Source organism: Ranitomeya imitator, chromosome 1 (genome assembly GCF_032444005.1).
Source record: "Ranitomeya imitator isolate aRanImi1 chromosome 1, aRanImi1.pri, whole genome shotgun sequence".
NCBI classification, from domain to species: Eukaryota; Metazoa; Chordata; class Amphibia; order Anura; family Dendrobatidae; genus Ranitomeya; species Ranitomeya imitator.
The window spans coordinates 427,287,657-427,359,745 of record NC_091282.1 but is presented as its reverse complement, the minus strand read 5'-3'; the positions used below and the strand labels follow the sequence as shown (position 1 = coordinate 427,359,745).

Sequence of the window (72,089 nt, the reverse complement as noted above, 5' to 3'; positions counted from 1 at the left end):
GATACGCGGGAAGTATCGGAATTCGGTATCGGAATTCCGATACCGCAAATATCGGCCGATACCCGATACTTGCGGTATCGGAATGCTCAACACTACTGTTTATACATCACATATTAGACTGCTGTACATGCATTACATACACTGAGGCTGATGAACATACATCACATAGGGGACATGGGCTGATATGTAAGTGCTTCTCACAAAATTAGAATATCATCAGAAGTTAATGTATTTCAGCTATTCAATACAAAAAGTGAAACTTATGTATTATATAGAGTCATTACAACCAGAGTGATCTATTTCAAGTGTTTATTTCTGTTAACGTTGATGATTTTAGCTTACAGCCAATGAAAATCCAAAAGTCATTATCTTAGTAAATTAGAATACTTTATACCACCTGCTTGAAAAATGATTTTAAAATCCAAAATGTTGGCCACTGAAATGTATGTTCAGTAAATGCATTCAATACTTGGTCAAGGCTCCTTTTGCATCAATTACGACATGGCATGGAGGCGATCAGCCTGTGGCACTGCTGAGGTGTTATGGAAGCCCAGGTTGCTTTGATAGCAGCCTTCAGCTTGTCTGCATTGTTGGGTCTGGTGTCTCTCATCTTCCTCTTGACAATACCTTATAGATTCTAAATGGGGTTAAGGTCAGGTCAGTTTGCTGGCCAATCAAGCACAGTGATACTGTTGTTTTAAAACCAGGTATTGGTACCTTTGGCAGTGTGGACAGGTGCTAAGTCCTGCAGGAGAATGAAAAAAAAGCTTGTCGGCAGAGGGAAGCATGAAGTGCTATAAAATTTCCTGGTAGATGGCTGCACTGACTTTGGTCTTGATAAAACACCGTGGACCTACACCAGCAGATGACATGGCAATCCAAACCATCAATGATTGTGGAAACTTCACATTAGACCCCAAGCAGCTTGGATTGTGTGCCTCTCCACTCTTCCTCCAGACTCTGGGACCTTGATTTCCCAATGAGATGCAAAATTTACTTTTATCTGAGAACAACACCTTGGACCACTGAGCAACAGTCCAGTTCTTTTTCTCCTTGGCCCAGGTAAAACACTTCTGGCGTTGTCTATTATTCATGAGTGGCTTGACATAAGGAATGCGACACTTGTAGCCCATGTCCTGGATATGTCTGTGTGTGGTGGCTCTTGAAGCAATGACTCCAGCAGCAGTCCACTCCTTGTGAATCTGCCCCAAATTTTTGAATGGCCTTTTCTTAACAATCCTTGCAAGGCTGCTGTCATCCCGGTTGCACTTTTTCTACCACACTTTTTCCTTCCACTCAACTTTCCATTAATATACTTGGATACAGCAGTTTGAATAGCCAGCTTCTCTAGCAATGACCTTTTGTGCCTTACCCTCCTTGTGGAGTGGCAATGACTCCCTTCTGGACATCTGTCAAGTCAGCAGTTTTCCCCATGATTGTCGAGCCTACTGAATCAGATTAAGATACCTTTTTAAATGCTTAGGAAGACTTTGCAGGTGTTTTTTTGTTAATATTCTAATTTACTGAGATAATGACTTTTGGATTTTCATTGACTGCAAGCCATAATCATAAACATTAACAGTAATAAACACCTAAAATAAATCACTCTGTATAATATATGAGATTCCATTTTGTATAGAAGAACTGAAATAAATTAACTTTTTGATGATATTCTAATTTTGTGAGAAGCAGTTGTACATATAGCACATATGAGACACTGAGTCTGGTATACATACATTGCATACGAGACACTGGGGCTGGTGCACATACATCATATAAAAGACACTCAGGCTGGTATACACACAGGAGGCAATGAGACTGGAGCATATACATCATATAGGAGACACTGAGGATGTTATACATACATCACATTGGAGATATCGGAGCTGGTATACATACAAAACATAGGAGTCAATGGGGCTGGTCAACATACATCACATACGAGAAACTGGGGCTGGTATGCATATTTCACATTGGAAACACTGAGACTAGTGTACATACATCACATAGGAAACAGTGAGGCTGGTATACATGCATCCCATAGTAGACACTGAGGCTGGTGAATACATTACATAGATGACACTGGGGCTGGTGCACATACATCATATAGGAGACCCTGGGGCTGGTGTATATATATTACTCAGGTGACATTGGGGCTGGGGAAAATACATCACATAGGAGACACTAGGATTGATATACATACATCCCACAGGAGCAGGTTGGAAGTGCAGCGTGTGCTAACGCTAACTCTGTCTAAAATTAACATTCTGACACTGGCTAGTTCCAACATCAATACATTCTTTGTAGATGTAATGTAACCCAGCATTGCATGTGTCACTGCATTCAGTGGTGAACGTTGCATGTGCGTGCCCAAACTCCAAGGGAAATTTAAGAGCTCAAGGGTCCATCTTTTGCTGAGGACAGAAAGAAATAACACTAAACTTCTATTAGTCAATACATTTCTCATATACAGTTGTGTGAAAAAGTGTTCGGCCCGTTCCTAATGTTCTATTCTTTGCATGTTTGTCACACTTAAATATTTCAGATCACCAAGCAAATTTAAATATTACACAAAGATAACACCAGAAAACACAACATTTAGTTTTCAAATGAAGGTCTTTATTATTATGGAAAATAGAAATCCAAACCTACAAGGCACGGTGTGAAAAAGTGATAGCCCTCTAAACCTAATAACTGGTTGGGCCACAGCAACAACTGCAATCAACTGCAATCAGAATAAAAAGTCAAGAAGGGGGCAAACACTTTTTCTCACAACTGTATATAAATATATATATATACATTGTGACAAATTTGATGGCAAAATACTTGAGGGGAGATATGTGTCTCTGAGCTTGTTAGCTTCAGTAATATGAATCTAGGAAAATGCTCCAGCACACTATGTGCTGAGAGAGGTAAATCGGCCTTGTTAAGGCTAGGTTTTAGTGAGCAGCTGAAGAGTGGATGGGAGGCTGTTTACTATATCTCGACACCAAGGAGGAGTCCAGAAGGTAAATACACAGCTTTCTGGCTCATTTAGCATTGGGTTTGCCTGGAGATGAGAGCTTCACAGCCAGTGGCGTAGGAAGGGGGGTGCGGGGGGGGCGGTCCGCCCCGGGCGGCACAATGCGGGGGGCGGCCGGCGCTGCAGGAGAAAAAAAAAAAAAAAAAAAGACGCCCCTTTAAATCTTCGGGCGGCGCCGTCCGCCGCCACGACCAGGCTCCCCCCGCCCCTGGGCCCCCGCCCCCCGCTCTATACTCACCTCTCCTGGTTCCTGCGGCGCCGGCAGCTACAGCGTCCTCTGACTCTGCGACGTCTCAGAGCAGAGGGCGCGATGACGTCACTACTGTGCGCGCCGCTCAGCCTCTCTGTCCTGAGCGTCGCAGAGCCGGAGAGACGCTGACTGCACCGGACCTGCGCTAGGAACGGGAGAGGTGAGGATTTTACTTTTTTATTTTTTTTCTTTATGTCTGTCTCTGGGGGCAATACTGGAGACCATGGGGCAGATTGCTGGACACACCGGGGCAATACTGGAGACCATGGGGCAGATTGCTGGACACACTGGGGCAATACTGGAGACCATGGGGCAGATTGCTGGACACACTGGGGCAATACTGGAGACCATGGGGCAGAATGCTGGACACACCGGGGCAATACTGGAGACCATGGGGCAGAATGCTGGACACACCGGGGCAATACTGGAGACCATGGGGCAGATTGCTGGACACACTGGGGCAATACTGGAGACCATGGGGCAGAATGCTGGATACACCGGGGCAATACTGGAGACCATGGGGCAGATTGCTGGACACACTGGGGCAATACTGAAGACCATGGGGCAGAATGCTGGACACAATGGGGCAATACTGGAGACCATGGGGCAGAATGCTGGACACACTGGGGCAATACAGGAGACCATGGGGCAGATTGCTGGACACACTGGGGCAGATTGCTGGACACACTGGGGGTAATATGCTGGACACACTGGGGGTAATATGCTGGACACACTGGGGGTAATATGCTGGACACTGGGGGTAATATGCTGGACACACTGGGGCAGACTGCTGGACACACTGGGGCAATGCTGGACACTGGGGCAGATTGCTGGACACACTGGGGCAATGCTGGACACTGGGGCAGATTGCTGGACACACTGGGGGTAATATGCTGGACACACTGGGGCAGATTGCTGGACAACATGGGGGTAATATGCTGGACACACTGGGGCAGATTGCTGGACACACTGGGGGCAGGACTTGGGGCATGATTGGAGACATGGGGCAGGATTGGATCATGGGGCAGGACGGATACGATGGAGGCTGGTGGGGCAGGATGGGGAGATCATATGGGGTAGAATGGATAGTCATGAGTGCAGGATACGAGAACATATGGCTGGAGCCAGGAATGAGATAAACGGGGCCAGGGTGGGGAATAGTGTTACCATAGGGGCTAATTAAGGGATATTATTACTGCAGTGATGTATTTATTTTATTTTTTGAGTATACTGTTTTAAATGGGGGGGGCGGTACTGTTATTGTGCAGAGTGACACTATATCGCCTTTTTGTCTTCATGTGGTGTAATGTAGAAGTTGTGAAAAATTAAGTAATGTGTTCTGCAAGCGGAGCTCGAGATAACTGTGTTATTTCCTGCAGAGACGAGTCCTGGCTGGAAGGAATGATGGCGGTCTGTGCTGGATGAAAGATGAAGGACTTCACCTAGAGACGTCACTGGTGAGTCAGTGTTACCTATACACTGACACTATACACTGTATACTATATACAGCGGTCCTGTGTACAATGTCACCAGTGATCACTGTATTACCTATACATTATATACAGAGTTCCTGTGTATAATACCACCAGTGATCTCTGTATTACCTCTACACAGACACTGCATACTAAGTACAGATCTCCTGTGAATACTGGCACTTATGGTGATAGTATTGTGTTTTTTTTTTTATTACTGATCAGTATTGTAGTATTCAGTCACTATGTGGTGGTAATATGTGGTCTGGAAATGGTGTCGTGGTATTTGTCCCTTGTATGTAGTATTATTCGGTCACTATGTGGTCTGGTCATGGTGTGGTGGTATTAAGTCACAGGTTTGGCATGTGGGGGTGACACCATTACAAAACAGGAAAAACATTTTTGGTAACCTTTGTGTGTATTGAGCCCGGGGGGGGGGGCGCCAAACTCGGGAACAGCCCCGGGCGGCAAAAGCTCTAGCTACGCCTCTGTTCACAGCTGTGTTTCATGATAAGGAAAGCTGAACCATCTTTGTCTGATCCCTGCAGCAACACAGACTGTGCCATATGTTATGTTTTGTTTTCCCGTTAGGCAAAAAAGGCCATGTTAATTTTGCTAAGGCCTCTTTCACACTTCCATTTTTACAATCTGCACAGGATCCGTCAAAATGTTGAAAAGACGGATCCTGTGCAGATTGTATAAAACGGGTGCACTGGGCACGTTTTTCTGACGGACCTGTCGAGGATATGTGCACCTGTTGGGTATGCGTCTTCGCAGCGGTTTTCCACTGCAAAAACGCATACACAACACAACCCTGGTTAAAAATAATTTAAAAAAAAATAAAAAATCGCAATATTTTTACCTTCCGGCGTCCCACGCAGCGTTAACGATGCTCGCGATGCTCCCGGTAGCTGGCATTCCCAATAATGCCTTGCGCGAAATGACCTCTGATGACGTAGCGGTCTCACTATATATATACAGTGGGGCAAAAAAGTATTTAGTCAGTCAGCAATAGTGCAAGTTCCACCACTTAAAAAGATAAGAGGCGTCTGTAATTTACATCATAGGTAGACCTCAACTATGGGAGACAAACTGAGAAAAAAAAATCCAGAAAATCACATTGTCTGTTTTTTTAACATTTTATTTGCATATTATGGTGGAAAATAAGTATTTGGTCAGAAACAAAATTTCATCTCAATACTTTGTAATATATCCTTTGTTGGCAATGACAGAGGTCAAACGTTTTCTGTAAGTCTTCACAAGGTTGCCACACACTGTTGTTGGTATGTTGGCCCATTCCTCCATGCAGATCTCCTCTAGAGCAGTGATGTTTTTGGCTTTTCGCTTGGCAACACGGACTTTCAACTCCCTCCAAAGGTTTTCTATAGGGTTGAGATCTGGTGACTGGCTAGGCCACTCCAGGACCTTGAAATGCTTCTTACGAAGCCACACCTTCGTTGCCCTGGCGGTGTGCTTTGGATCATTGTCATGTTGAAAGACCCAGCCACGTTTCATCTTCAATGCCCTTGCTGATGGAAGGAGGTTTGCACTCAAAATCTCACGATACATGGCCCCATTCATTCTTTCATGTACCTGGATCAGTCGTCCTGGCCCCTTTGCAGAGAAACAGCCCCAAAGCATGATGTTTCCACCACCATGCTTTACAGTAGGTATGGTGTTTGATGGATGCAACTCAGTATTCTTTTTCCTCCAAACACGACAAGTTGTGTTTCTACCAAACAGTTCCAGTTTGGTTTCATCAGACCATAGGACATTCTCCCAAAACTCCTCTGGATCATCCAAATGCTCTCTAGCAAACTTCAGACGGGCCTGGGCATGTACTGGCTTAAGCAGTGGGACACGTCTGGCACTGCAGGATCTGAGTCCATGGTGGCGTAGTGTGTTACTTATGGTAGGCCTTGTTACATTGGTCGCAGCTCTCTGCAGTTCATTCACTAGGTCCCCCCCGCGTGGTTCTGGGATTTTTGCTCACCGTTCTTGTGATCATTCTGACCCCACGGGGTGGGATTTTGCGTGGAGCCCCAGATCGAGGGAGATTATCAGTGGTCTTGTATGTCTTCCATTTTCTAATTATTGCTCCCACTGTTGATTTCTTCACTCCAAGCTGGTTGGCTATTGCAGATTCAGTCTTCCCAGCCTGGTGCAGGGCTACAATTTTGTTTCTGGTGTCCTTTGACAGCTCTTTGGTCTTCACCATAGTGGAGTTTGGAGTCAGACTGTATGAGGGTGTGCACAGGTGTCTTTTTATACTGATAACAAGTTTAAACAGGTACCATTACTACAGGTAATGAGTGGAGGAAAGAGGAGACTCTTAAAGAAGAAGTTACAGGTCTGTGAGAGCCAGAAATCTTGATGGTTTGTTTCTGACCAAATACTTATTTTTCACCATAATATGCAAAAAAAAAATGATAAAAAAACAGACAATGTGATTTTCTGGATTTTTTTCCCTCAGTTTGTCTCCCATAGTTGAGGTCTACCTATGATGTAAATTACAGACGCCTCTCATCTTTTTAAGAGGTGGAACTTGCACTATTGCTGACTGACTAAATACTTTTTTGCCCCACTGTATATATATATATATATATATGTGTGTGTGTGTGTATTCTATGTGTGGATATCTATTCTATCTATTCTATTCTAACCTGTCAGTTAGTTACAGTAGGCCGCACATGAATTGCCAGCTTTTCAAAGGACACTGGTGTGTAAAAATCAGACAGCACTCGCATGGTCCGAGTGCTGTGCGATTTTTTTTCTCGCACCTATAGGCTTGCATTGGCTGAGTCTCGGTGACAATCGCAGCAAGGTGTGATTTTACACACATGCCGAATGTGGCTGAGAAAATAAATTCTGTTGTGAGCTGCCCCATAGATTAACACTGGGCTGAGTGCTACGCAATGTTTTCTCATGGTGATCTGCTGTGAAGTCATTGAGCTTAAACCTCATCACTGAGTTATTTCCATGGCGCTGAGGTCACGGCAGTTCAGCCCTGGTGGGAACGCAGCCTCATTGATCAGAGGTAACCTCGATGATGCTATCACAGCTCAATGACGCTGCACTCACAGCAGCTCATTTACCAGTTGGCTTGAACTTCTCAGGTCACATATTGGCAACATCCGGGTTGAAAACTATTAATCCCCCAGACATGGATTACGGCATGGGACAGAACAACTAATAGGTGAGAGATAATTGTTGTTTTTTTAATTTTAGTTTTATTACAGGAGAATGAGGGCTTTTGGTGGAATTAGTCGTTAGGTGAGTATAACTGTGTTTGTTATTTTTAAATAAAGTGGAAAAGTGTGTTTCATTTCTAATAAAGGGCTTTATTCTGGCTATGTCTTTATTTTTCCATGTAACTATAGGATTAGTAATGGAGAGGTGTCTTTGTGGTGCCCCAGGGTCCTGGTCGTCATAGTAACATTGCTTTCCTCACGGGGAGAGTGTTGTTACGCTTGGAGGCAAGGAAGGATAACTGTCACCAGGTAAACACAAGAATGCAACATGTTCACACTCCAGGACACTAGGGGGAGCTTTTGATCCTATTTACTAGGTGACTCCCCATATATATGGTAGTTTTGTTGGGAAAGTTAGTTAGTTAGTGCCAGACAGCAGACTGGAACAGTCTGAGGCAGGAAGAACGCATGAGGAGCCGTACAGCTATGACAGAGTGCTGCAGCTCCTGGATAGAGACAACATCGGAAGCCGAATATATTGCGGTGATCATGTAGGAGAGAGGAGCGCAGGTGAGGATACCGGGGGGAGGACAGCGGTGAACAGACTGTCTTCCTGGCAAAGCGCAGATACTGGTAGCCGGACCACCGAGGTTGTAAGGGACTCTAAGACTTACATCAGAAACCGGCAGGACAGCTGAATTGCAAGTTACCTGTCTGCCACACACACCTGAGACACAGTAACACATAGAGTCCAGGGCGTGCTAGAGTCCCTTTAAAAAGGCTCGAGTTACCTGTCATGCAGGTATTGTGCTATCCTATATGGGGGACAGAGAAGATCTTTGAGGACCTTATCGGAAGCCATAGGCAGTAAGGGACTACAACATCATCGCGCTAGAGTGAAGGCTCTTAATCTCCACCTGGAAAAGGGGACTCCCAACTTGCATCCAAGCCGGCCGGACTCTGCCTATCCTGTGATCTGGTACCTTGGACTGTGGCTGCCTGAAGTCTTCAGTAAACAAGGTAAAGAGACTGCAAACCTGTGTCCTCGTTCCTTACTACACCCTTCACCACCATCTTCCATCTACACACCGGGAGCCCAGGGGATACACTTCACCTGTGGGAAGTTATACCATCTAGCTGCCATAACATCACTCCAGAGGACCCCTTAAAGCAGCGTCGGTCCCCACTGCCCGAATGCCACAGGTGGCGTCACGAACATAAACTCTATTCACTAAACCCCTTTAAAGACATTCCCCTTTTACATGGGCGCCCAGGGCCATGGACCGGGTCGCCACCATGACATCCCCCTGTGAACACTGGACCCGGTACCGGGTACCCCACGGCCCTGGCGGGCGACTCATCTTTTAGACACCTCTCCATTACTAAGCTGTGGGATTGAAGTCACCTGACAATACAAAGGTGACATCAACCCCACAAATATGAACCCCACTTTCCACCGCTACAGGGCAAGTGGGAAGAGACAGGCAAAGCGCCAGAATTGGCGCATCTAATAGATCTTCCTTTTATAGGCGGCTGCGGGCTGCTCTTTTTAGGCTGGGGGGCCAATATCCATGGCCCCTTACCAGCCTGAGAACACCAGCCCCCAGCTGTGAGCTTTGGTAAGGCTGTTTGTCAAAAATGGGGGGACCTTATGCCATTTTTTAAAATTATGTATTTAAATAATTAAAAATGCATCGTGGGGACAACTCTATTCTTAATAACCAGCCTTACTGAAGATGACAGCTGAGGGTTTTGCTTGACTGGTTATCAAAAATACAGGGGAACCCACACAAGTTTTCTTTTTTAATTACTTATTTACAGAGCAGGAGCGGCTGATAAATGCTCCCATCCGCCACTCCTCTCACTGTTATTAGCAGCAGCAGGTGTCAGTTGATGGGAGCTGTAGTCCCATCAGCTGACACCAGTGACCGGAGGTAAACTTTATACCTCTGATCACAGCTGAGTGCACATGCTGTCTTCTCACAGCATGGGAACCGTGGCTCTCTGACCAGCGGGGATGATATCACAGCCGATCCAATTCCAATCTGTCACACAGCGTGGGAAACACCAGTTTTTGTGCTGTGTATGTTCAGCTATTTTCGGCAATTAAATCATCAATTAATTTGTCGAATATTGAAAATTCTGCGATCGTGAACCGAACTGAATATTGAAATATTCGCTTATCTCTACTCATAAGAAGTGTCCCAAGGCCACATCTAAGGGGAGCACAAAAACCCAGGAGGGGTCAGAGCTGGGTTCAAGGGATACACCATATCACCCTGTCTGTTGGACGTGTCATACCATGGGTTATATATCAGCTGTGATAAGCGAATATACTAGTTACTCAAGATTTCCCGAGCACGCTCGGGTGTCCTCCGAGTATTTTTTAGTGCTTGGAAATTTAGTTTTTATTGCCGCAGCTGAATGATTTACATCTGTTAGCCAGCATAAGTAAATGTGGGGGTTGCCTGGTTGCTAGGGAATCCCCACATGTACTTATGCTGGCTAACAGATGTAAATCATTCAGCTGCGGCAATAAAAACTAAATCTATGAGCACTAAAAAAATACTCAGAGGACACCTGAGCATGCTCGGGAAATCTCGAGCAATGAGTATATTCACTCATCACTAGTGTTGAGCATTCCGATACCGCAAGTATCGGGTATCGGCCGATACTTGCGGTATCGGAATTCCGATACCGAGATCCGATATTTTTGTGATATCGGGTATCGGTATCGGAAGTGTAAAATAAAGAATTAAAATAAAAAATATTGTTATATTCACCTCTCCGGCGGCCCCTGGACATCAGCGGGAGGATCCGGCGTCCGGCACGGCTTCTTTCTTCAAAATGCGCGCCTTCAGGACCTGTGGAATGACGTCCCGGCTTCTGATTGGTCGCGTGCCGCCCATGTGACCGCCACGCGACCAATCAGAAGCCGCGACGTCATTCCTCAGCTAAAGTCCTAGAATGAGCGCCTTCTAGGACCTGAGGAATGACGTCGCGGCTTCTGATTGGTCGCGTGGCGGTCACATGGGCGGCACGCGACCAATCAGAAGCCGGGACGTCATTCCACAGGTCCTGAAGGCGCGCATTTTGAAGAAAGAAGCCGTGCCGGACGCCGGATCCTCCCGCTGATGTCCAGGGGCCGCCGGAGAGGTGAATATAACAATATTTTTTATTTTAATTCTTTATTTTACACTTTAATATGGATCCCAGGGCCTGAAGGAGAGTTTCCTCTCCTTCAGACCCTGGGATCCATGAGGATACATTCCGATACTTGATGTCCCATTGACTTGTATTGGTATCGGATATCGGTATCGGCGATATCCGATATTTTTCGGGTATCGGCCGATACTATCCGATACCGATACTTTCAAGTATCGGACGGTATCGCTCAACACTACTCATCACTAATAACAGCCCCTTGATCCTTGACCTCAGGACTGCAGCATGGGCTGGTGCTACTCCTACTTTTCCTCATCCTGGTAAGGGGCTTCTGGTGTGCCAAGTGAATTTAAATGGCTTGCAAGTGACAGGACTTTCGGACTCAGCGAGTTTATTGACCCTAGTAGGGGGCACTTGTGCCAGTCCATGGGAAGATAGACAGGCATCAGGTGTATTTATAGAGATGCCAAAAATGTTTCTGTGGCTCAGGTCGACATTGACACAGGCTATGGTTCTGTGACCCACAAAGTGGAAGTGGTCAAAAACTTGTCACATCCTAAAATTGCCGGTCATGATTTTCCTCTGTTTTAGGATTGGGGGAAAGCCAAACTACCTGGTAGCTCAGCTGACAGCCAAGTAACAGTGATAAAAACCTTGTCACATATCAAGGTCAGCGAGTTGCCATTGTGTGTATGAGTTGGCAATAAGGATTTGGAAGAATCCCCTGAAGTCAATATATCTGAGCTGGAGGTGTCCCAACTCAGAGGCATAACTTTAAAAGGTACTTTGGAAAATATAAGAGTGGTAAATGTTGTCCCCCTAGATCCTGGAATAGGCTTTCAGTTTTCACAATGATCTGTTATGTCAAGGGACCAAAGTGAGGGGTCAGGTTAAAGAGCGCCTCCTTAAGGCACAATTCAGGGGCCATAGTGACTCAGGTGAAATAATTTTAACCTAAGGGATCGGGTGTGGGTCCTGGTGCCCGCAGTGAGAAATAAATGTGTTACTAAGTGGCAAGGGCCCTGTGAAATGATAGAAAAGGTTGGTGAGGGTCCAACCAACCAGAGGAAAGGAAGCGTCACCAGGTATGTCACATCAGCTTGGTCAAGATGGGGGTTCACTGTAAATGTGATGGGATTCACTGTGGGTTGGCAGATGGTGCCCAGCCCTCGGCTTTGGGCAGAGGGGACAGGTATGTAGCAAAGCCAAATAGAACAGAGTTTAATCCCAACTCTGCAGAGTTTGATTAGAGGCGCTGGCATAGTTATTTACTAGAAGCAGGAAATAAATTCACTTGGTTTCAGTGTGCTGGAGAACTGAGTATTGTGTGGATTCTGCTGGGAGCTGCAGGGAACCATTTTGTTGCAGATTAAACTGGGCCAGGTGAAGTGCCAGGTTTGCCGCACTGGTGAGAGACTGTGGTCTATGACTGTGAGGAGGGGTGAAAAGTTCTCTGACAGAACTTGAGAGACAGCTGGACATTTATTTGAAAGGGTGAGCCCGCTTGTGCCTGCATATCGACTGTTTATTTTTTTCCTTTATGCCGGAGAAAGGCTGTTTGTTTTTCGTTCTGCTGCAAGTTTATCCACTTCAGTAAACCTCCCTATTTTGCCCAGAAACTATGTGCCTCTGTGAATGCTACCACCTGCCTAAAAGCAAGTAAATTACTAATATATATATACTGTATATATGTACAGTATAAATTTATAAATATATATGTAATGACCAGGCTGGTCATTCCCTGCTATCCACCCCCACACGGTGTCCGCAGCCGAAGGAATTATGACACACACCGGTCTTAGGGATAACAGTTGCTTTTACTTCAGCAGGAACGGGAATTATAACTTGGAACAAATATGGAACAGTCTCTCATGGGTAGTTCACGGCAATTACAGTTCTGACTTAGATGCTGAGATGTGATTGGGGTGTGGAGCTTTAACCCCTTCATGACCCAGCCTATTTTGACCTTAAAGACCTTGCCATTTTTTGCAATTCTGACCAGTGTCCCTTTATGAGGTAATAACTCAGGAACGCTTCAACGTATCCTAGCGGTTCTGAGATTGTTTTTTCGTGACATATTGGGCTTCATGTTAGTGGTAAATTTAGGTCAATAAATTCTGCGTTTATTTGTGATAAAAACGGAAATTTGGCGAAAATTTTGAAAATTTCGCAATTTTCACATTTTGAATTTTTATTCTGTTAAACCATAGAGATATGTGACACAAAATAGTTAATAAATAACATTTCCCACATGTTTACTTTACATCAGCACAATTTTGGAAACAAAATTTTTTTTTGTTAGGAAGTTATAAGGGTTAAAATTTGACCAGCGATTTGTCATTTTTACAACGAAATTTACAAAACCATTTTTTTTAGGGACCACCTCACATTTGAAGTCAGTTTGAGGGGTCTATATGGCTGAAAATACCCAAAAGTGACACCATTCTAAAAACTGCACCCCTCAAGGTACTCAAAACCACATTCAAGAAGTTTATTAACCCTTCAGGTGCTTCACAGCAGCAGAAGCAACATGGAAGGAAAAAATGAACATTTAACTTTTTAGTCACAAAAATTATCTTTTAGCAACAATTTTTTTATTTTCCCAATGGTAAAAGGAGAAACTGAACCACGAAAGTTGTTGTCCAATTTGTCCTGAGTACGCTGATACCTCATATGTGGGGGTAAAGCACTGTTTGGGCGCACGGCAGGGCTTGGAAGGGAAGGAGCGCCATTTGACTTTTTGAATCAAAAATTGGCTCCACTCTTTAGCGGACACCATGTCACGTTTGGAGAGCCCCCGTGTGCCTAAAAATTGGAGCTCCCCCACAAGTGACCCCATTTTGGAAACTAGACGCCCCAAGGAACTTATCTAGATGCATAGTGAGCACTTTGAACCCCCAGGTGCTTCACAAATTGATCCGTAAAAATGAAAAAGTACTTTTTTTTCACAAAAAAATTCTTTTAGCCTCAATTTTTTCATTTTCACATGGGCAACAGGATAAAATGGATTCTAAAATGTGTTGGGCAATTTCTCCTGAGTACACCAATACCTCACATGTGGGGGTAAACCACTGTTTGGGCACATGGTAAGGCTCGGAAGGGAAGGAGCGCCATTTGACTTTTTGAATGAAAAATTATTTCCATCGTTAGCGGACACCATGTCGCGTTTGGATAGCTCCTGTGTGCCTAAACATTGGCGCTCCCCCACAAGTGACCCCATTTTGGAAACTAGACCCCCAAGGAACTTATTTAGTGCCTAGTGAGCACTTTAAACCCTCAGGTGCTTCACAAATTGATCTGTAAAAATGAAAAAGTACTTTTTTTTCACAAAAAAATTCTTTTCGCCTCAATTTTTTCATTTTCACATGGGCAGTAGGATAAAATGGATCATAAAATTTGTTGGGCAATTTCTCCCGAGTACGCCGATACCTCATATGTGGGGGTAAACCACTGTTTGGGCACACGGCAGGGCTCGGAAGGGAAGGCGCGCCATTTGACTTTTTGAATGGAAAATTAGCTCCAATTGTTAGCGGACACCATGTCGCGTTTGGAGAGCCCCTGTGTGCCTAAACATTGGAGCTCCCCCACAAGTGACCCCATTTTGGAAACTAGACCCCCCAAGGAACTTATCTAGATGCATATTGAGCACTTTAAACCCCCAGGTGCTTCACAGAAGTTTATAACGCAGAGCCATGAAAATAAAAAAAAAAAATTATTTTCTCAAAAATGATCTTTTAGCCTGCAATTTTTTATTTTCCCAAGGGTAACAGGAGAAATTTGACCCCAAAAGTTGTTGTCCAGTTTCTCCTGAGTACACTGATACCCCATATGTGGGGGTAAATCACTGTTTGGGCACATGCCGGGGCTCGGAAGTGAAGTAGTGACGTTTTGAAATGCAGACTTTGATGGAATGCTCTGTGGGCGTCACGTTGCGTTTGCAGAGCCCCTGATGTGGCTTAACAGTAGAAACCCCCCACAAGTGACCCCATTTTGGAAACTAGACCCCCAAAGGAACTTATCTAGATGTGTGGTGAGCACTTTGAACCCCCAAGTGCTTCATAGAAGTTTATAATGCAGAGCCGTGAAAATAATAAATACGTTTTCTTTCCTCAAAAATAATTATTTAGCCCAGAATTTTTTATTTTCCCAAGGGTTACAGAAGAAATTGGACCCCAAAATTTGTTGTCCAGTTTCTCCTGAGTATTCTGATACCCCATATGTGGGGGTAAACCACTGTTTGGGCACATGCCGAGGCTCGGAAGTGAAGTAGTGACGTTTTGAAATGCAGACTTTGATGGAATGCTCTGTGGGCGTCACGTTGCGTTTGCAGAGCCCCTGATGTGGCTTAACAGTAGAAACCCCCCACAAGTGACCCCATTTTGGAAACTAGACCCCCAAAGGAACTTATCTAGATGTGTGGTGAGCACTTTGAACCCCCAAGTGCTTCATAGAAGTTTATAATGCGGAGCCGTGAAAATAATAAATACGTTTTCTTTCCTCAAAAATAATTATTTAGCCCAGAATTTTTTATTTTCCCAAGGGTTACAGAAGAAATTGGACCCCAAAAGTTGTTGTCCAGTTTCTCCTGAGTACGCTGATACCCCATATGTGGGGGTAAACCACTGTTTGGGCACATGCCGAGGCTCGGAAGTGAAGTAGTGACGTTTTGAAATGCAGACTTTGATGGAATGCTCTGTGGGCGTCACGTTGCGTTTGCAGAGCCCCTGATGTGGCTTAACAGTAGAAACCCCCCACAAGTGACCCCATTTTGGAAACTAGACCCCAAAAGGAACTTATCTAGATGTGTGGTGAGCACTTTGAACCCCCAAGTGCTTCATAGAAGTTTATAATGCAGAGCCGTGAAAATAATAAATACGTTTTCTTTCCTCAAAAATAATTTTTTAGCCCAGAATTTTTTATTTTCCCAAGGGTTACAGGAGAAATTGGACCCCAGAAGTTGTTGTCCAGTTTCTCCTGAGTACGCTGAGTTCTTTGTGCGGATTCCGCAGCGGTTTTACAACTGCTCCAATAGAAAATCGCAGTTGTAAAACCGCAGTGAAATGCGCAGAAAAAAACGCGGTAAATCCGCCATAAATCCGCAGCGGTTTAGCACTGCGGATTTATCAAATCCGCAGCGGAAAAATCCGCAGAGGAACAGTATACGTGTGCACATACCGAAACCCTAACCCTAGCCCTAACCCTAGCCCTAACCCTAACCCTACCCCTAACCCTACCCCTAACCCTAACCCTAACCCTACCCCTAGCCCTAACCCTAGCCCTAACCCTAACCCTACCCCTAACCCTACCCCTAGCCCTAGCCCTAACCCTAACCCTAACCCTAACCCTACCCCTACCCCTAACCCTAACCCTAGCCCTAACCCTAACCCTACCCCTAACCCTACCCCTAGCCCTAACCCTAACCCTAGCCCTAACCCTACCCCTAACCCTAACCCTACCCCTAACCCTAACCCTACCCCTAACCCTACCCCTAACCCTAACCCTATTCTAACATTAGTGGAAAAAAAATTTCTTTATTTTTTTATTGTCCCTACCTATGGGGGTGACAAAGGGGGGGGTCATTTATTATTTTTTTTATTTTGATCACTGAGATATAATCTATCTCAGTGATCAAAATGCACTTTGGAACGAATCTGCCGGCAGATTCGGCGGGCGCACTGCGCATGCGCCCGCCATTTTGGAAGATGGCGGCGCCCGGGGAGAAGACGGACGGGACCCCGGCTGGATCGGTAAGTATGATGGGGTGGGGGGGACCACGGGGTGGGGGGGACCATGGGGGGGGGGAATCGGAGCGCGGGAGGGGTGGAACGGAGAACGGGGGGCGTGGAACGGAGCACGGGGGGGCTGAACGGAGCACCGGGGGGTGGAACGGAGCACCGGGGGGGTGGATCGGAGTGCAGGGGGGGTGATCGGAGCACGGGGGGGTGATTGGAGCACGGGGGTGAGCGGACAAGAGCACGGGGGGGAGCGGAGCACTGGACGGAGGGGAGCCGGAGCAGTGTACCGGCCAGATCGGGGGGCTGGGGGGGCGATCGGAGGAGTGGGGGCACATTAGTATTTCCAGCCATGGCCGATGATATTGCAGCATCGGCCATGGCTGGATTGTAATATTTCACCCGTTATAATAGGTGAAATATTACAAATCGCTCTGATTGGCAGTTTCACTTTCAACAGCCAATCAGAGCGATCGTAGCCACGAGGGGGTGAAGCCACCCCCCCTGGGCTAAACTACCACTCCCCCTGTCCCTGCAGATCGGGTGAAATGGGAGTTAACCCTTTCACCCGGCCTGCAGGGACGCGATCTTTCCATGACGCCACATAGGCGTCATGGGTCGGATTGGCACCGACTTTCATGACGCCTACGTGGCGTCATGGGTCGGGAAGGGGTTAAAAGCACTGGACGGTGTCTTTTGATATCTTACAGAAGGAGGTAGATGCAGCAATTAGAGTTTACAGACCTTTACTTCGGTTACCTTCACAGTGTGTCATGGGCCATGGCACGTGCACAAGTACTTATTGGTGAATGTAAAAACTGAGGTGATTCCAGTCAGAAAGACTTTAGAATGATGTCACTTATAGGTGAATTTAAAATCTGAGGTGAATCCAGTCAGAAAGATTTTAGAATGATGTCTGTAGAGGTTTTAGAGGGAACCCAGGCTTAGGCCTGCAGGAGATTTTGTAGTGAAAACAGCCTCCAAGTGTGTTCTGCTCTCCCTGAGGGCATCCCTCCGACTAAAGAACATTCTAGACTTGCCTGGAAAAAGCTCCTCCTATTGACCATGTGACTAGGAGCTGGCCAATAGGACACCGGGTTCACATCTCAGATCCTTACAAAACAATAATTATTATGAGTCATTGTACACTTTCACCATTAAATGACGCCAGAACATAGCAAGTGAGAAATGCATTGCATCTGAAATGGAGGTGACTAGAAATGAAGAATTACGGCTCACAAATGCATGGGATAAAGTAGAGGGGCAGTTAGAGAGTGAGCTGTAGTGTACAGATGCCACTCTCAATGCAGGATTACTTAAAGGGAAGGAGACACTCTCTCGACTGGGTCACTATATATATACTGTATATATATATATATATATATATATATATATATATATATTATGATGCTCATAACATTAAAATATTAAAACTGCCAGCTTTCATGGCTGAGATCACTATATGACTATTAAGAAACCTTTCAACTACCAATCGATCTCTTAACTAGGGTCTATCTGTGGCTTGTGTGCAAGCAATATCACCTTGCATGTAATGAAGAAAAGCTAAGTGTGCAAGAAAGCTGCAATATTTTTAGTATTTTTAATTTATATATGATACTGCTTCCATTTCATTTGCTTTGTCCATTCTTGCAGCTGAAAAGTGTCTCCAATAGTCCCCTTTGCACAGCGGACCTGTGGAATAAAATAACAAATGTTACATGCCTAGATATATATTTAACCCCTTACCGGCATCGGACGTACTATACCGTCCGATGCCGGCTCCCCTGCTTTGATGCAGGGCTCCGCGGTGAGCCCGCACCAAAGCCGGGACATGTCAGCTGTTTTGAACAGCTGACATGTGCCCGTAATAGGCGCGGGCAGAATCGCGATCTGCCCGCACCTATTAACTAGTTAAATGCCGCTGTCAAATGCAGACAGCGGCATTTAACTACCGCTTCCGGCCGGGCGGCCGGAAATGACGTCATCGCCGACCCCCGTCACATGTCCGGGGGTCGGCGATGCGTCTCCATTGTAGCCATAGAGGTCCTTGAGACCTCTATGGTTACTGATTGCCCGTCGCTGTGAGCGCCACCCTGTGGTCGGCGCTCACAGCACACGTGCAATTCTGCTACATAGCAGCGATCAGCAGATTGCTGCTATGTAGCAGAGCCGATCGTGCTGTGCCTGCTTCTAGCCTCCCATGGAGGCTATTGAAGCATGGCAAAAGTTAAAAAAAAAAGTTTAAAAAAATGTGAAAAAAATAAAAAAAACATAAAAGTTTAAATCACCCCCCTTTCGCCCCAATCAAAATAAATCAATAAAAAAAATATCAAATCTACGCATATTTGGTATCGCCGCGCTCAGAATTGCCCGATCTATCAAATAAAAAAAGTATTAACCTGATCGCTAAACAGCGTAGCGGGAAAAAAACTCGAAACGCCAGAATTACGTTTTTTTGGTCGCCGCGACATTGCATTAAAATGCAATAACGGGCGATCAAAAGAACGTATCTGCACCGAAATGCTATCATTAAAAACGTCATCTCGGCACGCAAAAAATAAGCCCTCAACCGACCCCAGATCACGAAAAATGGAGACGCTACGAGTATCGGAAAATGGCGCAATTTTTTTTTTTTTTTTTTTAGCAAAGTTTGGAATTTATTTTCACCACTTAGATAAAAAATAACCTAGTCATGTTTGGTGTCTATGAACTCGTAATGACCTGGAGAATCATAATGGCAGGTCATTTTTAGCATTTAGTGAACCTAGCAAAAAAGCCAAACAAAAAACCAATGTGGGATTGCACTTTTTTTGCAATTTCACCGCACTTGGAATTTTTTTCCCGTTTTCTAGTACACGACATGCTAAAACCAATGATGTCGTTCAAAAGTACAACTCGTCCCGCAAAAAATAAGCCCTCACATGGCCAAATTGACGGAAAAATAAAAAAGTTATGGCTCTGGGAAGGAGGGGAGCGAAAAACGAACATGGAAAAACGAAAAATTCCCCGGTCATGAAGGGGTTAATATACAACTCACTCATCATACTGGATGGGAAAAGGGATATGGGTTAAAAATACCTTAAATAAAATTCTACCTTCTTTAAGCACATTCAGTTGTTTACTCCTATATAAATTAAGCTTGATTATTGCATAATGAGAACACAGCCAACAATCAAGTATACGTTATGATAAGGGGGTTTTACAGGCTTAATATATTGATGACCTTAGGATAGATCATGAATATCGGATCGGTTGAGGTCTAACAGCTGGCACCTCCACCGGTCAGCTGTTTACAGTTTCACTAGCAGCTGAAAAACTCAGCTCCATACACCGTGTAGTGGTCATTCCTGGGTACTGCAGCTAAGCTCCTGTTCTCCTCAATAAGAGCTCAACTGTAGTACCTGAAAATGGCCAAGAGCTGTGCTGTTCGGCTCCAGGCACTCTTTACTGCCTGAGCTGAAATAAAGCTAAATTTGATATTAATAACTTATCATAGGGATAGAGGATCAATATTCTAAGCCTGTAGCACCTCTTTAAAGGGGTTGTCCAGTCTAAAGCTACTAGTCTGCAGTCGCTCTATGGGACTGCAGACTTGTGGACCCTCATGTAGCGTGACCTGTGTGTGTGTGTTGTGAGGGTTCTCTGATGCATCCTCCTGGACACATTCTGCTTAGATTTTCACAGCTTTGCTCAATATGTATAAAGTATATTAAGCGAAGCTGGAAATACTCTAGTTGGAATGTGGCCTGGGAGTATGCATATTGCATACTTGCAGTTACTTGACCACTTTTCCAGGCTCCTAGGAGTTCTCACAATGCACAGTGGATGTGATGTGGGATTCACAAAGCTGCAGTAACATAGACTGGCTGTAGACTTGTAGCTTTAGGCCAGACAACCCTTTTAAGGTCTCTTACAAATTTCAAGATATGCTTACATTGAGTGGCTAACAGACCCATTTGAGGTTGTATGGCTTACATGGTTGTTAGGCAGGTACACTGTACATTCTTGCAATATACTAATCTAGGTATTGCTTTGCTAAACATAGGATAAAGCATGGGAGCAGCATCAATTTTTGCTTAGGATCCAAGCTTACAGGTTTAGGTTACAGGTGTTATGGATCCTCCTGTTCTCTCTACGTGGCCTTTTACCGTATATACTCAAATATAAGCCGACCCGAGTATAAGCCAAGACCCCTAATTTTGCCACAAAAAACTGGGAAAACTTAATGACTCGAGTATAAGCCTAGGGTGGGAAATGCAGCAGCTACTGGTAGATTTCAAAAATAAAAATAGATACCAATAAAAGTAAAATTAATTGAGACATCAGTAGGTTAAGTGTTTTTGAATATCCATATTAAATCAGGAGCCCCATATAATGCTCCATATAATTCATGATGGGCCTCATAAGAGCCTTCATATTAAAATATGCCCCATATAATGCTGCACAAAAGATAATAATGACCCCATAAAATGCTCCATAGAAACATTTGCCCCATACAATGGTGTATAAATGTTGATTATGGCCCCATAAGCTGCTCCATCGATTATGCCCCATAAGATGCTCCATAGATTATGCCCCATAAGATGCTCCATAGATTATGCTCCATAAGATGCTATATAGATTATGCCCCATAAAATGCTCCATAGATTATGCCCCATAAGATGCTCCATAGATTATGCCCCATAAGATGCTGCATCGATTATGCCCCATATGCTGCGATTAAAAGAAAAAAAAATCACATACTCACCTCTCGTCACTCAGGCCCCCGGCACTTGCGATATTCACCTTCCCCGTTCCACAGCTGCGCACCGCTCTGTGTTCCGGCTCTGACTGTTCAGGCAGAGGGCGCACACTAAACACGTCATCGCACCCTATGAATTGAATAGGCAGAGGACGCATAAGATGGAGTGGCGCCCGGCGGTGGAAAGGGGACAGGCGAATGCTCACCTTCCCCGATATACTCACCTGCTCCCAGCGCGGTCCCTGGTAGCTTCTCACTGTCAGATGGTCTCCAGGAGCCGGCAGCTTCTTCCTCTGTTCAGCAGTCACGTACCGCTCATTAAAGTAATGAATGTGCGTACATATTCATTACTTTAATGCCCAGAGACCATCGGACATGCAGGGACCGCGCCAGGAGCAGGTGACAGCCGCTGCTCCCCCTCCCTTACCGACACCCCACCGACGTATAAGCCAAGAGGAGCACTTTCAGCCAAAAAATGGGCTGAAAATCTCGGCTTATACTCGAGTATATACGGTATATATTATCTGACATTTCTCCTTGAATATACTGTAGTTTTTATTCTGCCTCTCAATGTCTAAGAATCACTTGAGGAGTGCACTTGTAGAGTAGAAACAGCTCAACTAAGAAACAAATATACAATACTCAGTCATTAATGGTAAATTTTACAGAATATGATAAAAAATAACCTAATAAAATAGATTTTGTGACGCCATGAAAAGTAAATTATTAGTAAGTAATGCTACTTACACTTGACAGGCTCCAATTCCATGTTTTCCTCTTCTGGAGCTCTACACTGTAAAGATTAATGATTAACAGTCATTAGTTACTACTTTTAAATTATACCAAATGTTTTTGGTTTTAGAAATATATTAAAGGGGTTGTCCACTATAACTTTATGTTAACACATATGTTTGGGACATGATTTTGTGGCACGTACTAATATATAAGGGTTACAGGTTTTCCCACTTCATAGATTGCATGGCTCTCCAGTCGAAAAAAATGTCTGCTGACAAAGGAGCATATGACCAGAGCTCTCTTCTTTTGAAAAACACTGCACAGTGGAGGCTGTTTTTCAGTTAGAGGAAGTTGAAAGTGTGATCTGGTCACATGGGAATACAAGGACTGCTAAATTAATAAAGCTTAATTAAATGTTAAATAGAAACCAATTAATACTATATATGAGTACAGAATTTGTATTTCTTCAATTTTCTTACTATTGCACCAACAGTTGTCTCCTTCTCATCTAGTGTCTTATGGTTTTGTAGCCCATTCCAGTTTTGTGCAGGTCTATGATCTTGTCCCTGATATCTTTATAAAGCTCTTTGGTCTTGCCCATGTTGTAGTGGTTAGAGTCTGACTGATTAATTGAGTCTGTGGACAGGAGTCTTTTATTAATCTAACTATGTAAAAGGCAGGTAATGAGTTGATTAGGAGCATGTAACTTGTCTGTAGGAGCCAGAACTCTTAATGGTTGGTAGGGGATCAAATACTTATTTCTCACTGCAAAACGCAAATAAATGTATATAATTTATATAATGTGATTTTCTGGATTTTATATTTGATATTCTATCTCTCAACGTTAAAATGAACCTACCCTTAAAATTATAGACTGTTCATGTCTTTGTCCGTGGGCAAACTTGCAAATCAGCAAAGGATCAAATACTTATTTCCCCCCACTGTAAATACTCAACAACCGGTGGGATAAATAAGGCCGCAGTGCTTTATTATGGATACAATTCCAACAGTAAAATAAATATAACTTTAAAAAAAATGACAGCCTTACCGACTCAGTCCTTACTTGACTCGAGTCGGTCAATCAAGTTCATTATAAATCTATCTATATAAAGCTGAGTGTATGTATGTGTGTGTCTGTATGTATGAAGCTACGCCTAGCCAATCCCTTCATTAATACTTCCAGCACCCAGGCGCACACACTTACCTCACATTTCCTGTACCTCTAGCATGATGCAAAACCATTCTCTCCTATACGATATCAGAGCTTGCATCCTTATTGTGACACACAGACCTTGCATCCTTACCCTAACACTTGACCAGCACTCCCCACCCTCTATCACGATATACTGCACCGTGCAGCAGGTGAGGCAATTGACATGGCGCCTGGTGATCACAGCCTGCGCTGCTACTGCATGCAGGCTGCCAGAGCTGCCTGTCCCGCCAGTGTCACCTTCCTCTCCTCCACACATAGGCTGAACCGTTACCATGAGCGGAGTCCCTGGGAGCCGAGCACCGGGTCCGGCCTGACTCATCACGACACAGGGGCTCGCCATGTCTGCTGCTCCTGACTGCGTCAGGGAGATGACAGGCTGCTTGTGTTCTCCGCCGTCACTGCGCTCACTGCTCACCTTACAGTCCCGCAGGTGGAGAGCTGGGCCGCTGAGGGAGAGAGCGGGACCACCAGTGGAGACAGGGGCTGATGAGAGAGAGGAGAGAGAGCGGGGCTGTGGAGGGAGAATGTGGGATGGCGATAGAAGAGTGGGGCTAGGGAAGGAGAGAGCGTGACAGTGGATGGAGAGCTGGGCTGCGGAGGGAGACAGCAGGGCTGCAGAGCAAAAATGGCACTGCTGAGGGAGAGAGTGGGATGGCCAGTAGAGACAGGGGCTGCGGAGGGAGACAGTGGGACTGTGGATGTAGAGCAGGGCTGCTGAGGGAGAATGCAGGATGGCAGGTGGAGAGCTGGGCTTCGGAGGGAGAGAGCAGGACCGCAGTTAGTTACTGTGCCTGGGCAACGCCGGGCTCTTCAGCTAGTAATTAATAAAGATCACACCACCGGATGGCTTAGTGTTACCTTTCTTCAATAAAGCAATGTGACAAGATGACTAACAAAAAAACAAAGGGGTGGGTGGGAGAGGAAAAATCTTCTGGATCCTCGTCAGAATGCCAGCACAGGCATCCTGTCAGCCTTAAATATTGGTCAGAAAACCACTTCCCTCTGGTGTCCCTCATACAATTGGTCCATATTTTTGGCAGGATAAGAAGTATCCAGGTCTTGGAATTCTGCCCAGTAACCTGCCCAGATAATTCCTGCTGTTTTTATTAACCTTTGCACATCTCAAACAAAAGAAACAGAAGTTAGCATTAATCAATGGTATGGATTGTTTAAACATCTTAAGTCCTGTAATCCTATGAGCCCCCTTTATCTTACAAATCAAGGGCTGACATGCTCCTCCACCAGCAGCCATTTTGTAAACAGTAGAGCTGCTGTCTGCGAGAAAGGAAAGCATGCAGGAGGAGAACCTGTAATCTATAATATAACGCTGGGAGCGTCACTCTGTCCGAAGCCTTTATAGACTGCGCAAGCACCGGCGCAGTCTGGGCCTCACAGAGTGACGCTCCCGGGAGATTGCGGTATGCGTTGACACTGAACGCACACCGCGATCTGCAACAGAGAAGCAGGGACCGCCAGGAGGGTGAGTATCGGCCATATTCACCTGTCCTGCGTTCCACCGCTGAGCGCCGCCATCTTCCCGGTCTTCGGCCTGTGACCTTCAGTTCAGAGGGCGCGATGACGCGCTTACTGCGCGCCGGCGCCGCCCTCTGACTGAACAGTCACAGCCAGGAGACCGGGAAGATGGCGGCGCGCAGCGCTGGAACGGGACAGACAGGTGAGTATAGTAAATGCTGGGGGGCCTGAGCTGGTGGCGATACCGGCACCTGACCCCCACAGCGCGCCGGTGTCCCCGCCTGCTCAGGCCCCCGGATGGGTGCAGCACGTGACAGGATGGGGACGCAGGATGGTTGCAGCACATACCAGGATGGGGACGCAGGATGGGGACGCAGGATGGTTTCAGCACAGACCAGGATGGGGACACAGGATGGGGACGCAGGATGGTTGCAGCACATACCAGGATGGGGAAGCAGGATGGTTGCAGCACATACCAGGATGGGGACGCAGGATGGGGACGCAGGATGGGTGCAGCACATACCAAGATGGGGACGCAGGATGGGGACGCAGTATGGGTGCAGCACATACCAGGATGGGGACACAGGATGGGTGCAGCACATACAAGGATGGGGATGCAGGATGGGTGCAGCACATGACAGGATGGGGACGCAGGATGGGGGCGCAGGATGGGTGCAGCACATACCAGGATGGGGATGCAGGATGGGTGCAGCACATGACAGGATGGGGACGCAGGATGGGTGCAGCACATACCAGGATGGGGACGCAGGATGGGTGCAGCACATACCAGGATGGGGACGCAGGATGGGTGCAGCACATACCAGGATGGGGACGCAGGATGGGTACAGCACATACCAGGATGGGGACACAGGATGGGTGCAGCACATGACAGGATGGGGACGCAGGATGGGTGCAGCACATACCAGGATGGGGACGCAGGATGGGTGCAGCACATGACAGGATGGGGAAGCAGGATGGGTGCAGCACATGACAGGATGGGGACGCAGGATGGGTGCAGCACATACCAGGATGGGGACGCAGGATGGGTGCAGCACATACCAGGATGGGGATGCAGGATGGGTGCAGCACATGACAGGATGGGGACGCAGGATGGGTGCAGCACATACCAGGATGGGGACGCAGGATGGGGACGCAGGATGGGTGCAGCACATACCAGGATGGGGACGCAGGATGGGGACGCAGGATGGGGACGCAGGATGGGTGCAGCACATACCAGGATGGGGACGCAGGATGGGTGCAGCACATGACAGGATGGGGACACAGGATGGGTGCAGCACATGACAGGATGGGGACGCAGGATGGGTGCAGCACATGACAGGATGGGGACGCAGGATGGGTGCAGCACATACCAGGATGGGGACGCAGGATGGGTGCAGCACATGACAGGATGGGGACGCAGGATGGGTGCAGCACATGACAGGATGGGGACGCAGGATGGGTGCAGCACATGACAGGATGGGGACGCAGGATGGGTGCAGCACATACCAGGATGGGGGTGCAGGATGGGTGCAGCACATGACAGGATGGGGACGCAGGATGGGTGCAGCACATGACAGGATGGGGACGCAGGATGGGTGCAGCACATGACAGGATGGGGGCGCAGGATGGGTGCAGCACATGACAGGATGGGGACGCAGGATGGGTGCAGCACATGACAGGATGGGGACGCAGGATGGGTGCAGCACATGACAGGATGGGGACGCAGGATGGAGCAGCACATGACAGGATGGGGACGCAGGATGGGTGCAGCACATGACAGGATGGGGACGCAGGATGGGTGCAGCACATGACAGGATGGGGACGCAGGATGGAACAGCACATACCAGGATGGAGACCATATACCAATATAAATGCTCGCCACCCGGGCATAGAACTGGTTCAATAGCTAGTACTTCTATATTAGGAAGTGCCACAAAATTTTGTCATAAACACATCTGTTAAAATAATGACATAGACCCCAATTAATCAAAGCTTTTGGAGCGCCCCCAGACGCAGGGCCACGAGTTCTCGGTACCGGGCCTCTCTGGTTCGGTTCTTATGAATTTCCAAGCAGCAATTTTTGTATTTTTTTGCTGACAAAGAAAAATTATCAAAATTAAAAACAAAGCAAAACAGTGCTTTCAGACTTCAAATAATGCAAGAAAACAAGTTCATAATCATTTAGAAACAACAATACTAATGTTTTAACTCAGGAAGAATTCAGAAATCAATTTTTGTGGAATAATCACAGCTTTCATGTGTCTTGGCATGCTTTCCACCTGTCTTTCACACTGCTTCTGGCGCAAAAATTTAAGTAGTTCTTCTTTGATGGCTTGTGACTATCCACCATCCTCTTGATTACATTCCAGAGGTTTTCAATGGGGTTCAGGTCTAGAGATTGGGCTGCCCATGACAGGGTTTTGATGTGGTGGTCTCTTAATTTTTGCCAGAGCTGTATATGCAGCTATAGGATTACTCCGTCCTATTTGCCTTAATCTACATTTAGTTTCAATAAGTTTTTATTTTTCAGAAACCAAGAAATTCTCACAACAAATTCTCATAACAAAGTCCCACGCAGGGGAAGTTGTACAAAAGTAATCATATTCCAAATTAACTTTAACAGTTTTATACACTAAAACAGAGAGACAAAGACAGCAGGTTGCATTAATCTACATTTAACCACAAACCTCATTTGCCAAGTATTTGCCCATTCAGACATATTATCCAGATTTACAATATTTTAATGTCAAGGTGCGATTTTAGTATCCTGTTTGGTCTCGTCAGCAGACTGACACTTTACTCTCAATCCCATCAACAAGGTCATTAATAAAGAGGTTAAAATGAATTAAATTTAAAATGAATTAATTAAACAATTGAAACTATGTCTTATATTCTAGGTTCTTCAAAGTAGCCACCTTTTGCTTTGATGACTGCTTTGCACTCTCGTGGCATTCTCTTGATGAGCTTTAAGGGGTTGTCACCGGAAATTGTTTTCACTTCACAGGTGTGCCCTGTCAGGTTTAATAAGTGGGATTTCTTGCCTAATAAATGGGGTTGGGACCATCATTTGTGTTGAGCAGAAGTCTGGTGGATACACAGCTGATAGTCCTACTGAATAGACTGTTAGAATTTTTATTATGGCAAGAAAAAAGCAGCTAAGTAAAGAAAAACGAGTGGCCATCATTACTTTAAGAAATGAAGGTTAGTCAGTCAGAAAAATTGTGAAAACTTTGAAAGTGTCCCCAAGTGCAGTTGCAAAAACCATCAAGCGCTACAAAGAAACTGGCTCATATGAGGACCGCCCCAGGAAAGGAAGACCAAGAGTCACCTCTGCTTCTGAGGAAAAGTTTATCTGAGTCACCACCCTCAGAAATTGCAAGTTAACTGCAGCTCAGATTAGAGACCACGTCAATGCCACACAGAGTTCTAGCAGCAGACACATCTCTATAACAACTTTTAAGAGGAGACTTTGTGCAGCAGGCCTTCATGGTAAAATAGCTGCTAGGAAACCACTGCTAAGGACAGGCAGGTCTGATGAGTCCAAATTTGAGAACTTTTGTTCCAACCATCGTATCTTTGTGCGATGCAGAAAAGGTGAACAGATAGACTCCACATGCCTGGTTCCCACTGTGAAGCATGGAGGAGGAGGTGTGATGGTGGGGGTGCTTTGCTGGTAACACTGTTGGGGATTAATTCAAAATTGAAGGCATACTGAACCAGCATGGCTACCACAGCATTTTGCAGCAGCATGCTATTCCATCTGGTATGCGTTTAGTTGGACCATCATTTATTTTTTAACAGGACAATGACCCTTAATACACCTCCAGGCTGTGTAAGGGCTATTTGACCAAGAAGGAGAGTGATGGGGTGCTACGCCAGATGACCTGGCCTCCACAGTCACCAGACCTGAACCCAATCGAGATGGTTTGCAGTGAGCTGGACCGCAGAGTGAAGGCAAAAGGGCCAACAAGTGCAGAGCATCTCTGGGAACTCCTTCAAGATTGTTGGAAGACCATTTCCGGTGACTACCTCTTTAAGCTCATCACGAAAATGCCAAGAGTGTGCAAAGCAGTCATCAAAGAAAAAGGTGGTTACTTTGAAGAACCTAAAATATAAGACATATTTTCAGTTGTTTCACATTTTTTTGTTAAGTATATGATTCCACATGTGTTAATTCATAGTTTTGATGCCTTCAGTGTGAATGTACAATTTTCATAGTCACGAAAATACAGAAAAATCTTTAAATGAGAAGGTGTGTCCAAACTTTTGGTCTGTACTGTATATGTGTGGTCAGTGCAAAGTACTGGCATATGATTAATTCCTTCCAAAGACCATACCAGGGGGCTTTCATTTCAGGTGAAATAAAGATGATTCCAACAGATAAATAAGAAAAGGTTTTTTACACTTAAGCCCCTGTCACACAAAGCCAGATCGCTAGCGAGATCGCTGCTGAGTCACAAGTTTTGTGACGCAACAGCGACCTCAGTAGCGATCTCGCTATGTGTGACACGTAGCAGCGACCAGGCCCCTGCTGTGAGATCGCTGGTCGTGTCGGAATGGCCTGGACCTTTTTTTGATCGTTGAGGTCCTGCTGGGTAGCACACATCACTGTGTTTGACACCTTACCAACGACCTCATGACAGGACGTCCCTCATTGAGGTCTGTTAATCGTCATGAAATAGCTGCCATGTGACATCGTTGTACAGGTCGCTACAGGTCGCCGCATCGCTGCTGCGTCGTTGGGGAGATCTCACAGTTTGACATCTCACCAGCGACCACATAGCGACGCAGCAACGCTCCCTGACAGGTCGTATCGTTGTCGGGATCGCTTTAGCGTCGCTAAGTGTGACGGGGCCTTTAGAGCTGCCAGAATGCGGAATGCCCTACCACAAGAGGTAATAGTGGCAGACACTATAACAGCTTTTAAAAAGGGGCTGGATGATTTCCTCAATACAAATAACATTGTGGGTTACAGTTAATTTAGTGACAAAATGCACAGTTGGTGGAGAAAGTTTGAAATTGATGGACGTAGGTCGTTTTTTTAACCTATGTAACTATGTAATATATAGATGTAGATAGATAGAAATATGTCAGTGAGAAATATATTTAGTGTAGTGTGTGTAGCTTAGTGTACATGTATTTAGCTAATAATAAATCAAATAAATAAAAAAATGGCATGGGGTTACCTTTAATTTTTTTATTCAGCCAAGGGAGAGCCAACAGTTGAGACCCCACGTCTTCTTTTTTAGGGGAGTCACCCCTTGTTAATAACCAGTAAAGGCTAAATAAACAGCTGATTGCTGATTTTAATAACCTGAGAACCTCCATGCTTATTGCCAACAGACTATAAACACTAGCCCCTAAATGTTGGCTTTCCCTCAGCTTGTTAAGAATATTATGGAGGACTGCACGCAATTTTTCTTCCTTTTTTTATATCCATAGATCTCTTCTATTGTATTCTGACAGTTCACACTGTGAATTTACTGTACTTGGCTGATGAAATGTCAGGTTTCCTATGAGATGAATGCTTAAAAATTGCACGGCACACACATGGTCCGTGTGCCCTTCAATTTTTTTCTGCACCCTTTGGCTTTCATTGATGAGTCTCGTCTATTTCACATGGCCATATGCAGCATGCTGTGAATTTTTCCTCACCCCAATTTCAGGTGAGGAAAAACTCAATGAATAACATTATAGCAAGTACAATGCATGGTCTTTTCATATTGCACAAGCTAAGTTTAAAAGCAGATGTGAGCGCACCCTAATACTGAACATTTGTTTCATAATAATATGTAGCTGCAAAATGAAAAATTACCTTCTTATATTCTAGTCTTTCCTTCAGTTCTTGTATTTCGAGAACAAGACACATTTTCTCCTGTTTCCACTCTTCTTTTTCTAGTTCCAAATTCTAAAATTTAAATAGTAACTACGCTTTTCATATTTTTTTCATACATCAACAATACAATTTTATTATAAGAACAGTTGTAAAATATCTTATTAACCCCTTGATGACCAGCAATAAGCATTTATATGGCGTCCATTAAGGGGCCATTATTCCCTCATTTCCTGTCACGATTCTGTTGCCAGGTGTCTCGGGACCAGAAGCTCCTTCCCTGTCTCTAATGCTAGGGGCACCCTAGCTCACCCTGTTCCTGTCAGGACTAGCTTCCCGATGGCCACTCACCAGTGGCTGCGCAGGGGGTTAGCCTGGACGTCTGGTGCTGGAGACAGCCTTGTGACACCAGGGAGCTGCGAGAGCAGTACCAGTGGCGCTTGTAGGAGCTGGCCGCTTTCCAGAGGAGGCAAACAGGACCTGCGGTCATGTGACTGAGTCAGAGGGGTGGGCGGAGGCTAGCATCGCTGTATAAGCCTACAGCGTGTGGTTGCAACGGCTCAGGGGAAAAGTGCAAAAGGGAGAGGAGACCCCAGGGATGTAAAAAGGGGTGACAGGAAGACACGTAGTCACACAAGCCAAAGTCAAACACAGAGAGGTCGGCGCAGTACACAGGAGCAGTCAGACGAATAATCAGGAAGTAGCAAGAAATCAGTAAACCAGAACAGGCAATAGACGGTACAGAAACGGCAGTTAAGGATCACAACGGGGATGAAACCAGATCAGAAACCAAGCAGACAGACAGTAGTACATGCACAAAGCAGAGGCACACCAGGGTCAGACACACTCAGCCAAGGGTCAGAGTATAAACGACAAAGATTGGCCTCATAGTGAGGCTATAAAAAGCCTCCCAGGACCCAGAAAGAGGCCATCCGAGTTAACCCTGCAACTACCGAACCTGAGAAATCAGTAAACCATGACAGTTCCCTGGATTACTTCTGATGATAAAGACCCCGGGGCCAAGTACATTGCCTTAGCTTCTGAATCTGCCATCAATCTGTACCCTTCCCCACCCAGGGGAGAGGAGAGTAGTAGTGTACTGTAATACACCAACAGACTAACAAACAGGAATAAAGGAAATTACCAAGCATACAAATATACTCACACAAACAACAAGAGGTAAACACCTGGGAGTGGCCAACAGTGGCCAAGGCCCAGAATATAGAGGAGAGTGGAGTGGCCAACAGTGAACAGCTGAGAGCCTAAATACAGGAAAGCTTCCAAGAGCTCTCAATCAAGCAGATTGACCCCTGCACTGCTAAAAGAAACCTGCACCATTTAATCTGAAGTTGAAATGTTTCTACACAGTGCAGGAGTAGAAGAAATCAGACGCTGCAATCTTCTTGTTTCTCTTTCGCAGTAAACCTGTGACAATACCCCCCTTTCAATGAGGAACCTCCGGAACCTCAGATATGGGTTTATCAGGATGTGCCATGTGAAAAGACCGGATCAACCTGGCTCCATGGAAGTCAGATGCTGGTACCCACATTTTCTCTTCAGGACCGTATCCCTTCCAGTGTACCAGATACTGAAGCTACTGACAAACTAAGCGAGAATCAATGATGTTAGCTATTTGAAATTCCTAATTTTTATCCACAATGACTGGAGATTCCAGTAGTGGTGATGCTACAGAAGATGAATCCTATATTTGGGCGACAAAGCAAGGCGGAATGCTATGGGATTGACGACGGTCATAATCTATTAAGGACCAATGAACCTGGGACTCATTTTCCAAGAGGGAACCTTCACCTTAATTTTCCTTGAGGATAACCACACCAAGTCACCAACAAACAGGTCTAGAGCCACCATACATCTTCGATCAGACACACTCTTGTTTTAGGACCCAATCTTTCTCAAGTTATCCTGAACTCTTTGCCACACAGACTTAATCGATGATTAAAACCATTCTTCGTCAGGTATTCCTGAAGAACGATTCCTATGAAAGGAGCTGAACTGAGGATGACACCTATATACCCTGAAGAATTGGGACTTACCAGTTGACTCATATCAATGATTATTTAGATAACCCAATCCTCTTGATTTTCAGACACAAAACACCTAAGGAAATTATCAAGATTCTGGTTAACACATTTAGTTTGCTCATTAGACTGCAAGTGAAATGCTGAAGAGAATGACAAATAGATCCCCAAATGAGTGCAAATCGCCTTCCAAAGTTTGGAAATAAACTGTACCTGCCAATCAGAAACAATATCAGTAGGCATCCTATGTAATTTTACAATCACTCTGATGAAAATTTGGCTAAGGTCTAAGCGTTAGGTAGAGCAGGTAGCACAATGAAATGTGACATTTTACTGATTCTGTCCACCACCACCAAAATTACACTATTACCTGCCAACACGGGTAGATCAGTGATACAATCAACCGATAAATTAGTCCAAGGTCTACTGTAAATCGTCAATGGTTGGAGAAACCCAGACGGACGAGAATAAGAGGTTTTAGAATATGCACAACCACTGCGGGCAGCTACATACTCCCGAACATCGTGATGTACCTCTGACCATCAAAAATCTCTGGTGGCTTTATTACCAAGCTGTGTGGCCAAGACCGAACCATGATGTTCAATAAGAGCTCTAAGATGGAGATTCACAGGGACAAACAGTTTACCTAATGGACAGACAGCAGGGGCACCTCCCTGAGCCTCAACAGTTTCTTTCTCAAGATCGTAGCATACAGATGCAATTACCACCACCTTTTGTAGTATAGGAACCAGTTCACAAAAAACACCAACCCCAGTAAAACAAAGAGATAAGGCATTTACTTTAATGTTCTTGTTCCTTGGCCTATATGTAACAACTGTTAAACCTGGTGAAGAACAATGGCCATATTGCTAGTCTAGACATTTCACAGACTCTAAATATACAAGATTCTTATAATCCATTAGGGTTGAGCGACTTTTACTTTTTTAGGGTCGAGTCAGGTTTCGCGAAACCCGACTATCTCAAAAGTCGAGTCGAGTGAAATCGGCCGATTATCGCGAAAAGTCGGGGATCAACCGAAACACAAAACCCAATGCAAGTCAATTGGGAAGCATAGTCGGCAGTGAGTGGAGGCCAGGAAAACACCTACAGTGCCCATTTTAATGGCAAAAACATCCATTCTTGTTACTGAAGCTTGTCAATCTTAATTTACCTTATAATAATAGTTAGGCATTGGAAATTGGGGGTCATTTGGCTAAAGTTGTGGGGGGTAGGGCTGGTTCAAGTATTTAGTGGGCCCAGGAAACGTGGACCACATCACGGCATTGGAGCAGGGAGAGGTAAGTATTTCAACTTTGCAAGTGCTGTAATCCTGAGCAAGCAGGGGGGCCCACTCGTTTGCATTTGCACTGGCACAGGGCCCCTCAAAGAATGGCGGTGTGTTTGCACGGCAGGTGCGCCTCCCACCGGCAGCGACACTTTTGCGTACTATGATGGGCCCTGTGCCAGTGACGTCGCCAACGATTATTCCCCCCCACCTGATGAAGGAACCTGCACTTTCATCTGCACCTTACTCTTTGTCCCCGTGTAAGGTGGTATAGTATGCGGGAAGGGGAACCTGACTTTCAGCAGGGTCACATTCTGGCTGTGTAGCATGCAAGGGGAATATAGCGGTCTGGGTCAGTGTACCAGCAGACTCATCTAGCACTGGCTGGGCAATGGGCAGGATGAGGAGGAAACAGGAATAACCAGGCGGCATTGCTTTGTTCAGTGGAGGACAACTGTAATGAGAGGCTGACACAGTGAGTAGGCCCAAATCAGTAAGTAGGCTAAATGCAGTTCAAAATTGGTAACAGTAGAAAACAGGCGGCACTGCTTTGTTCAGTGGAGAACAGCAAGGAGTGGCAGACACCGTTAGTAGGGCCAACAAAACTAATAGGCTAAATGCAGTGTTATATTAAAAACAATTTAACGAGAGCCTGAAGATAGAAGCTCAGGAAAAGCAACCTGGAGAACACCTTGGAGCGGCAGACACTGTTGGTAGGCCCCAACCAAACTAGTAGCCCTAATGCAGTTGTTAGATTAAAAACGATTTAACGAGAGCCTGAAGATAGAAGCTCAGGAAAGGCAAGCTGGAGAATGCCTTGGAGCGGCAGACACTGTTAGTAGGCCCCAACCAAACTAGTAGCCCCAATGCATTTGTTAGATTAAAAACTATTTAACGAGAGCCTGAAGATAGAAGCTCAGGAAAGGCAAGCTGGAGAACACCTTGGAGTGGCAGACACTGTTAGTAGGCCCCAACCAAACTAGTAGCCCTAATGCAGTTGTTAGATTAAAAACTATTTAATGAGAGCCTGAAGATAGAAGCTCAGGAAAGGCAACCTGGAGAACACCTTGGAGCGGCAGACACCATTTGTAGAACCCAACCAAACTAGAAGCCCTAATGCAGTTGTTAGATTAAAAACTATTTAACGAGAGCCTGAAGATAGAAGCTCAGGAAAGGCAATGTGGAGAATGCCTTGGAGCGGCAGACACTGTTAGTAGGCCCTAACCAAACTAGTAGCCCCAATGCAGTTGCTAGATTAAAAACTATTTAACGAGAGCCTGAAGTTAGAAGCTCAGGAAAGGCAACCTGGAGAACACCTTGGAGCGGCAGACACTATTAGTAGGCCCCAACCAAACTAGTAGCCCCAATGCAGTTGTTAGATTAAAAACTATTTAACGAGAGCCTGAAGGTAGAAGCTCAGGAAAGGCAATGTGGAGAATGCCTTGGAGCGGCAGACACTGTTAGTAGGCCCTAACCAAACTAGTAGCCCCAATGCAGTTGCTAGATTAAAAACTATTTAACGAGAGCCTGAAGTTAGAAGCTCAGGAAAGGCAACCTGGAGAACACCTTGGAGCGGCAGACACTGTTAGTAGGCCCCAACCAAACTAGTAGCCCCAATGCAGTTGTTAGATTAAAAACTATTTAACGAGAGCCTGAAGATGGAAGCTCAGGAAAGGCAACCTGGATAACACCTTGGAGCGGCAGACACTGTTAGTAGGCCCCAACCAAACTAGTAGCCCCAATGCAGTTGTTAGATTAAAAACTATTTAACGAGAGCCTGAAGATAGAAGCTCAGGAAAGGCAACCTGGAGAACACCTTGGAGCGGCAAACACTGTTAGTAGGCCCCAAACAAACTTGTAGCCCCAATGCATTTGCTAGATTAAAAACTATTTAACGAGAGCCTGAAGATGGAAGCTCAGGAAAGGCAGCCTGGAGAACACCTTGGAGCGGCAGACACTGTTAGTAGGCCCCAACCAAACTAGTAGCCCCAATGCATTTGTTAGATTAAAAACTATTTAACGAGAGCCTGAAGATGGAAGCTCAGGAAAGGCAACCTGGAGAACACCTTGGAGCGGCAGACACTGTTAGTAGGCCCCAACCGAACTAGTAGCAGCAATGCATTTGTTAGATTAAAAACTATTTAATGAGAGCCTGAAGATAGAGGCTCAGGAAAGGCAACCTGGAGAACACCTTGGAGCGGCAGACACTGTTTGTAGAACCCAACCAAACTAGTAGCCCTAATGCAGTTGTTAGATTAAAAACTATTTAATGAGAGCCTGAAGATAGAAGCTCAGGAAAGGCAACCTGGAGAACACCTTGGAGTGGCAGACACTGTTAGTAGGCCCCAACCAAACTAGTAGCCCTAATGCAGTTGTTAGATTAAAAACTATTTAATGAGAGCGTGAAGATAGAAGCTCAGGAAAGGCAACCTGGAAAACACCTTGGAGCGGCAGACACCGTTTGTAGAACTTAACCAAACTAGTAGCCCCAATGCATTTGTTAGATTAAAAACTATTTAACGAGAGCCTGAAGATGGAAGCTCAGGAAAGGCAACCTGGAGAACACCTTGGAGCAGCAGACACTGTTAGTAGGCCCCAACCAAACTAGTAGCCCCAATCCATTTGTTAGATTAAAAACTATTTAACGAGAGCCTGAAGATGGAAGCTCAGGAAAGGCAACCTGGAGAACACCTTGGAGCGGCAGACACTGTTAGTAGGCCCCAACCAAATTAGTAGCCCCAATGCATTTGTTTGATTAAAAACTATTTAACGAGAGCCTGAAGATAGAAGCTCAGGAAAGGCAAACAGGAGAACACCTTGGAGCGGCAGACACTGTTAGTAGGCCCCAAACAAACTAGTAGCCCCAATGCAGTTGTTAGATTAAAAACTATTTAACGAGAGCCTGAAGATAGAAGCTCAGGAAAGGCAACCTGGAGAACACCTTGGAACGGCAGGCACTGTTAGTAGGCCCCAACCAAACTAGTAGCCCCAATGCATTTGTTAGATTTAAAACTATTTAACGAGAGCCTGAAGATAGAAGCTCAGGAAAGGCAACCTGGAGAACACCTTGGAGCGGCAGACACTGTTAGTAGACCCCAACCGAACTAGTAGCAGCAATGCATTTGTTAGATTAAAAACTGTTTAATGAGAGCCTGAAGACAGAGGCTCAGGAAAGGCAACCTGGAGAACACCTTGGAGCGGCAGACACTGTTTGTAGAACCCAACCAAACTAGTAGCCCTAATGCAGTTGTTAGATTAAAAACTATTTAATGAGAGCCTGAAGATAGAAACTCAGGAAAGGCAACCTGGAGAACTCCTTGGAGCGGCAGACACTGTTAGTAGGCCCCAACCAAACTAGTAGCCCTCATGCAGTTGTTAGATTAAAAACTATTTAATGAGAGCCTGAAGATAGAAACTCAGGAAAGGCAACCTGGAGAACTCCTTGGAGCGGCAGACACCGTTTGTAAAACCCAACCAAATTAATAGCCCCAATGCAGTTGTTAGATTAAAAACTATTTAACAAGAGCCTGAAGATAGAAGCTCAGGAAAGGCAACCTGGAGAACACCTTGGAGCGGCAGACACTGTTAGTAGGCCCCAACCAAACTAGTAGCCCCAATGCAGTTGTTAGATTAAAAACTATTTAATGAGAGCCTGAAGATAGAAGCTCAGGAAAGGCAACCTGGAGAACGCCTTGGAGCGGCAGACACCGTTTGTAGAACCCAACCAAACTAGCAGCCACAATGCAGTTGCTATATTAAAAACTATTTAACGAGAGCCTGAAGTTAGAAGCTTAGGAAAGGCAACCTGGAGAACACCTTGGAGCGGCAGACACTGTTAGTAGACCCCAACAAAACTAGTAGCCCCAATGCAGTTGTTAGATTAAAAACTATTTAACGAGAGCCTGAAGATGGAAGCTCAGGAAAGGCAATGTGGAGAATGCCTTGGAGCGGCAGACACTGTTAGTAGGCCCCAACCAAACTAGTAGCCCCAATGCAGTTGTTAGTTTAAAAACTATTTAACGAGAGCCTGAAGATAGAAGCTCAGGAAAGGCAACCTGGAGAACGCCTTGGAGCGGCAGACACCGTTTGTAGAACCCAAACAAACTAGCAGCCACAATGCAGTTGCTATATTAAAAACTATTTAACGAGAGCCTGAAGTTAGAAGCTTAGGAAAGGCAACCTGGAGAACACCTTGGAGCGGCAGACACTGTTAGTAGGCCCCAACCAAACCAGTAGCCCCAATGCAGTTGTTAGATTAAAAACTATTTAACGAGAGCCTGAAGATAGAAGCTCAGGAAAGGCAACCTGGAGAACGCCTTGGAGCGGCAGACACCGTTTGTAGAACCCAACCAAACTAGCAGCCACAATGCAGTTGCTATATTAAAAACTATTTAACGAGAGCCTGAAGTTAGAAGCTTAGGAAAGGCAACCTGGAGAACACCTTGGAGCGGCAGACACTGTTAGTAGGCCCCAACCAAACTAGTAGCCCTAATGCAGTTGTTAGATTAAAAACTATTTAATGAGAGCCTGAAGATAGAAACTCAGGAAAGGCAACCTGGAGAACTCCTTGGAGCGGCAGACACCGTTTGTAAAACCCAACCAAATTAATAGCCCCAATGCAGTTGTTAGATTAAAAACTATTTAACAAGAGCCTGAAGATAGAAGCTCAGGAAAGGCAACCTGGAGAACACCTTGGAGCGGCAGACACTGTTAGTAGGCCCCAACCAAACTAGTAGCCCCAATGCAGTTGTTAGATTAAAAACTATTTAACGAGAGCCTGAAGATAGAAGCTCAGGAAAGGCAACCTGGAGAACGCCTTGGAGCGGCAGACACCGTTTGTAGAACCCAACCAAACTAGCAGCCACAATGCAGTTGCTATATTAAAAACTATTTAACGAGAGCCTGAAGTTAGAAGCTTAGGAAAGGCAACCTGGAGAACACCTTGGAGCGGCAGACACTGTTAGTAGACCCCAACAAAACTAGTAGCCCCAATGCAGTTGTTAGATTAAAAACTATTTAACGAGAGCCTGAAGATGGAAGCTCAGGAAAGGCAATGTGGAGAATGCCTTGGAGCGGCAGACACTGTTAGTAGGCCCCAACCAAACTATTAGCCCCAATGCATTTGTTAGATTAAAAACTATTTAACGATAGCCTGAAGATAGAAGCTCAGGAAAGGCAACCTGGAGAACACCTTGGAGCGGCAGACACCGTTTGTAGAACCCAACCAAACTAGTAGCCCCAATGCAGTTGCTAGATTAAAAACTATTTAACGAGAGCCTGAAGTTAGAAGCTCAGGAAAGGCAACCTGGAGAACACCTTGGAGCGGCAGACACTGTTAGTAGGCCCCAACCAAACTAGTAGCCCCAATGCAGTTGTTAGATTAAAAACTATTTAACGAGAGCATGAAGATAGAAGCTCAGGAAAGGCAACCTGGAGAACACCTTGGAGCGGCAGACACTGTTAGTAGGCCCCAAACAAACTAGTAGCCACAATGCATTTGCTAGATTAAAAACTATTTAACGAGAGCCTGAAGATGGAAGCTCAGGAAAGGCAGCCTGGAGAACACCTTGGAGCGGCAGACACTGTTAGTAGGCCCCAACCAAACTAGTAGCCCCAATGCATTTGTTAGATTAAAAACTATTTAACGATAGCCTGAAGATAGAAGCTCAGGAAAGGCAACCTGGAGAACACCTTGGAGCGGCAGACACCGTTTGTAGAACCCAACCAAACTAGTAGCCCCAATGCAGTTGCTAGATTAAAAACTATTTAACGAGAGCCTGAAGTTAGAAGCTCAGGAAAGGCAACCTGGAGAACACCTTGGAGTGGCAGACACTGTTAGTAGGCCCCAACCAAACTAGTAGCCCCAATGCAGTTGTTAGATTAAAAACTATTTAACAAGAGCATGAAGATAGAAGCTCAGGAAAGGCAACCTGGAGAACACCTTGGAGCGGCAGACACTGTTAGTAGGCCCCAAACAAACTAGTAGCCACAATGCATTTGCTAGATTAAAAACTATTTAACGAGAGCCTGAAGATGGAAGCTCAGGAAAGGCAGCCTGGAGAACACCTTGGAGCGGCAGACACTGTTAGTAGGCCCCAACCAAACTAGTAGCCCCAATGCATTTGTTAGATTAAAAACTATTTAACGAGAGCCTGAAGATGGAAGCTCAGGAAAGGCAACCTGGAGAACACCTTGGAGCGGCAGACACTGTTAGTAGGCCCCAACCAAACTAGTAGCCCTAATGCAGTTGTTAGATTAAAAACTATTTAATGAGAGCCTGAAGATAGAAGCTCAGGAAAGGCAACCTGGAGAACACCTTGGAGCGGCAGACACTGTTAGTAGGCCCCAACCAAACTAGTAGCCCCAATGCAGTTGTTAGATTAAAAACTATTTAACGAGAGCCTGAAGATAGAAACTCAGGAAAGGCAACCTGGAGAACGCCTTGGAGCGGCAGACACCGTTTGTAGAACCCAACCAAGCTAGCAGCCACAATGCAGTTGCTATATTAAAAACTATTTAACGAGAGCCTGAAGTTAGAAGCTCAGGAAAGGCAACCTGGAGAACACCTTGGAGCGGCAGACACTGTTAGTAGGCCCCAACCAAACTAGTAGCCCCAATGCAGTTGTTAGATTAAAAACTGTTTAACGAGAGCCTGAAGATAGAAGCTCAGGAAAGGCAACCTGGAGAACACCTTGGAGCGGCAGACACTGTTAGTAGGCCCCAACCAAACTAGTAGCCCCAATGCATTTGTTAAATTAAAAACTATTTAACGAGAGCCTGAAGATGGAACCTCAGGAAAGGCAACCTGGAGAACACCTTGGAGCGGCAGACACTGTTAGTAGGCCCCAACCAAACTAGTAGCCCCAATGCATTTGTTAGATTAAAAACTATTTAACGAGAGCCTGAAGATGGAAGCTCAGGAAAGGCAACCTGGAGAACACCTTGGAGCGGCAGACACTGTTAGTAGGCCCCAACCAAACTAGTAGCCCCAATGCAGTTGTTAGATTAAAAACTATTTAACGAGAGCCTGAAGATAGAAGCTCAGGAAAGGCAACCTGGAGAACACCTTGGAGCGGCAGACACTGTTTGTAGAACCCAACCAAACTAGTAGCCCCAATGCAGTTGTTAGATTAAAAACTATTTAAGGAGAGCCTGAGGATAGAAACTCAGGAAAGGCAACCTGGAGAACACCTTGGAGCGGCAGACACTGTTAGTAGGCCCCAACCAAACTAGTAGCCCCAATACAGTTGTTAGATTAAAAACTATTTAATGAGAGCCTGAAGATAGAAGCTCAGGAAAGGCAACCTGGAGAACACCTTGGAGTGGCAGACACCGTTTGTAGAACCCAACCAAACTAGTAGCCCCAATGCAGTTGTTAGATTAAAAACTATTTAAGGAGAGCCTGAAGATAGAAGCTCAGGAAAGGCAACCTGGAGAACACCTTGGAGTGGCAGACACTGTTAGTAGGCCCCAACCAAACTAGTAGCCCCAATGCAGTTGTTAGATTAAAAACTATTTAACGAGAGCCTGAAGAATGAAGCTCAGGAAAGGCAACCTGGAGAACACCTTGGAGCTGCAGACACCGTTTGTAGGAGCCAACCAAACTTGTGGCCCCAATGCAGTTTTCAAATTCTGATAGGCTGAAAACCTGACTATTTCAGCTCAGCTTTTTTAAGAGAAGGACAGCTGTATTGAGTGGCGCAGACAGACACTGGTATTAGGCCTTACACCACAAAGTTGGCTCGATGCAGGTTTAAAAAAGGTTACAGGGGTACACGGGCAGCATTGGTGTGGTCAGCGGTGGACAATTGGCAGGAGGGACCGCAGACAGACTTATTAGGCCTTAAATTAAAAACGTTGGCTCGATGCAGGTTTTATTAGGTTACAGGGGTACACAGGCAGCATTGCTGTGGTCAGCGGAGGACAATTGGAAGGAGTGACCGCTGACAGACTTAGTAGGCCTAAAATAAAAGAATTAGGCTCAATGCAGGTTTAATTATGTTGCAGGGGTGCACAGGCAGCATTGATGTGGTCAGCGGAGGACAATTGGAAGGAGGGACCACAGACAGACTTACTAGGCCTTAAATTAGAAAAGTTGGCTCGATGCAGGTTTTATTAGGTTACAGGGGTACACAGGCAACATTGCTGTGGTCAGCGGAAGACAATTGGAAGGAGTGACCGCAGACAGACTTAGTAGGCCTAAAATAAAAAAAATAGGCTCAATGCAGGTTTTATTATGTTGCAGGGGTGCACAGGCAGCATTGGTGTGGTCAGCGGAGGACAATTGGAATTAGTGACCGCAGACAGACTTAGTAGGCCTAAAATAAAAAAAGTAGGCTCAATGCAGGTTCAATTATGTTGCAGGGGTACACAGGCCGCATTGGTGTGGTCAGTGGAGGACAATTGGAAGGAGGGTCTGACACAGTTAGTACTCCAAAATAATAAATAGATGTTAATGTCTCACAAAAAAACAAAAAAAGCATGTGCAGTGTGGAGTTCCACCTTGTTGCAACGTCGATGATTAGGCGATGCTGGGGAAGCTTCAAAGATCGCTGATGGTTCTGCATACGGCTGGAGTGTACGGGCGAACGGCGGATGTGCGAGCAAAGTCTTCACACCTTCAGGAGAAGGTTGGGTAACCCCGGGTAACTATTCAGGAAGCACTGCACCACCAGGTTTAAGGTGTGAGCCAGGCAAGGAATGTGTTTCAGTTGTGAAAGGGCTATGGCAGCCAAAAAATTCCTTCCGTTATCACTCACTACCTTGCCTGCCTCAAGATGTACACTGCCCAGCCATGACTGAGTTTCTTGCTGCAAGAACTCAGACAGAACTTTCACGGTGTGTCTGTTGTCGCCCAAACACTTCATTGCCAACACAGCCTGCTGATGCTTGCCACTAGCTGTTCCATAATGGGACACCTCATGTGCAACAGTGGCAGCTGCGGATGGAGTGGTCGTGCGACTGCGGTCTGTGGACGAGCTCTCGTTTCTGCTGGAGGACGAGGAGGAGGGGGGGCGAACGCCTACAGCCAACTGTTTCTTAGACCATGGGCTAGGCAGAACTGTCCCAATAGGGCTGTCCCTTGTGGACCCTGCATCTACCACATTAACCCAGTGTGCCGTGATGGATACGTAACGCCCCTGGCCATGCCTACTTGTCCATGCATCTGTTGTCAGGTGCACCTTTCTACTCACAGATTGCCTGCGTGCATGCACAGTGCGGTCTTTTACATGCTGGTGGAGGGCTGGGATGGCTTTTCTCGAAAAGAAGTGTCGACTGGGTAGCTCGTAGCATGGTACAGCATAGTCCTTCAAGCTTTGAAAGCTTCGCTTTCAACTAACCGGTAGGGCATCATCTCTAACGAGATTAGTCTAGCAATGTGGGCGTTCAAACCCTGTGCACGCGAATGAGAGTATGAGTACTTCCTTTTCCTAACGAGTCTCTTGTAGGGTGAGCTGGACTGGAGAGCTGCATATGGTGGAACTAGCGGGGGTGCCGGTGGACATGGCAGACTGAGAGAGGGCTGGTAATGATGTTATTCTTGTAGTTGGCCTACATACAGTGTTTCCTAACATGAACCTGGTGATTCCCTGACAGCTTTGGCCTTGCGACGAAACCTCCACATTTGCTGCAGGTGGTGTGGTAAATGGTGGGCTTACAGTGAGGGAAGGAATGTAGCATTGCTGACTAGCTTCATTGTGAGAGGGTGCAACAAGGTTAAGGGACGTTTGGTAGTTAGTCCAGGCTTGCAAGTGCATGGTGGTTAAATATCTACGCATGCAACTTGTATTTAGATTTTTAACATTCTGACCCCTGCTGCAGGTCCTTGAGCATTCTTTACAAATGACTTTGCACTGATCATTTGGATCTTGTTTAAAAAAGTGCCAGACTGCACTGTTCCTACTATCGGATACCTTTTCAGGCATTGCACACTGAGCTACTTTAACCGGATGGCCACGCTGTCCTACAACTGTTTTAGGTTTTGACACACGTGTTTGGCCAGATATAGGCCTGCCAGATGGAAGCTGTTGTGATGTTGATGCCTGCTGCGGATCCTCCTCCTCCGCAGAGCTACTGCCGGCTGCACCCTGTTCCCCCAATGGCTGCCAATCGGTGTCAACAACTGGGTCATCTATGACCTCCTCTTCTATTTCATGTGCACCTTCCTCTGTGTCACCATGTAAGCCGGTGATATAGCGTTCGTGACGGGGCACCATAGTCTCATCAGGGTCAGATTCTGGCTCAGTACACTGCGAGGGCAATGTTGTGATCTGAGTCAATGGAACAGCATAATAATCTAGCTGTGGCTGTGCATCTGTGCACTCCATATCCGATTCATCTTGTAATGGGCATGGCCTGTTAACAATTTCCCTTTCTAACCCAGGCACGATATGTGTAAAGAGCTCCATGGAGTAACCTGTTGTGTCGTCTGACGCATCCTTCTCTGTTGTTCTGGGTGAAGGACACAAGGAAGCGACTTGTTCCTGACCGGTAGCATCCACTGACGACGCACTGCTTTTATATTTTGCACTTTCCGAAGAGGAGGCGAAAGAGCTAGAGGCAGAGTCAGCAAGGAAAGCCAAAACTTGTTCCTGCTGCTCCAGCTTTAAAAGCGGTTTTCCTACTCCCAGAAAAGGGAGCGTTCAAGGCCTTGTGTAGCCAGACGATGACGCTGGCTCAACAACTCGAGACTTAGGTGCTATATTGCTTTTCCCACAACCACCTGATGCTCCACCACCACTACCATCATTACCAGCTGGCAATAAACGCCCACGGCCATGATCTCTTCCACCAGACTTCCTCATTCTTGGAAAAATTTAACCAAACTACCAAATGTTATATGGTACTGTAAAACCAGTTGGAACGTGTACGTAAACTTGTGAGTTTAAATCTCCCTTTATAGGTGTGTGAGACTGCTGGGAAAATCAGGCCCACTGTATTACACTACACAGTTTCTGTGTCAGAAAGTGGCTGACAGATATGCCACAAACAGGACTCACGCAGATGCACTTAGTGGCAATATAAATCTCCCTTTTTTATGTGTGGGAGACTGCAGGAAAAAATCAGGCCCACTGTATTACACTACACAGTTTGAGTGGCAGAAAGTAGTCATCATCTCCCGCCTTGACTACTGCAACCTCCTGCTCTGTGGCCTCCCCTCTAACAATCTTGCACCCTCCAATCTATTCTAAACTCTGCTGCTTGACTAATCCACGTGTTCCCCCACTTTTCCCTGGCCTCTAGCCTCTGTTAATCCCCACACTGGCTCCCCATTACCCAAAGACTCCAGTTCAAAACCCTAACCATGACATACAAAGCCATCCACAATCTGTCTCCTCCATACATCTGTGACGTCGTCTTCCAGTACTTACTGTACCTGCATACAACCTCTGATTCTCTCAAGATCTACTTTTCTACTCTCCTCTTATCTCCTCTTCCCACAATCCCATACAAGAATTATCCCACGCATCACCCCTACTCTGGAACTCTCTACCACAACATATCAGACTCTCGCCTACTGTGGAAAACTTCAAAAAGAACCTGAAGACCTTCCTCTTCTGAGAAGCCTACAAACTGCAGTAACCACCGATCGACCAAACCACTGCACAACCAGCTCTGCCCTTGCCTATTGTATCCCCACCCATCCCTTGTAGATTGTGAGCCCTCACGGGCAGGGTCCTCTCTCCTCCTGTGCCAGTCGTGACTTGTATTGTTTAAGAATACTGTACTTGTTTTTATTATGTATACTCCTCCTCACATGTAAAGCGCCATGGAAAAAATGACATGCAGGTCATATAAAGTTGAATAAAATGATACATTGATATCGGAGGTCCGTTGACTTATTCCTGAGAAATAGCTAACACTATTTTTTTTTAAATAGAAGAATGTCTCCAGGGTAGGCGGTCCATCACAATATACTATGACCAATACTTGAGTGATAACCAAGTTTAAAAGCTATTTCCCATATTTCATATTGTTCCTAGTATGAGAAATTGCTGATAATAATAACTGGCCACTATAAATGGACCTTGACAAGTCTGCACAGATGTCTTATTAGCAGTCAAAATAGTGTGTGACATAAAATAAAAAAATATTACAAGAAACTCCAGACCAGGGGTCCCCAACCTGTAGCTCGGGAGCCACATGTGGCTCGTGGACCCATGAATTGTGGCTCGCGGCTGCTTGTCAGCTTGGTGCATTAGCTCCAGTTCTAGCAAATAGGTATCAAGAGCACATCTGAATTTTGTGAGCAGCCCTGCACAAAAGAGCAGATCTGCATGCACATCTACTGGTCTTAGGGTTTTGAGATGATTTAAAGGGCTGATTTTAAGATTGCCTTGTGCAGGCATGTACTACGAAGGACAGAAAATGAACTTCAATCCAATATTGCAGCCAGCATGCAGCCAGCAGGTAAGGAAAGGGTGAATCAAAAACCCAAAAACCCCGCCTCCATGGCTGAAGATTGTTCCCTCCAAATCCAGGTGACAGTGTCCCTTTAAGAATGGTACGCTGGAGACAAGATGACACCACCTGTCAGAGGAGGTGTTTGAAGCTGGATATGACACTGTCTTGGGAGTGCTTTATAGAATACTGAATGGGGGTATTGTAGGAACCCTTGGTTCTTTGTATACTGCTTTGCGGTGATTGATTTTTGTGGAAAAGCTTTGGTTACCATTATGCCTGTAATGGGGGCTTTGGTTGCCACTATTTTAATGTGGCTCACGACCCTCTCTCATGGCTGGATGTGGCTCGCGACCCTTTCTCAGAGCTGACTGTGGCTCTCAAGGCCAGAAACGTTGCGAACCTCTGCTCCAGACCATAGAATAAGGATGGCATATAGCAGCTCACCTTAATTTTATCTTGAAAGTGTTGTGATTTTTTGTCCATTACATCACGATAAGCTTCAATTCTTGTTTTCACGATTTTCATTTTGTCATGGTAATGATTTCTAAGGCTGTGGGAGATCTGTTCCTAAAATTAAATTACATGTTGCTTTAACTGCTTCTTGTACGCAGTGTATGTTGCAGATATATTCATGTGGAAAAATTAAATAATGAAAATTGAAAATGAATAATTTAGTCAATGAACACAATATACAGCTCTGGGAAAAATTAAGAGACCACTGCAAAATGTTCAGTTTGACTGATTTTTCTCGTTATAGGTATATTTTTGAGTTAAATGTAAATTTTTAATTTATTCAAAAAACTATTGACCATATGTCTCTGAATTTCCAAGCAATAAATTTTGTATTTTTTTCTGAAAAGGAGAAATGTTCAAAATACAAAAAAAAACCAGTGCTTTCAGACCTTAAACAATGAAAAAAAAGTCCATAATCATTTAGAAACGACAATACTATTATTTTAACTCAGGAAGAGTTCAGAAATCAATATTGTGTGGAATTACCATGATTTTTAATCACAGCTTTCATGCATCTTGCCATGCTTTCCACCAGTCTTTCACACTGCTCCTGGCGCAAAAATTTAAGTAGTTCTTCTTTGTTTGATTGTTTATGACTATCCATCATCCTCTTGATTACATTCCAGAGGTTTCAAAGGGGTTCAGGTCTGGAGATTGGGCTGCCCATGACAGGGTTTTGATGCGGTGGTCTCTTAATTTTTTACCAGAGCTGTAGTTTGATATTTGAAAAGAATCACTGTGATAGCCATCTGTTCCTTGCAAGTTTGACTTTAGAGATCCCCAGCCAATACTATATACCAGCCATTCAGAAGAATGGATGTTGCTTTACAGTTATTTATCATTGCTGATATTTCGGGGATTCTCAGGCACTGAGACCATCAACTGAACTAAAGATAAATGGGCACAAGTGGTATAAAATGGGCTGAATCTTGATCCCCTTTCAGTCCTGTTGGCTGTCTACAGATGACAGGCAAGATAGCCAAAAAATCCTGATAGGTGACAAAGAAGAACATTGCCCAGCGGACGTCTTGTGTCTAAGTAGCTGAACACCTAGTTGCTGAAATTACATGAACTGTTTAAGGCTATGTGCACTTGTTGCGGATTTTGCTGTGGATCCGCAGCGGTTTTGACGCTGCAGATTCGCAGCAGTTTTCCATGAGTTTACAGTACCATGTAAACCTATGGAAAACAAAATCCGCAGTGCACACGCTGCGGAAAAAAAGCGTGGAAACGCTGCTTTGTTTATTCCGCAGCATGTTCATTCTTTGTGCGGATTCTGCAGTGGATTTCACCTGCTCCATAATAGGAATCCGCAGGTGTAAAACCGCAGGTGGAATCCGCACAAAAACCGCATAAAATCCACGGTAAATCTGCAGTAAATCCGCAGGTAAAACGCAGTGTGCATTTCTCAAAACAGCTGCAGAAAAATCCACAGAGAGCCCATCTACGTGTGCACATACCCTAAAAGGTATATCTGGGACTTTGCAAAAAACTAAAATAAAAATGTGCCTAAACACTAACAGGCAGGTGTTTGTGACCTACCTGCCTGTTGTGTCGGGTACCATTCTCCAGGAGCGGTGAGCAGTCGCTGACTGCTCCTATCGGCGATTCAGCAGCTTCCGCTGATGTCACATCAACAGAGCGGTGGTTTCTATTCGACTCTGCTCTGTCGACAGAGCGAGACTGCTGTCATCATGCTGATTGACAGCGGGATCCCCGTTGCCTAACTGGGGGAGCCAGCTGTCAGTAAGCATGACTCCAGCATACCCGCCCTGTCAGCGGAGCAGCCCGAAGGAAGTCGTGCCGGACTGTTGATAAATAGGCACTAAAAGCGGATAGGATCAGGCTCAACCACTGTTGGGTGCTCAGGGGTAAAACGGTAAGACAATACAAAAGATCTAACCCTGGCACACTCCAAAAAACATGAAGACAGAACTTTTGCTTTCAAAGTTTTTTTAATATATCTTGGGCAAAAGAGAACGATTTCCAACGTTTTGGCTCAGGCACGAGCCTTCGTCAGGAAGACAATCTTATGGTAGTTTTATCATGTGTAGGTCCTGGGCTCTCAGATTGCTCTATGGAAATCTTTTAAAAGTGGTCTTAATTGGCTAGCAGAATGGAATTAAATGAAACTCTTCACACCCAGAGTGGACTTTCCTTTGTTATTAATTGCTAGGAAAATAGAAGTATTGAGGTAGACTAAAGGTACCGTCACATTAAGCGACGCTGCAGCGATCTAGACAACGATGTCGATCGCTGCAGCGTTGCTGTTTGGTCGATGGAGAGCTGTCATACAGACAGCTCTCCAGCGACCAACGATCCCGAAGTCCCCGGGTAACCAGGGTAAACATCGGGTTACTAAGTGCAGGGCCGCACTTAGTAACCCGATGTTTACCCTGGTTACCATTGTAAAAGTAAAAAAAAAAAAACTACATACTTACATTCCTGTCGCGTCCCCCGGCCTCAGCTTCCCTGCACTTGTAAGCGCCCTGGCTGGAAAGAAGAGCGGTGACATCACCGCTGTGCTCTGCTTTACGGCCGGCCGGCGCTGACACTGGGGGACGCAGGGAAGCTGACGCTGAGGAACGTGACAGGAATGTAAGTATGTAGTGTTTTTTTTTTACTTTTACAATGGTAACCAGGGTAAACATCGGGTTACTAAGCGCGGCCCTGCGCTTAGTAACCCGATGCTTACCCTGGTTACCAGTGAAGACATCGCTGAATCGGCATCACACACGCCGATTCAGCGATGTCAGCGGGTGATCGAGCAACGAAATAAAGTCCTGGACTTTCCCCAGCGACCAACGATCTCCCAGCAGGGGCCTGATCGTTGGTGGCTGTCACGCATAACGATTTTGTTAACGATATCGTTGCTACGTCACAAAAAGCAACGATATCGTTAACGATATCGTTATGTGTGACGGTACCTTTAGCCTTTGTATCTTTCAAAAGTAATGGAATGCGCATAAGGTACTGTAAGAGGTAGTTAGACCACAATGAGCCTTATTCACTGTTCATAGGGAAGGCTGTAGCTGGCATGTGGCTCCTACCCTGTGTCCTTTTTAGTGACCACTTCAGTTTGGAGGCAAGGAGATTTATCTCTATGTATTAGTAGACTCGACCAGTAGATTCAGAGCCTGCAATGTAGCTTCAAGCATACAAAATCCTCCCCTACCTGTCAGTGAAGCCTGTTAGCTGATCCATCCCTGCCCCATAAATTGTAGGCTTTTTTGCCCAGCAGAGGAGACATATCAGGATAGGGACCCAATTCTAAAAGGACACCTTGACATGACAGTTGGGGTCACATATATTGGCCAATCCATGCGCTAAGTGCCTTCTTTCTTACTATGTTTTTCATAGCAATTTTTGCCGATGAATATTTCATATACAGTGGGGCAAAAAAGTATTTAGTCAGTCAGCAATAGTGCAAGTTCCACCACTTAAAAAGATGAGAGGCGTCTGTAATTTACATCATAGGTAGACCTCAACTATGGGAGACTAACTGAGAAAAAAAAAATCCAGAAAATCACATTGTCTGTTTTTTTTAACATTTTATTTGCATATTATGGTGGAAAATAAGTATTTGGTCAGAAACAAACAATCAAGATTTCTGGCTCTCACAGACCTGTAACTTCTTCTTTAAGAGTCTCCTCTTTCCTCCACTCATTACCTGTAGTAATGGCACCTGTTTAAACTTGTTATCAGTATAAAAAGACACCTGTGCACACCCTCAAACAGTCTGACTCCAAACTCCACTATGGTGAAGACCAAAGAGCTGTCAAAGGACACCAGAAACAAAATTGTAGCCCTGCACCAGGCTGGGAAGACTGAATCTGCAATAGCCAACCAGCTTGGAGTGAAGAAATCAACAGTGGGAGCAATAATTAGAAAATGGAAGACATACAAGACCACTGATAATCTCCCTCGATCTGGAGCTCCACGCAAAATCCCACCCCGTGGGGTCAGAATGATCACAAGAACGGTGAGCAAAAATCCCAGAACCACGCGGGGGGACCTAGTGAATGAACTGCAGAGAGCTGGGACCAATGTAACAAGGCCTACCATAAGTAACAAACTATGCCACCATGGACTCAGATCCTGCAGTGCCAGACGTGTCCCACTGCTTAAGCCAGTACATGTCCGGGCCCGTCTGAAGTTTGCTAGAGAGCATTTGGATGATCCAGAGGAGTTTTGGGAGAATGTCCAATGGTCTGATGAAACCAAACTGGAACTGTTTGGTAGAAACACAACTTGTCGTGTTTGGAGGAAAAAGAATACTGAGTTGCATCCATCAAACACCATACCTACTGTAAAGCATGGTGGTGGAAACATCATGCTTTGGGGCTGTTTCTCTGCAAAGGGGCCAGGACGACTGATCCGGGTACATGAAAGAATGAATGGGGCCATGTATCGTGAGATTTTGAGTGCAAACCTCCTTCCATCAGCAAGGGCATTGCAGATGAAACGTGGCTGGGTCTTTCAACATGACAATGATCCAAAGCACACCGCCAGGGCAATGAAGGAGTGGCTTCGTAAGAAGCATTTCAAGGTCCTGGAGTGGCCTAGCCAGTCTCCAGATCTCAACCCAATAGAAAACCTTTGGAGGGAGTTGAAAGTCCGTGTTGCCAAGCGAAAAGCCAAAAACATCACTGCTCTAGAGGAGATCTGCATGGAGGAATGGGCCAACATACTAACAACAGTGTGTGGCAACCTTGTGAAGACTTACAGAAAACGTTTGACCTCTGTCATTGCCAACAAAGGATATATTACAAAGTATTGAGATGAAATTTTGTTTCTGACCAAATACTTATTTTCCACCATAATATGCAAATAAAATGTTAAAAAAACAGACAATGTGATTTTCTGGATTTTTTTTCTCAGTTTGTCTCCCATAGTTGAGGTCTACCTATGATGTAAATTACAGACGCCTCTCATCTTTTTAAGTGGTGGAACTTGCACTATTGCTGACTGACTAAATACTTTTTTGCCCCACTGTATACATTATATAGCACTTTTTTTCCCTTTTTTTCCATTTTCTATGGCAGTAATGCAGCTTCAATGTTCTAGAGTAATCAGTCTTGGAAAATCATGGTGCAACCTTTACTGCTTTTCAACTTATACGCTTTTTTTGGTAGGCGCTTGTTCACTAGCTTGGATGTGCTGGTGTTTTCTCTATTTGTATCTTTATTCTCTATTTGTAGCTTTATCTATTGCCTGCATAGGTAAAGATTGTGGGTTCAATCACTAGAGAAGAAGAGAACAAAGCCCTTACCTGCTGAGGGGGACTGACCCCTAAAATCATGATTCATCACAGTCCCGCTGAATCAGGGACGGTTGGGAGCTATGTTAATATGTACAGTACTGTATATATAAATATTATACTCTAAGGGTGATCCAATTTTACCTGTTGCTTCTTTCCATTGTAATCCATTTTTTTTAGAATATCCATGTATTTTAATTTCATTTTCTGCATATCATCTGCTATCTGAAATAAAAGTGAACTTACATACAGATATGCAGCTTAAGAAAAACACTTAAAATATACAAGACAATCATAGCGAAGATTCTGATCAAGTGTCTTCTGTGTAACTTCAGAATTAATCCAGAAATGAACAAGCAAGGAAAGGACATAGCTACTGGACGCAGATCCAGCAATTTAACAAGGCAAGCTAACGAGATGAACTTCAAGAAATTGTACTCCTTCAGACATCTTCTGACATATCACTGATACTTATAGGTGTAAGAGATCAAAGAGATCCATTGCTCAGATGTGTCTCCACTAGTAACTTTTTTTCATATTTAAAATTATGTCTGTCAATCCCTTTCCATGGCTGTTATTATCAAGTATATTTTGGTCTTGCACAAGTTAATAATTGGGGGCAGAGCAGACTTTTGTTTTAACAATACCCATGGCAAGAAACATATTCTGCTCCACTAATTTTTATTGGCACCCAGCAGTAGGTCTGTACAGCTGATCATCTCAGACAAACAATGTCATTGTGTTGATCAAATAATTTCGAGTCAGTTCCACTAACAAATCTGTGCTTGGAAACACAACACCTGACCAATATGTCAACTCAAAACCAAAAAATTAATGTATGGCTAAGGTTAAAGCCAAATGTCCTACTTCCCATCATATAGCTTTCCATATCTTTGCCATTTCACAGACCACAGCGAGGGGTAGATGAAATAAGGTGGACATAGCTGATCAGTAGGGTAAACTAATGGCACCTAAGCTGTCAAATTTTGGGTGGAGTTAGTTATTAAATACTTAGGCTTCATTTTAGTTTTTCATTCTTTAATACTTACCTTGGTGATATACATTTTTGCAAATTCATATGGAATATATGCTTGCCCTTCATTAGTCTGACACTTAGACAGTTCATGGCCTTCATTCAAACAAGAATTTGTAAAATTGTGAATATCTGCAAAATGAGCAAAAATATATAAACATTAAGATATTGTTATGGTAAATTGGAATAATGAAGCAGAATTGTTTTACTGTTGTAATTTTAACTTCTTGCAGACTGTCCAATGTCTTAACACATTGGAGTGTTCAGCATATGAAAATGCAATGACATTTTGGAAAGTCGGAGAATGTAGAGATGGTTTATTAGAGCATGGTAGCTCAGTGGTTATTACTGTAGCCTTGCAGCACTTGGGCCCTGGGTTCATAATCCCACCAATGACAACATCTGCAAGAAGTTTGTATGTTCTCCCTGTGTTTGTGTGAATTTCCTCCCAACCTTCAAAAACATGCTGATAGGTAATCTAGATGATCAGCCCCATTCGGGATAGTGATGATGATGTCTGTAAAGTGCTGTGGAATTAATGACGCTATAAAGTGAATAAACAAAATAAATTACAGTTTTGCCTCCCTGTTGTCTGTATATACAATGCTGGAAGAGCGCTATATAGAGAGTTTATGTGAAGAATATTGGAGATATAATTTAATGCCAATCATTTGTGTCCTATTTGGCCTGGGATTAAAAAACCCCTTTTCCTTTGTCCATCAGGGAGACTCAGCAGGAAGTCCAATGTTCTCAAAGCCTCAAGGAGAAAGCTGGTATCTAGCCCAGCAGGGGGGGTCAAGTCTCCAAAGGTTGTGAGTGAAAGCACAGAGCAGGAGAATGGTTTGCTTGCATTCAAACAGGCAACACTCCCTTTTAAATCTGCTCTCACCTCTGCTAAACAGGTCTACTTCACAACCCTCGTATCCTCCCTATCCTAGAACCCCAAATGGTTATTCGAAACTTTTAACTCTCTTCTCGCCCCCCACTGCCCCCTCCAACCTCCCTCATCTCTGATGAAGACTTTGCCACACACTTTAAAAATAAGATAGACCAAACAAGGCAAGTCTTCATTGTTCAACCACCACAACCCCTTTGTATACCAGACCAATGCCCAAACCCCATAACCTCCCTCTCCAAGATCACTGAAGGGGGGCTTAATTGTCTCCTCTCTAAATCGCACCTCACCACCTGTGCGCTTGACCCCATCCCATCCCATCCCACCTCCTCCCCAAACTCACCACCACTCTTATCCCATCCCTAACCCACCTCTTCAACCTATCACTAACTTCTGGCACCTTCCCTTCTGCTTTCAAACATGCCACAATCACGCCAATCCTTAAAAAGCAAACCCTCAACCCAACAGCTAAGTCCAGCTATCGCCCAATATCGCTGCTCCCATTCGTTTCCAAACTCCTGGAGCAGCACGTCCACGCTGAACTTTCCTCCCACCTCTCATCTAACTTGCTCTTTGACAATCTACAATCTGGTTTCCGCCCCCATTACTCAACTGAGACAGCCCTGACCAAGATCACTAATGATCTACTTACAGCCAAAGCTAACAGACAATACTCTGTACTCCTCCTTCTAGACCTGTCCTCTGCTTTTGACACAGTTGACCACTGCCTCCTACTACAGATCCTGTCCTCATTTAGCATCAAAGACCTCGCCCTATCTTGGATCTCCTCATACATTTCCAACCGCACATTCAGCATCTCCCACTCCCACACTACCTCCTCATCCCACCCTCTCTCTCTGTTGGAGTCCCCCAAGGCTCTATTCTAGGACCCCTACTCTTCTCAATCTACACACTTGGCCTGGGAAAACTCATAAAGTCCCATGGATTCCAGTACCACCTTTATGCTGATGACACTCAGATCTACCTTTCTGGCCCTGACGTCACCTCTCTGCTGTCCAGAATCCCGGAGTGTCTATCAGCCATATCCTCCTTTTTCTCCTCTCGCTTCCTCAAACTCAATGTGGACAAATCTGAACTCATCATCTTTCCTCCATCTCATAGATCTTCCATACCTGACATATATTTCGCAATAAACGACATCACACTTTCCCCCCGTACTGGAAGTCCGCTGCCTCGGAGTAACCCTTGACCCTGCCCTGTCCTTCAAACCCCACATCCAAGCTCTTTCCACCTCCTGTCGCCTCCAGCTCAAAAATATCTCCAGAATCCGTCCTTTCCTCAACCGTTAATCTATTAAAATGCTTGTGCATGCCCTCATCATCTCCCGCCTTGACTACTGCAACATCCTTTTCTGTGGCCTCCCTGGTAACACCCTTGCACCTCTCCAGTCCTTCCTTAACTCTGCTGCCCGACTAATTCATCTCTCTCCTCACTACTCCTCCGCTTCCCCTCTGCAAATCTCTTCACTGGCTCCCATTCCCTCAGCGTATCCAGTTCAAATTACTAATACTGACCTACAAAGCCATCCATAACCTGTCTCCTCCATATATCTCTGAACTAATCTCCCGATATCTTCCCTCATGTAATCTCTGGTCCTCCCAAGACTTCCTTCTCTCCTCCAAACTTATCCGCTCCTCACCCAACCACCTCCAAGACTTCTCTATAATATCCCCATCCTCTGGAATTCTTTGCCCCAACACATCCGACTATCAACCACATTCGGATCCTTCAGACGGAATCTGAAAACTCATCTCTTCACAAAAGCCTACAGTCTGCACTGACCCTGCTGCCTCCTCACCACTACTGAACCTACCGCCTCACCAAAACCGGAGCTCCTACAACCCTCAACCTATTGTCTACATCCCCACCATCCTGCAGAATGTAAGCCCGCAAGGGCAGGGTCGTCACCCCTCGGTATCAGTCTGTAATTGTTAGTTTGCTTACTGTAAGTGATATCTGTAATTTGTATGTAACCCCTTCTCATGTACAGCACCATGGAATCAATGGTGCTATATAAATAAATAATAATAATTGTTACGACCGCCGCACATACTTACCCGGCTTCTCTCATCCCTCGGCGCACTAGCGATCCTGTCCCGCGCCTCTCTGCTTCCTCCTTCGCCGGCTCACGGCATCCGGTCTCACTGCGCATGCGCGGTCGCATCTCCTCCATCGCAGAGCCTTCTTGGAGGTCGCGACCCGGTGGCTCCACCCCAACATGGCGGCGCCCATCGGGTATTTCTTCCCGGCGTCTTCCTAGGTAAGACGCCTTTGCTTTGTAGGTGCACTGTCTGCCGTCAGTGTCCCTATGTCCTAGGCTCCCCTATTCCGATATCTTTTCCCTGCTCAGTGTTCGCTTTGTTTCAGTGCTGTGTCCTGCCAAGTTCCGTGTTCCTGCTGTGTCCTGCCAAGTTCCGTGTTCCTGCTGTGTCCTGCCTAGTTCCGTGTTCCTGCTGTGTCCTGCCGAGTTTCGTGTTCCTGCTGTCTCCCGCCAAGTTCCGTCTTCCTGCTGTGTGTCCTACCCAGTTCCGTGTTCCTGCCGTCTCCTGCCAAGTCCTGTGGTCCTGCCGTCTTCTACATCGTCTGTGTTCCTGTCATCTTCAGTTAAGTCCTGTTTTCCTTTTATGCCCCACCACTCTAATAGCTCTGTAGTCTCCATCTATCTTGGGTCGTCCCTTTGGCTCTAGCTGTTGTGTCTCCATTCCCCCGAGGTCCTGCTCCTAACGCTCCATGTATAGGGGGTGATTCCATCTGGTCCGCTCGACCCCGGGGGCTCTAGAGTCATGACCCAGAGGGTCCACTCTCGGATTTCTGTCCGAATCCCTACAGTAAGCAAAGGCCATGGACCCCGCTGGGGCCTCTGCTGCGCAAAGAGAGCTACTTTTTTTGCGGGAGAATCAGTCCCGTATAATGTCCTTTTTGAAATCTATGGATTCTCCCTTGTCTTCGCTCCTGCCCTCTGATCCTGGCAACGCTGCTCTACTCGTTGGCGTACAGCAAGAGTTAGCTCAGCAGCGTGACACCCAGGCCCATATTCTTAGTTATATGTCTTCAATAGACGATCGGCTGCTTTCTATCCAGACAGCCACTTCTACATCTGCTCCTGCTTCCCACCCTCCACCCCGCTTGGCTAAACCGCCTCGGTACAATGGGGATCCTAAATCCTGCCGTGGATTTTTAAACCAATGCCGTCTTCACTTTGAGCTTCTGCCCCAGCATTACCCAACGGATCGGTCCAAGGTTGCTTTTTTGATTTCCCATCTGGAGGGTGACGCCTTGGCATGGGTTAATCCACTCTGGGAGCGAGACGATCCCCTAGTCTCCCGGTTGTCTGAATTTTTAGAGACTTTCCGTCTTGTCTTTGACGAACCTGGACGTCTGGCCTCTACTACCGAAGCTCTATTTTCTCTCCATCAGGGATCGCTATCCGTAGGCCAGTACGCTATTCAGTTCCGCACCCTCTCCTCTGATTTGGGCTGGAACAATGAGGCGTTGATGGGTGCTTTCTGACGGGGCCTCTCTGGGCGCATAAAAGATGAGTTAGCTGGTCGGGACACCCCTACAGTTTTGGAGGAATTAATTTCCTTAGCTACCCGTATTGACCTTTGGTTCCAAGAACGCACCCGCGAGCGGAGATCTCTTCGTCCTTCTCCTGCCACCTGAAAGCCACTCAGCCCACAGCCTAGAATTTCTTCTCAGGCGTCCGCACCGGAACCTATGCAGGTGGACCATCTTAAGATGTCCGAACAACATCGTAAAGAGAGGCGCACTCAGGGGTTATGTTTTTACTGCGGGAGTGCTGCTCATTTATTGCGCTCATGCCCTGAACGTCCGGAAAACTCCTCCGCCTAGGTCAGGTAAGAGAGGCCTCCCTAGGTGTGTGTGACCCCTCTCAACCCCTTACTTTGTCCGTTCTTTTGCATGTTGTGGGCAAGGGCATTTCTTTGGATGCGTATGTGGATTCGGGCGCAGCAGGGAATTTTATCAGGTTGGAAGAGGTTTTGAAATTCTCCGTTCCAGTCAAAACCTTAGAGGCTCCTGTGATTCTTGCATCTGTGGATGGTAAACCTTTACAGGAGACCATTACTCAAGTAACACTTGAGGTGGAACTTCAAGTTGGGGCTCTGCACAAGGAGAGAATTCCATTTTATGTTATAGCAGGCCTGTCTCATCCTATGCTCTTAGGTCTTTCTTGGTTACGGAACCACGAGCCCATTTTAGATTGGCGCAATGGCAATATCTTGCGCTGGGGTGAGTTTTGTCGGGAACGTTGTCTGCTGCCGGTGCGTCCTGTGGGGTTTTCCTCTAATTCTTCTCCTTCCTCTTCTCTTCCCGCCTTACCCTGTGTCTACAGCGCTTTTTCTGATGTCTTCAACAAGAAGGAGGCTGAGGGTCTTCCGCCTCACCGTCTCTATGATTGTCCCATAGATCTCGTGCCTGGAACTAACCCGCCCAGGGGCAGAATCTATCCTCTCTCTCCTGCTGAGACTCAAGCTATGTCTGAGTACATTCAAGAAAATCTTGCTAAAGGATTCATTCGCAAGTCTTCTTCTCCGGCCGGAGCAGGGTTTTTTTCATGAAGAAGAAAGACGGTTCTCTCCGTCCCTGCATTGATTATCGAGGCCTAATCAACATCACGGTGAAGAACAAATATCCTCTGCCACTCATTCCGGAACTCTTCGACCGTCTTCGGGGTGCGCAAATTTTTACCAAATTGGATTTACGTGGCGCATACAATTTGGTTCGTATTCGTGCAGGCGATGAGTGGAAGACTGCCTTCAATACTCGTGACGGTCACTACGAATACTTGGTTATGCCGTTTGGTCTCTGCAACGCCCCTGCGGTTTTCCAGGAATTTGTGAACGATGTATTTCGGGATCTTCTCTACTCCTCAGTCGTAGTTTACCTTGACGACATTCTCATCTTTTCTCCGGATCTCTCCACTCACAGGCGAGATGTCCGTCGTGTTCTGCAAAGGCTAAGAGAGAATCATCTGTTCGCTAAGATTGAGAAGTGCGTCTTTGAACAATCTTCCCTTCCCTTCCTTGGATATATTGTCTCAAGATCTGGCTTAGAGATGGATCCAGAGAAGGTTTCTGCTGTCCTGAATTGGCCTCGTCCTCTTGGAACAAAAGCCATCCAACGTTTTCTTGGCTTTGCCAATTACTATAGACAATTTATTCCTCATTTTTCTTCCTTGACCAAGCCTATCTCTGCCCTAGTTCGCAAGGGAGTCAACTCCAGTCTTTGGACCCCTGAGGCTGAAGAGTCCTTTCTGGCCCTCAAACAAAGTTTCGCCATTGCCCCTGTGCTTCATCGTCCTGATGCTAATAGACCGTTTGTCCTTGAGGTCAACGCATCCTCTATTGGAGCTGGAGCTGTACTTCTGCAAAAATCTTCGTCCGGACGTTTGGTGACCTGTGGTTTTTTTTCTAAAACCTTTTCCGCCCCTGAGCGTAACTACTCTATAGGGGACAAAGAACTATTGGCTGTCAAGCTAGCCTTGGAAGAATGGCGTTATCTTCTTGAGGGGTCTCTTCATCCATTCACCATTTACACAGACCACAAGAATCTGGCCTATATTCACTCTGCCCAAAGACTAAATCCACGACAAGCCAGATGGTCTTTATTCTTCGGACGATTTGAATTTGAACTTCATTTCCGACCCGGAAATAAGAATGTCAAAGCAGATGCTCTTTCTAGATCCTTTCAGCCTCAGGACATTGAGGATTCTCCGGCTCACATCATTGATCCTGTGAAGATCGTCACTCTTGCTCCGCTTAGAGTGATTTCAACTCCTCCTGGCAAGACTCTTGTGGCTAATCAAGACAAGGAGAGAGTTTTACGTTGGGGTCACTCCTCCAAAATTGCAGGACATGTAGGAGTCAAGAAGACACTTTCTCTTATCTCTCGGCACTACTGGTGGCCATCTCTCCGACAAGACGTCACCAAATTCATCGCCTCTTGCCTTTCTTGTGCCAAGAATAAAGTCCCTAGGCAGCTTCCTTCCGGTCTCCTGCATCCTCTGCCTGTGCCTTCCGTCCCTTGGAGTCATATAGCTATGGACTTCATCACTGATCTACCGTGTTCCTCGAATTGCTCTGTCATCTTGGTTGTTGTAGATCGGTTCTCTAAGATGTCTCACTTCATCGCATTGCCTGGTTTGCCTTCCGCTACAGAGTTGGCAAAGATCTTTTTACACTAAGTCTTTCGTCTTCATGGTTTTCCACATCATATCGTCTCAGACCGTGGAGTACAATTTACCTCACGTTTTTGGAGAGCTCTCTGCAGTCTATTAAAGGTTAACTTGGATTTCTCTTCCGCCTATCACCCTCAGTCCAACGGACAAGTGGATCGAGTTAATCAAGTTCTAACTACATATCTGCGACATTTCTCCAACGCACACCAAGATGACTGGGTCTCTCTTCTCCCCTGGGCCGAATTCTCATATAACAATCTTCCCAGCGAGTCTTCCTCCAAAACTCCTTTTTTTGTAGTCTATGGTCAACAGCCGAACATTCCTCTTCCTGTTTCTCTTTCCTCGGGGGTACCGGCAGCGGATTTCTTGTCCCGGGAATTCTCTACGATTTGGAATGAGACCAAAGTGGCTCTTGAGAGAGCTAGCCTTAATATGAAAAAGTTTGCTGACAAGAAGCGTTTGGATGCTCCGCCATATTCTCCGGGTGATAAAGTTTGGCTCTCCTCTCGCTATATCAAGCTTAAAATTCCCTCTTGCAAACTGGGTCCTCGCTATATTGGCCCTTTTCCTATCTTGAGTCGCATTAATGATGTCTCTTATAAGTTGAAGCTACCTGCCTCTTTGCGCATTCCCAATGCCTTCCATGTGTCTCTTCTCAAACCCGCAGTCTTTAATCATTTTCACTCCGCTACCTCTCCCTCTCCTCAGCTCTGTACTTCTGATGGAATCTTTAATGTTAAAGATATTCTTGCTAAAAAGGTAGTTAGGTGTAAGACTTATTTTTTGATTGATTGGGAGGGATTTGGTCCTGAGGAGAGGTCCTGGGAGCCTCGAGAGAACATCAATTCTCCTCTTATCATGAAAAGATTCCTTTCTAGCCTTAAAAAGAGGGGGACTAAGGAGGGGGGTACTGTTACGACCGCCGCACATACTTACCCGGATTCTCTCATCCCTCGGCGCACTAGCGATCCTGTCCCGCGCCGCTCTGCTTCCTCCTTCGCCGGCTCACGGCGTCCGGTCTCACTGCGCATGCGCGGTCGCGTCTCCTCCATCGCAGAGCCTTCTGGGAGGTCGCGACCCGGTGGCTCCGCTCCAACATGGCGGCGCCCATCGGGTATTTCTTCCCGGCGTCTTCCTAGGTAAGACGCCTTTGCTTTGTAGGTGCACTGTCTGCCGTCAGTGTCCCTATGTCCTAGGCTCCCCTATTCCGATATCTTTTCCCTGCTCAGTGTTCGCTTTGTTTCAGTGCTGTGTCCTGCCAAGTTCCATGTTCCTGCTGTGTCCTGCCAAGTTCCGTGTTCCTGCTGTGTCCTGCCTAGTTCCGTGTTCCTGCTGTGTCCTGCCGAGTTTCGTGTTCCTGCTGTCTCCCGCCAAGTTCCGTCTTCCTGCTGTGTGTCCTACCCAGTTCCGTGTTCCTGCCGTCTCCTGCCAAGTCCTGTGGTCCTGCCGTCTTCTACATCGTCTGTGTTCCTGTCATCTTCAGTTAAGTCCTGTTTTCCTTTTATGCCCCGCCACTTTAATAGCTCTGTAGTCTCCATCTATCTTGGGTCGTCCCTTTGGCTCTAGCTGTTGTGTCTCCATTCCCCCGAGGTCCTGCTCCTAACGCTCCATGTATAGGGGGTGATTCCATCTGGTCCGCTCGACCCCGGGGGCTCTAGAGTCACGACCCAGAGGGTCCACTCTCGGATTTCTGTCCGAATCCCTACAATAATAATAGTAATATAGAGTCATGCTGAAGATGCCAAAGAACATGCTAGAAACATAATTCCAGAATGAGATATGGACATACTAGCGTATATATATAGCGTATATATATGTCCTAGCAGTACATCGTGTATATTTCTGAGATCTCCAGAACATGGCGATCAGCTTCCAGGGCCTCATCCATTCTAGCACCCAAAGGGAGATACGTAGAATGGCTAGTAGAATAGTAGAAACCAGATAGCAAAGATGTGTTTAGTCTCAACACGTAGTATTGGCTGGATCTGATGGTGCCAAATCCGCCTTCCTAAGACCATCCATTTAAGAGTTATGACTCATCTTAATTTTTGAGTTTTTAGCTGCTAGAAACAAGGGTTTAGGTTCAGCCAAGAGGGCAGGAGGGGAGTGAACCATAGGGGATAAATACTAGTGTAAGGCCATGTGGTCTCTCACTCTCTACTATGCTTGCGGTTTACTTCGAAAGCGGGGGTCAAGTTGATTAACGTCTTGTGAAGGACCTAGAACCCAGCTGGCAGGCCATGCCTCCTGTGGCCCAGCATACACACGGTCGAACATCAACCCGGTAGTTGATACGATCCATCTGCTTATATCTTTTGTCCAACAACTATTGTATTTGCATATCTGCCCATTGTGTATGTATTACCATCGTGTATATAGTGTATTGGTAGTGTGCCCTTGCGGCAATTAAATATATACACTGCTCCAAAAACTAAACTAAAATGTGACATCCTAGATATCACTGAATGAAATATTCCACTTGCAAATATTTATTTATTACATAGTGGAATATGTTGGGAACAATAAAACAAAAATGATCAATGTAAATCAAAATTTATATCCCATAGAAGTCTGGATTTGGAATCATACTCAAAATCAAAGTGGAAAATCGATTTCTAGGCTGATCCAACTTCAGTGGAATTGCCTCAAGGTAAGGAAATGATGCTCAGTAGTGCATGTGACCTCCACCTGCCTGTATGACCCCCCTACAATGCCTTGACATGCTTCTCATGAGGCTGTTCTCCTGTTCTGATATTCTCCTGAGGGATCTCATTCCAGACCTGGATTAAAGCATCAGCCAACTCCAGACAGTCTGTGGTGCAACGTGGCATTAGTGAATGAAATGAGATATCATGTCCCAGATGTGCTCCATTTGATTCAGGCATGAGGAACGGGCAGGCCAGTCCATAGCACCAATGCCTTCATCATGCAGGAACTGCTGACACACTTCAGCCACAAAAGGCCTAGCATTATCATGCATCAGAAGGAACCATGGGTCCAGTGCACCTGCATATGTTCTCACAATGGGTCTGAGGATCTCATCCCAGTACCTAAAGGCAGTCAGGGTACTTCTGGCTAGCACATGGAGGGTTGTGTGGCCCTCCAAAGAAATGCCTACCCACACCATTACTGACCCACTGCCAAAACAGTCATGCTGGAGGATGTTGCAGGTAGCAAAACGTTCTCAATGGTGTTTCCAGACTCTATCACGTCTGTCACATGTGCTCAGTGTGAACCTGCTCTCATCCGTGAAGAGGGTGCCAATGTCGAATTTGCCAATCTTGGTGTTTTCTAGCAAATGCCAATCACCCTGCACTGTGTTGGGCTGTAAGCACAACACCCACTTGTGGACAGTGTCTGACTGGGGCCAACTTCCCACAGTAACATTGATTTGGGGGGCCTACTTTTCACCTGTATCCAAATATTACACTACCTTCATTCACAAATTTACCTATATCTATATATATAAAAGGAGTGTATGTGTGTATGTATGTGTGTATCGACGATGATGTCATAATGGTTGCATGGCGACAAAGATGTCAAAGGTTGCCATGGTGAAGATGATGTCATAATGGTTGCCATGGCGATGATTATGTGATAATAGGTTGCAATGGTGACAGTTATATCACAATGGTTGCCATAGTGACGATGATGTCATAATAGGTTGCAATGGTGACGGTTATGTCATAATGGTTGCCATGGTGATGATGATGTCATAATAGGTTGCCATGGCAAAAATGATGTCAGAATGGTTGCCATGGTGAAGATGATGTCATAATGGGTATATGGGCACGGAACTATGGGATGCAGGATGTGTGATGGGTATATGGGCACGGGACTATGGGATGGAGGATATGTATGATGGGAATATGGGCATGGAACTATGGGATGGAGGACATGTATGATGGGAAAATGAGCGCAAGACTATGAAATGGAGGATGTGTGACGGGTGTATGGGCACAGGACTATGGGATGGAGGATATGTATGATGGGTATATGGGCACAGGACTATGGAATGAAGGATATGAATGATGGGTATATGGGCACAGGACTATTGGATGTAGGATGTGTATGATGGGTATATGGGCACGGGACTATGGGATGGAGGATGTGTATGATGGGTATATGGGCACAGGACTATTGGATGTAGGATGTGTATGATGGGTATATGGGCATGGGACTATGGGATGCAGGATGTGTATGATGGGTATATGGGCACCGGACTGAGGGATGGAGGATGTGTATGATGGGTATATGGGCACCGGACTATGGGATGGAAGTTATGTATGATGGGTATATGGGCATGAGATTATGGGATGGAGGATAATCATTATAATTTGTTATAACTATAATTTGTTATAACTTACCACAGTTAGTTACTATGCAGGGGCAATGCCAGGCTCTTCAGCTAGTCTCTATATAATAATAAACTGGGTAGTTTGGTTAATGAATGATGAGATGCTGTTTATTTCTGTACAGAGTGAATCAAGTGAATTATGCCAAGTAATGCCCATACAAGTAGTGTCCATACAGTGAGATTGGGAGCCCAGATCTACACAGGGGCCCACTGGTGGATTTCCTTGTCACCCTATGAGCCAGCCCAAGCCTGCTTGTGGACCTCATGCCACCTTCATGGAGTCTGTTTCTGTTGCTGATTGTGTGCAGCTACCAAGATTCTGCAATCATTTACAGGACCATTTACAGTGTTCGATGCTAGAGAATGGTAATATATCAGTAAAAATCGGACAGCATATGGGTGGTTAGTGTGCTGTTAATTTTTTTTTCTTGCACTCATTGACTTGCATTGGTGAGTCTCGTCCAAGGGGAAACTCGCAGAATGCTGCAATTTTTCGTTATCCAGATTCTAGCTGAGAAAAAAATTGTGGATGAGCACTAAATCAGTGAATAACATTAGTCAGAGTGCAATCCGATTTTTTTTATCAGATTGCACTTGTTCTATGTATACGCAGATGGATATGAGAATTATCATGCTATGACCGTGCAATCATTACAAAAATGTGAATATCATTTGACATACATTGTGTTTCTAATCTCAATCTTTTGTTTTCAGGAAATATAACCTTTGTCAAGTTGCCTTGTTTCTTCTTTCATGCCTTTCCAGCAATTCAAAGAGGTTAGCTTGCTTGTGTAAATTCCAATCTTGTTGAAGAAAGATTCATCTTGTTTCCCTGGACCTGTAATTACATTCACAGTTAGCTCATAGAAGCAAATAAAAATGGAAATATACCCTCTTAGTCACTGTGTGAAGTCCACTGTAAAGTCAGAGATCATGAATAGAATGTAGCATTTGGCAAAAATATATAAGTAAAAGTGTCTCTAGGATATGTCATCACGTTATAATCCATAGGTGTCTGATCACTGTGAACTTCATCTATCCTGAAAAGGAGGGCGCAGTAGTATTAGCTAAAGAAATTATCCGTGACTTTGGCTATTTTTTCATATTGGGCTAAGAATTTACAGGCAGGTAATTGTTAACTACACCGCTCATCAAAGTTGCCAAGTGTCATTGAGGGCAGCATGATTTGGTGACTCTGATGAGCCGTGAAGTTACTGACATCACCACTGTTCAGAGTCGCCTGATTTGGCGGGAGTCGGCAGCTTGAATTCTGTACTGCAACCTGTGGAGTGCTTCATAGGTCACTCCCGGTCATGTCTCACGAGCAATGACGTTACTGAATTACTGACATCATTGCTTGTGCGACAAGTGGTCTATGAAATGTCGTTTTCAGAGTGTCGCTCCATAGGTTGCTGTACAGAATCGGTGGAAGTCGTGGGAACGTCATGGATTACATTGGAGCTGTGTGGATTATTTTTTAATAATACATTGGTGAATGAGGGACTGTTTCTTGTTTTTATTTGCTTACCTCTCTTTTTATGTCTTTCATGTTTTGTTTTCAATAAACTGGACTAGAGTCGGGGGGTGGTTCTTTAAACTTACTGGGTTAGTAATGGAGGGGTATCTGATAGACGCCTCTTCATTACTAACAACAAAGCTTGATGCCAGCTGACATTACACAGCTGACTTCAACCCCGGAAACCAAAAAGGTCAGGGGATGTGCCACAATTGGCGCATCTAATGTTATGTGCCAATTCTAGGGCAGCTGGGGGCTTGTATTTTCAGTCTGGGAAGACACCAATAATCAGGACCTTTCCCAGCCTTTTAATATAAGCCTACAGCTGTCTGCTTTATCCTTGCTGGCTATCCAAAATAGGGGGGACCCCCACATTATGTTTTATATTTATTTATTAGGTTAAATAAGGCTAATCATTAGTGATGAGCGAATATACTCATTACTCGAGATTTCTTGAGCATACTCGGGGGTCCTCCGAGTATTTTTTAGTGCTTGGAGATTTAGTTTTCCTCACCTCAGCTGAATGATTTACATCTGTTAGCCAGCATAATTACATGTGGGGGTTGCCTGGTTGCTAGGGAATCGCCACATGTACTTATGCTGGCTAACAAATGTAAAACATTCAGCTGCGGCAAGAAAAACTAAATCTCGAGCACTAAAAAATACTCGGAGGACCACCGAGCATGCTCGACAAAATCTCGAGTAACGAGTATATTCGCTCATCACTAGTGTTTAGACTTATTTAACCTAATAAATAAATATTGCATTGTCAAGTGTCATCCGCTTCTCACATCAAATCACAGCAAGCTGCTATTTAGGCTGCCGTCACACTAGCATAATTTGGTCAGTGGGTGGGCCAAAACCAGGAGTGGGTGATAAATGCAGAAGTGGTGCATATGTTTCTGTTAGGCTACTTTCACACTAGCGTCGGATTCGGCCCGTCGCATTGCGTCGGGCCGACATTCCGACGCTAGCGTTTGTTGTGCCGCACAACAGGTGCAGCGGATGCATTTCTCCGGCGCATCCGCTGCCCCATTGTAAGGTGCGGAGAGGTGGTGGCGGAAAAAGCGGTCCGTCGGCTGCAAAAAACGTTACATTTAACGTTTTTTGCTCCCGGCGGTTCGCCACAATACGGCGCAACCGTCGCAAGACGGTTGCAATGTGTGTCAATACGTCGCAATGCATCGGTAATGTAACTCTATGGGGCAAAAACGCATCCTGCAAACAACTTTGCAGGATGCGTTTTTTCCCCTAAACGACGCATTGCGACGTATTAAAAAAAACGCCAGTGTGAAAGTAGCCTTATACTTTTCTTCTATTTGTTCCACTCCTGTTTTTGGCTTACAACTACTGATGTAAAATACTGACCAAATACTGCTAGTGTGACGGCAGCCTTATTCCTCAATTTGATTAGAGCTGAGAAATAACTCCCAGATGAGCACTGACTGATTTACTAACATTTGTCTGAGTGCAATGATGTTTTCTCACATTGCACTCCTCCGTATTATATGCTAATGTGAGCAAGCCCTTATACTTTTCCTATGACTGTTCCACTCCTGGTTCTAGCTTACAATACAATGAGGTGAAAAAATCCCCAAATAGTCTATGTGTCTGTTCACCACTCTGAGCATTGTACTCTTCAGAGAAGTGGTGTGACTGATTTGTGGATGTCTCAGAACCCAACCCAGACTGCTACATATCATAAAATATTACATGCAAAAAACATTAAGTGACTTCTTAGCAGTCATCTCATTATCTGTGGGCCATATGGCTTCTGTAAACCATATCTAAACTTAGCAAAATAAAAGTTCAGACCAAACAGCTGCCCACATTATGTACAGAAAAGAGAATACAAGAATCTTCTATCATAAAACAGAAATAGAGAAACGTTTTATACAAGACACTTACTTTCAACTGAATCATTATCTATAGTAATACTCTTGATTATATACGATGGGTGAATTTTCAGATCATTGAATAGATTGGTAGCACTCCCAGGCAGATCAGAATGTAACATTACTGTGGATAAACAGGGTTCACTGTCACTTCTGTATGAGATTCCAGATGTCTGCGAAGTAGATGGTATTGCATCCTTTCCCCAGGTTTCTATAAAAGAAAGACATTAAAATTCTAATATATACAGTGCCTTGTGAAAGTATTCGGCTCCCTGGAACTTTTCAACCTTTTCCTACATATCATGCTTCAAACATAAAGATACCAAATGTAAATTTTTGGTGAAGAATCAACAACAAGTGGAACACAATTGTGAAGTTGAACGAAATTTATTGGTTATTTAAAAATTTTGTGGAAATTCAAAAACTGAAAAGTGGGGCGTGCAATATTATTCGGCCCCTTTAACTTAACCCCTTTACCCCCAAGGGTGGTTTGCACGTTAATGACCAGGCCAATTTTTACAATTCTGACCACTGTCCCTTTATGAGGTTATAACTCCGAAACGCTTCAACGGATCCTGGTGATTCTGACATTGTTTTCTCGTGACATATTGTACTTCATGATAGTGGTAAAATTTCTTTGATAGTACCTGCGTTTATTTGTGAAAAAAACGGAAATTTGGCGAAAATTTTGAAAATTTCGCAATTTTCAAACTTTGAATTTTTATGCAATTAAATCACAGAGATATGTCACACAAAATACTTAATAAGTAACATTTCCCACATGTCTCCTTTACATCAGCATAATTTTGGAACCAATTTTTTTTTTGTTAGGGAGTTATAAGGGTTAAAAGTTGACCAGCAATTTCTCATTTTTACAACACCATTTTTTTTTAGGGACCACGTCTCATTTGAAGTCATTTTGAGGGGTCTATATGATAGAAAATGCCCAAGTGTGACACCATTCTAAAAACTGCACCCCTCAAGGTGCTCAAAACCACATTCAAGAAGTTTATTAACCCTTCAGGTGTTTAATAGGAATTTTTGGAATGTTTAAATAAAAATGAACATTTAACTTTTTTACACAAAAAATTTACTTCAGCTCCAATTTGTTTTATTTTACCAAGGGTAACAGGAGAAATTGGACCCAAAAAGTTGTTGTCCAATTTGTCCTGAGTACGCTGATACCCCATATGTGGCAGTAAACCACTGTTTGGGCGCATGGGAGAGCTCGGAAGGGAAGGAGCGCTATTTGACTTTTCAATGCAAAATTGACAGGAATTGAGATGGGACGCCATGTTGCGTTTGGAGAGCCACTGATGTGCCTAAACATTGAAACCCCCCACAAGTGACACCATTTTGGAAAGTAGACCCCCTAAGGAACTTATCTGGATGTGTGGTGAGCACTTTGACCCACCAAGTGCTTCACAGAAGTTTATAATGCAGAACCGTAAAAATAAAAAATCATATTTTTTCACAAAAATTATATTTTTGCCCCCAATTTTTTATTTTTCCAAGGGTAAGAGAAGAAATTGGACCTCAAAAGTTGTTGTCCAATTTGTCCCGAGTACGCTGATACCCCATATGTGGCAGTAAACCACTGTTTGGGCGCACGGGAGAGCTCGGAAGGGAAGGAGCGCTGTTTGACTTTTCAATGCAAAATTGACAGGAATTGAGATGGGACGCCATGTTGCGTTTGGAGAGCCACTGATGTGCCTAAACATTGAAACCCCCCACAAGTGACACCATTTTGGAAAGTAGACCCCCTAAGGAACTTATCTGGATGTGTGGTGAGCACTTTGATCCACCAAGGGCTTCACAGAAGTTTATAATGCAGAGCCATAAAAATAAAACAAAATTTTTTTCCCACAAAAATTATTTTTTAGCCCCCAGTTTTGTATTTTCCCTAGGGTAACAGGAGAAATTGGACCCCAAAAGTTGTTGTCCAATTTGTCCTGAGTACGCTGATACCCCATATGTGGGGGGGAACCACCGTTTGGGCGCATGGGAGGGTTCGGAAGGGAAGGAGCGCCATTTGGAATGCAGACTTAGATGGAATGGTCTGCAGGCGTCACATTGCGTTTGCAGAGCCCCTAATGTACCTAAACAGTAGAAACCCCCCACAAGTGACACCATTTTGGAAAGTAGACCCCCTAAGGAACTCATCTTGATGTGTTGTGAGAGCTTTGAACCCCCAAGTATTTCACTACAGTTTATAACGCAGAGCCATGCAAATAAAAAATATTTTTTTTTCCACAAAAATTATATTTTAGCCCCCAGTTTTGTATTTTTCCAAGGTTAGCAGGAGAAATTGGACCCTAAATGTTGTTGTCCAATTTGTCCTGAGTACGCTGATACCCAATATGTGGGGGGAACCACCGTTTGGGCGCATGGGAGGGCTCGGAAGGGAAGGAGCATCATTTGGAATGCAGACTTAGATGGATTGGTCTGCAGGCGTCACATTGCGTTTGCAGAGCCCCTAATGTACCTAAACAGTAGAAACCCCCCACAAGTGACCCCATATTGGAAACTAGACCCCTCAATGAACTTATCTAGATGTGTTGTGAGAACTTTGAACCCCCAAGTGTTTCACTACAGTTTATAACGCAGAGCCGTGAAAATAAAAAATCTTTTTGTTTTCCCACAAAAATTATTTTTTAGCCCCCAGTTTTGTATTTTCCCAAGGGTAACAGGAGAAATTGGTCCACAAAAGTTGTTGTCCAATTTGTCCTGAGTACGCTGATACCCCATATGTTGGGGTAAACCCCTGTTTGGGCACACAGGAGAGCTCGGAAGGGAAGGAGCACTGTTTTACTTTTTCAACGCAGAATTGGCTGGAATTGAGATCGGACGCCATGTCGTGTTTGGAGAGCCCCTGATGTGCCGAAACAGTGGAAACCCCCCAATTATAACTGAAACCCTAATCTAAACACACCCCTAACCCTAATTCCAACGGTAACCCTAACCACACCTCTAACCCTGACACACCCCTAACCCTAATCCCAACCCTATTCCCAACTGTAAATGTAATCTAAACCCTAACCCTAACTTTAGCCCCAACCCTAACTGTAGCCCCAACCCTAACCCTAACCCTAGCCCTAACCCTAGCCCTAACCCTAGCCCTAACCCTAACCCTAACCCTAGCCCTAACCCTAACCCTAGCCCTAACCCTAGCCCTAACCCTAGCCCTAACCCTAGCCCTAACCCTAGCCCTAACCCTAGCCCTAGCCCTAACCCTAGCCCTAACCCTAGCCCTAACCCTAACCCTAGCCCTAGCCCTAACCCTAGCCCTAACCCTAGCCCTAGCCCTAACCCTAGCCCTAACCCTAGCCCTAACCCTAACCCTAACCCTAATCCTAGCCCTAACCCTAGCCCTAATGGGAAAATGGAAATAAATACATTTTTTTTTATTTTTCCCTAACTAAGGGGGTGATGAAGGGGGGTTTGATTTACTTTTATAGCGAGTTTTTTAGCGGATTTTTATGATTGGCAGCCGTCACACACTGAAAGACCCTTTTTATTGCAAAAAATATTTTTTGCAATACCACATTTTGAGAGCTATAATTTTTCCATATTTTGGTCCACAGAGTCATGTGAGGTCTTGTTTTTTGCGGGACGAGTTGACGTTTTTATTGAAAACATTTTTGGGCACGTGACTTTTTTTATCGCTTTTTATTCCGATTTTTGTGAGGAAGAATGACCAAAAGCCAGCTATTCATGAATTTCTATTGGGGGAGGCGTTTATACCGTTCCGCGTTTGGTAAAATTGATAAATCAGTTTTATTCTTCGGGTCAGTACGATTACAGCGATACCTCATTTATATCATTTTTTTATGGTTTGGTGCTT

The 72,089-nt window shown here is 45.1% G+C and overlaps 1 protein-coding gene across 1 annotated transcript; it reads right to left on the bottom strand.

The window, feature by feature from the left end:
• Positions 1-18,418: 18,418 nt before the first annotated feature.
• LOC138657848 (uncharacterized) lies at positions 18,419-68,435 on the bottom strand. Its single transcript, XM_069745478.1, has 8 exons — positions 68,259-68,435; positions 65,559-65,672; positions 53,379-53,494; positions 52,474-52,554; positions 47,001-47,123; positions 30,810-30,902; positions 22,321-22,366; positions 18,419-18,524 (listed from the first exon to the last, which is right to left on the bottom strand). Exons 1-8 carry the CDS (start codon positions 68,365-68,367, stop codon positions 18,433-18,435), a joined length of 774 nt encoding a protein of 257 aa, XP_069601579.1. The 5' UTR covers positions 68,368-68,435; the 3' UTR covers positions 18,419-18,432.
• Positions 68,436-72,089: the final 3,654 nt, after the last annotated feature.

Excerpts from the sequence above, each read along its gene's own strand:
- LOC138657848 (XM_069745478.1), bottom strand. The coding sequence starts at position 68,367 with ATGTTACATTCTGATCTGCCTGGGAGTGCTACCAATCTATTCAATGAT. Across the intron at positions 52,555-53,378 it reads CAAAAATGTATATCACCAAG|ATAGCAGATGATATGCAGAA; the intron begins GTAAGTATTAAA and ends CTTTTATTTCAG. Across the intron at positions 22,367-30,809 it reads AAAGACTAGAATATAAGAAG|TGTAGAGCTCCAGAAGAGGA; the intron begins GTAATTTTTCAT and ends TAATCTTTACAG.